Source organism: Sabethes cyaneus, chromosome 3 (assembly GCF_943734655.1).
Source record: "Sabethes cyaneus chromosome 3, idSabCyanKW18_F2, whole genome shotgun sequence".
NCBI lineage: Eukaryota > Metazoa > Arthropoda > Insecta > Diptera > Culicidae > Sabethes > Sabethes cyaneus.
Genome location: NC_071355.1, coordinates 206,558,637 through 206,630,725, shown reverse-complemented (window position 1 = coordinate 206,630,725; position 72,089 = coordinate 206,558,637). Strand labels below are relative to the sequence as shown.

Below are 72,089 nucleotides of genomic sequence, written 5' to 3'. Positions count from 1 at the left end.
TCCTGGCCCCAAAAACCTCTTCATGCATATTTTCATGCCGATTGGTTCTGTAGTTTTCGATTCTATAAGGAACATACGGACAGACAGACAGAAATCCTTCTTTATAGGTATAGATTAATTTCCATGCAAAAATTTACGAAAAAAAGACAAAAACGAAAGAAAATTTTTTTGGCCAATTTTCGGAAATTTCGCTGTTTGAATTTCCATTTCTATTTCATGCTAGAAGCGTTAATTCAACTCGTATACTCATTTTTCAAGTTTTTCAGGCTGTAGAGCCCACAGACAATTGATTTTATAAAAAAAATTAACTCATATCCTAAAAATTATTTTGCCCCCGATTTTTCAAGCCAATTTCCAATGGGGGGGGGATGACAAAAACTTTTAAAATGATTTGCAATGGTCTTACGATGATGATGGTAATGCAAATGATGATGATGATTTTCAAGTAAAAAAATTGATTCCATCATCGCAGGATTTATTTTTGTTTTGTTCGTCGATCAAATGAATATAAGAAAGGAATTTTGTAACTTTAGGGAGGTGAATCATTACTTGTCAAGTTGGAATCATCATGTAGCATGAAAACTATAACATTAAGGTTTAAAATAAATCATTAAAAACAAATAATTTTTTTTTCACCCGGATAATCGAGTCTAAAAACCCGGATAATCGAATCCCCGATTAATCGAATCCCCGGACAATCGAGTCCGGTCTGTATTTGGTTTATCAAGAAAAACTTATAAAAATAATATGTCAATCCATCCAGCCGGGCCATCGAAACGAATTCAAATGTCATTATGTTTTGTAGCATGTACCAATGACGTACCATAACGTACCTCCGATGATTTTTAACGTACTTCGTTATTTATATGATAGACGGTCGATTTTGGGAAATCCTAACTTTACGAAGTCCACATTACCAAAAAGTTGATGTACCAACGACGTACCTAAGGAATCTGAACTTTGAATAGGACGTACTTAAAAAAATTTCATATAAAGTTCGATAACTTTTTCAAAAAACTTTGTATGTTGAATTAAACCACAGATTTCAGTTCAGGGGAAAATTCTAGTCTGATTTCATATATAAAACCTAATACTTAAGTGAAAATAAAACAGTTATATTAAAATACAGCATAATTTGGGTGTTCTTCAGGGAAAAATTTATAACATTTAAAAAAAAATTAAAAGGCGACACTGATTTTCCAGAAAACATGTATCGGAAAAAACAAGCAATTGATTGAGAGAAAATCATCACTTGAATTATATTTGATTATGAAAACGTATTTTTCTAAATTCCGCTACATAAGGGAAAAGTTCACTAAATTGGCGAAAACTCGGAAACTATTTTGGTACGTCATCATACCAACACCACAATCTCAAAATGAATGTATTTCCAAAATTTATTACATTATATAGCGGAATTTAGAAAAATACGTAGGTTAAACACTGAAATATGGATAGGCTGATAACGCCATTCCCAGAAAATGTTGGAAATACATTTATTATGAGATTCTGGTGTTGAAATCATATGAAAATCACATGAAAATCACATGAAAATCATATAATTAACGAAGTACGTTAAAAATCCTCGGAGGTACGTTATGGTACGTCTTTGGTGCATGCTAAAAAACATAATGACATTTGAATTCGTTTCGATGGCCCGGCTGGATGGATTGACATAAAAATAATAAACACTTTGCAGTTTTCGTTTACCCTGGATGCTGAAGAGTATCGTCCAGGTCAGCATTTCCACGTAGACGTCAAAGCCGCCAAAGATTCTTATGTTGCTTTCACAGTTATCAATCGAAATTTATTTTTGATGGATCGCACAGGACATGATTTAACCGAAAAAGATGTGCTCAATGACTTGGCTCTATATGCAAGCACGGAACCTTATGAATTTGATCCGTTCGGGGTACGTAAAGGCTCAAACAAAATTGAAAGGCGGTTTTGACGACTTTTTGAAAATTTGACCACATAGCTTATTTTGTCAATTAATTAATTATTTAATTCATTAATTTCTATATTCAGACAATGGGATTGTTTTTAAGAACTACTGCTGAAGTAGATTTCGGTATGTATGGCTGAATACGATGCAGTATTTCAGTAGTTAATAGATTTATTTTCATTCAGCTTATCCGGCACTGAAGCGGTTTGGAGGGCATTTCCCGTTAGCCGAAATTGTTCAAAAACCTGTACCCATCAGGGCGGACTTTCGTGAAACTTGGCTTTGGGAAAACTATACCATGGATGGCATTAAGGATAAACTTATTTTCAGACACATCGTGCCAGATACCATCAGCTCTTGGGAAATTACGGGATTTGCGCTCAGTCCCACACTAGGATTGGGAATCATTAAACAACCACAAACGTTCAGCGTGAAGAAAATGCCTTTTTATATTGTTCCCATTTTGCCGTACTCCATTAAGCGTAACGAAGTGGTTACGATTTGCGTGATGATTTTCAACTTGCTGGAAAATACAGTTATTACAGATATGACACTATTTAACGAGTATGATGAAATTGAGTTCGTAGAGCCGTCTTCTAATGACAGTAGGTTTTGTACTTGCGTCAATCGATTGCATGATATTAGCTTAATTTTCGTTTTTCAGCAACCCGCCGTACCAAAGCTGTACTCGTGCCAAAGTCCAAAGGCAAACCAATCTCGTTTAGGATTAAAGCAAAGAAACTTGGCGAAATAACAATCAAAGTTGAAGCAATCAGTTTACTCGCTTCTGATACCGTCGAACGGATGCTACAAGTAACCCCGGAAAGCCGACGTTACGAAAAACATGATGGCAGAACTTTCGATTTAGTACAACATGGTCAGCAAAAGTTTAGCATAGATATTAATATTCCAAGGGGCATTGACGAAGGATCTGTCGGAATTAACTTTACACTCAAAGGTAAATATATAATTTTTCAGCCGGTAATACGTTGCACATCGAAAACTAAATATGAAACCTTTGAAAACAAATTGGTAGGATAATTACTCAGTTGCTAACAGTTTTCTCCGCATGCGTTTTTTTAGAGTTGATTACGAAATAAACAAATAGCATATTACCGGCCTAATGTGCATTTTCGTACATTTCAACAATAGATTTATTTTCAATTTTACAGCAAAATTGTTTGACACACCAATCAGTAATTTGGAGTCATTGATTCATCTGCCAATTGGGAACGGAGAACAAAATATAGCCAAATTTGCTTCCAATATCGTTATTTTAGACTACCTTTCTGAAAGTGGAAAGCTTTCAGAAAAAAATCGCACAAAAGCAATTAACTACTTACAAAGTGGTTACCAAAAACAATTGAAATACAAGCGGTCGGATGGTTCCTTCGGTGTCCAAAGTGCATCGGACACCAAAGGCGGTACATTCATGACAGCTTTCGTAGTGATGTCATTCAACATTGCTAAGACATACATCGATATAGATTGGTCGATAGTTGAAGATGCACTCCGCTGGTTGGCTAGTATTCAAACCCAAGAAGGCACATTCAATGAGGTTGGTCGGGTTACAGAAGCTAACGTGCGAGGAGGAGTGGGTTCAACCAAATATTCACTTACAGCGTATGTACTAATTGCTTTTTTGGAAATTGAAGATATTGCAGCAAAACATCGGCAAACAGTAGACAAATCGATAACATTTTTGGAGAGAAATTTTTACAGCATAACAAATCCGTATGATCTAGCATTGGCCACGTATGTACTATCACTTAGCGGTCGACCGAAGCGAGAGGATTTCCTAAGCAAACTTCTAGAAAAGTCTATTTCCGATAGAGAACTTATTGAACGATACTGGCAAGTGCCCTCGGTTAACGTAGAAATTGCCGGATACGCACTGCTATCATTAGTTGTTAGTGATGATTTATTCCATATTACTGATGGACTTCCTGTTTTACGATGGTTGAACAGTAATTGTTTCGTCGTAGGGGGATTTCCTGGAACACAGGATATATTTGTCGGCTTAAAAGCACTTACCAAATTTACAGCGAAAAAGTCATCCCATAGAAATGAGTATCGAGTTATTTTAACAGGACAGCATAACCTATATGCATTTCGTAGTACCTTTTACTTCGACCGTGATAATTCCATGTATATTCTGAATTACATTTTGCCCAACGATATCCGCCAGTTTGATGTACACATTGTTGGTATCGGAAGCGGCTACTTGGAAGTGGCATATGATTACTATCTAAATATCCAAATGTCGCGGCAAAACTTTCGATTGGCTGTACAAATGCTAAATATAACGACTTGTCATGTGCAGCACCTGAAGATCTGTGTCAAAGATACCCCAGAAAAATCCTCCAGCCTCTCTAATATGGCATTTGTTGAAGTATTTTTCCCCAGCGGAATGGTTGTAGAAGCGGACGGCGTGGAAGATTTATCTAATGCAATTCGGGTGAGTGAAAATCAACAGAAGACGCCAGAAAGTACCAAATTTATTAATATTATCAATCTTCTTCAGAAAACTGAATTACAATTCGCTGGCACCTCGGTAGTTGTATACTATGACAATCTAGGGCCGGAAGAGAAATGTTTCAAAGTGATATCCTACCGTAAATACAAAGTGGCAGTGCATCGACCGGCTTATGTTGTTGTCTATGATTATTACGACCGAGGTATTTCTGAATACATACTTACATCAATATTGTCGGACGCTTTTTATATGTTGGGTTTTTTGCAGATCGTTTTGCCATTAAAACATATGACAAAGTAATGCAGCTGTGCGATACCTGTGAAGATGAAGATTGGCTTGCATTGTACTATGGGGGACTGAAGCAGGAGCAGGAAAAAATCGGGTTTTTTTAACGCTGAAGTAACTGTTTTGAGCTTCGGCAATAGGACACCATACGAACCGTTGCTTTTCAAGAGATGGCGCTTTTCTAGTGTTAGTAAAATCAAAATTTCTCACTTATTTATGTTTACCTACCTGAAAAACAATCACTAATTATTTTTTATTTGTGGTACAGTTACTCTGTTATACTTAATTCTCATGACTTCTGCCTAATTTTGATAAAAAAAAACAAATATTTCCTATACCTCTCCATAGCATCTTACTACCAGTCATCCGAGAGCCCTGAAAAGCTAAAGCCCTATAAAGATACATTTATAATGCTTTATGAAAAGCCTGGTCGAGAGTCAGGAGCTGATATGTTTGCGACATTTCAATTCGAAAAAATTAAATTTCGCAACATGAACGTAATAAATAAAAACAATGTTTACCAACTATTTATTGGTTCAGGTGTCAAACGTTATATTGCGATTAGCGATAAACACAAAAGAAACTGAGAATGTCAATGTTCTTATTTTTCGCGTATGTTATTCGATTGGCCTACCGATATTTACTTTGTCGTGAATTGGGTCCTAAAATTTGAAATAAAAATAATTTTTTTTTTTCGAGAGAACGATAAAGCTCCACGTTGTGACTTTCACTTTCACAGCTTTTCTTTTTTTAAACACACCGTACAATCAAAAATTGAAAAACAAAAAATAAACTGCAATTTCTACCATGACATTACAGATCAATCTTGACATTAAGGAAAGAATATGTTTCTGGCAACAAGGATAACTATTTTTCCACTGGCAACCCTGGTTTGACATTAACTTTGACAGCAGTGAAACAGTTGATCATCTTGACAGTTTGCCTTGTCTCGGTTGATTTTGCTCGTGAAAAAGTGTACTTTGCTGCTTATTTGTCACGATCCGACGGTAATGGCTAACGAAACTGCCAGTTGGCTGCTTTTTGCTAGCAATCGCTTGGTTTTACGCCTAGTAAAGCGATCAATCGCTTGGACCCGAGCGGCTCGCATTCGTTGCTTCCCATCTATTTCTAGCTTCACGTCACCGATTGCATTCCGCTGCCGCAGCAGCTGATTTGTTTCCACTGCAGTTGGTTGCTCCCGCTGATGTTTTGTCTCCGCTGCTACTGGTTATCTTCTGCTGCTGCTTATCCTCCGCTGCTGTTGCTTATTCATCGACACTTATTGTTGTAAGAAATAACGAGAAATGGAAACAGGATATGTAAAAGCTGACATAAACACTCTCCCTAAAGAGGATTTTTTCATGGACCAGCATTTCCTCTCAACTAATGATAAGTTTCGAAAGTTCCACAACTAGTTGATGAAAAGGTGGACAACATTGATATAAACAAGATGTCGAAGTTTTTATCCAGAAATCCTACATCGTATTGCTTCAAAAACTTTGTTTTTGTAAAGGATTTATGATAGACGCTTGTAATTTAAATGAAATAAAGACAAGACGTAAACAAAAAGGTTTTCGTGACATTTGAAGGCAAACTATGGTTTCTTTTTATAATGTGTGTTGTCTTGGCACAACCACGCAGCGCTCTATTGATAGTTGGTTGCTCTATATAAGGTTGCGTAGAAAATTTATTTTTGTATAAAATTTAAGAAAACAAAAATAAACGTTTTTTGACGAAAATAAGCCAAAAATATAAAATTTAATATCGAAATATGTGTTTTTAGCCCTAACCTCATCGATACAGTCTAAAAACGAAATAGGGCTTTAGGACCCAATTAAGAAAAGATTTAGAGGCACTTAAGACCATTAGGCAGCATAATTGCCTTAGTGCATGTTGCTTGTTCTCTATATCTATAACTGCCACTACCGCTACGCTCATTTTTTTCAACTGAAGCGCCATCTGTGAACAACGACTATAAACTTTGACATCTATTCACCTCTACTGTCAGACTGAATCTTGGTTCTTGCATCAAAGCTTTCTTGCAAAGATGGATAAAATTTGCTTCCAATGCTCTTAACCTATCACGAACCTAAACCTAGTAAAGTGTCATCTGTGTGATTGTGTCGCACACATGAATTGCTTTGGATGGGTGCGATCTAATTTGGATTTTGTCCATGGGTAGACGAATTTGCTGTGGTTCTGCACTGAATGCAAGAAATCGGTTGAAAACCTGAAGATGCAAAATTCACCTAACTCTGCTGTCGATGATTTAACAACGATCGCTGAATCAGTTAACAACTGTATGATTGAAATCAAAAATGAACTAGGCCAATTTGCTACTGTAATCGAATCAATTTCGGACAAACTTTTAATGAGTCTTGCTTCTGCGGTCGAAACAGCCATTCGTAGAATCAAGTGCCCTAGAATCATTTCGCCGAATGACACCCCCGTTAGGCGTACCGGATTTCCGAATTTGATTAGCGGAACAGGATCAATTGAAAATTTTCCAAAATTAGTTGATACCGTTCCGCAACCTGCTGCAAAATTTTGGCTTTACCTATCGCGTATCGCTCCTCATGTGTCTGAGACTGAGGATGAAATATCAGCCCTTGTGCAAAAATGTGTGCTTAGTGTCGTCGTCCCGCCAGTAAACACAATCAGGTATCAGCATCTATGGCTCGAGCAGCACGTTCCTCACAATCATGTGGATGATTTGTGCCTTGCCCATCTTGCCCGTGTCATCATTTACCTGATGAGGACGAGAGGAAAACAGGAGGAATAGGAAGGGGTGGATGAGGAATTTGGACACACACAAACACATACATACCGAGAGATTTTTGTACCCCCGATGGGATACTGCAAGCAATCCTTGGTAGTTAACTTATCAATAGTACACCCCCTGGGGGGTATACTCATGATAAATAAGAGCGTATAGCTCAATACCGCTTTCGGTAAGAAACATCAAAATGTCTCGTAATTTTAGTTTCCTAAAGTCCGATTCATTTAAGACGTAGGATCCAAAGATCCTATGACGCAATTGTGCTACTGCAGGACAATTGTACCGTAGTCGGATTCACATAAATTACAATAAAACGATTCAGCTCGCTGAATCGTAGCCATATGATAATTTAGCCTGCAGTGACCAGTCAGTGATCTGACAATAATGCTGCAATTTACCTTTGAGTGTTACAAAAGAAATTTCGCAACCTTATCACAAGGCATAACAATGAAGCTTTTCGTTTGACGACAAGTTTCAAGATTTTCCCAATAACGTTCATGTTGAGATGAAAACCAAGATCGAATCTTTTGTTTTATCTAACATGCCGCAATTGGTCAGCAGGTTCCGGTCCGAAAACCGACTTTTCTGCTCCAGATCTAGCTAGTTCATCAGCCCATTCATTTCCGGTTATACCAGAATGGCCAGGAACTCAAACCAGATGAACGGCATTTAGAATGCTTAGTTCTTCTAATTGGGTGTGGCAAGCGATGACTGTTTTAGATTTAGAATTAGCCGCACAAAGGGCTTTTATAGTGGCTTGACTATCAGAACAGAAGTAGACAATCTTGCCTATCAGTTCTTTTTGAAGTGCAAACTGAGCTCCGCACAGAATTGCAAAGATTTCAGCTTGAAAAACGGTGAAGTAACTACCCAACGAATAGGATTCCTCCAATTGGGTCCTAAAGCCCTATGTCGTTTTTAGCTTGAATCGATGAGGTTAGGGTTAGAAACACATATTTTGATATTCAATTTTATATTTTTAGGCTATTGCCGTTAAAAACCTTTTTCTTAATTTTGTGAAATTTTGAACAAAAAATAAACATTTGGACAACCTTATATAGACAAACTATAGTTGTGCATGGTTGTGTCAAGCGGTGTCTAGACAACACAAATTATAAAAAGAAACCATAGTATGTCTTGAAATGTCACGGAAAACTTTTTGTTTACCTTCACGCTTATGTGATAGTGTGTCAAAAAGTCAAAAGTTGCAAAGTCAGGAAATGGATTGGCAATCGCGACCTAAAACATTTTCTGAGTTTACAGCTCATTTTCCGGTTCCGGTCATCTCAGTTTAATTAAGGCCTTTGTCAAAATCAGCAATAAGCGTAGTGACTGCACTTAGTCACAGCGTGGATGGCTTCAGTTTTCGGATGCAACACCCGCCATCGAGATGCGACCGTGTTTGGTTAGAAACGCACAGAAATTTTTGGTCTGCCGTTCGCCCTACTGCTGATTCACATCGGAGTAGCAGAACATACCAATCTGATTGATAATACGGTGCCAGTTTCGGTTGGCGTTTTTTTTTTTCATACTGTTCTGCGGGGTCGATTGTACCGAGATTATACTGTTGGCCATCAGTTTGACATCGTTTAGTCATTCTTAGCGCAAACTAGATTTGGACAAAGTCTAGCACCGTGAATCGATGGATTGGAATACATTGCCCGAATCAAAACTTTTATCCGATAACTAGTACAAATTTGATGTTCCACTTCCTCACGACCAGCAAAACGCAGACAAAGCACAAGAGACAACTGCGAAGCTGTAACTGTCAAAACGATCAGCTGCTCTAATGTCAAACCAGAGTTGCCAGTGAGAAAAAGTTATCATTGTTGCCAGAAACGTGTTATTTTCGTTATGTCAAGGAAGATCTCTAATGTCAAGGGAGAATAAATTACAATATTTTTGTTTTTTAATTTTTTAGTGCTCTGCATCTTTTTAAAAAAGAAAAAACTATACTCTGGTAGTCATAATGGGAAGCTTTATCGTTCCTTCTAAAAAAATCATCTTTTTATCACAAATTTTAGGACCCAATTCCAGCTCACGGCAGTAAACACCAGCACCCGCGCGACCTTCGTACAAGGAACCATCGGTATAACAGACCACATAGTCGGAAATTTTCCTTTCCATGTAGCCTGACATCCACTCTAGAGATGGTCGGGTATGAAAATTTGAATACCCGAACCCGACCCGTACCCGATCAAGAATAAAATTAAAAACCCGTACCCGACCCGAACCCGCAAGTTTATTATTTCTGATACCCGAACCCGACCGCAACCCGACGGGTACGGGACGGGCCCGGGTACCCGACCATCTTTAATGTTAAATGTGGTCAATAGAGATACCCGACCCGACCCGTACCCGGTTTCAAAAACAAAAATTAAGAACCCGTACCCGACCCGAACCCGCAAATTATTTTTTTTTGATACCCGAACCCGGCGGGTACGGGTACGGGTACGGGTTTCGGGCAAATTTTCCGCTACCCGACCATCTCTAATCCACTCCTCTGCACTAATTACGTAAGGCCGTGCACTAATTACGTAAGGCTTAATGGGGGGAGGGGGTGTTCCGCTAAATCTTACAAAATCTTATTTGGGGGGGATGGGGGTTTAATCATTTCTTACGTAAGATTTTCTCACACAAAAAAATTATGAACAATTCACATTTTTAATAGCAAGTGTCGAAATCCTTCATACTGCAAGGAAAGGCGTAGCAACCTGCTGAGTATTTTAGCCTTGCCCACTCAGGGAAACAGTAGTTGGGCTACTTATTCTTGAGCCATCTAATGTCATCGGTTTATGCTATCCAGCTTTCCACAAGCAATGAGGGTGGCTGGTGGGTACAACTTTCTGAAGGGCACAGCTCGGTTTTGACATTCAAGCGGTTACTGCGGTTATTATGGAAACCACTACGGTTGTTTGCTGGTTGAGTGGAAAAATGTAAATAAAGTAATTTAGTTATACGGAAGCGCAGTTTTGTAACTATTCTTTGCTGAAATATTGTCACATTGACCCAATGCAAAGACTATTTCACAAAATGATAGCTGAGAAAGCACAAAAATTCGATTCTCTTCAACTAAATTCCTCTTCGGCTGGTCTGCGAAAACTAAACAATGTTTACCAATCCGCAAACAACTGTAGTGGCTTCCATAGTAACCGCAGTAACCGCTCCTGCATTGAATGTCCAAACCGAGCTGTGCCCTTCAGAAAGTTGTAGCCATCAGCCGCCATAATAGCTCGTGGAAAGCTGGATTATTCCAACATATTTCGTTGCAATTGCTAGTCCCAATCCCGCAAGGCAGCCACAAAATCCCTTATGATATCACGAGAAACATTTTTATTTAAAAGTAATTTATTCGACTAATGTATAGCTGTACCAATGGAACTAGTGCTAAGCTACTATACAGCAAAAATGTTTCTTGGGATGTATTGTTCTTCTGTTCCTAAAGATCTTGAATGCCGCATGTGACCAGAGTGGGGTCAGTATTTTGCTTCAAAGGAAACCGCGGGTGATCATTACAGATCTGTACATTATACGCAACGGAGTGCCAATTCCAACATAAGACCATGTCGCGTGTCATCTAGAAGAGGCAAAGAAGTTTTTTGTACGCTACTTGACGAGGACACGTGTTTAGATGATTTAGAGTGGATCAATGCGAATTAAGTGTACTCTAGTGAGTTTCTGAGCATACACCAACATTTATTGACAACCTCAATGCTGAAATGCGTTCTGTTCGTGAGTGGGCCATAAAGGGATTTACAACAGATAATGGATATTGTTTTTTTATTAATTTTTTTGAACTTTGGTTTTTATAAACTTGTTTAAACTTTGTTGACTGTTTCAATATTCTTTCAATGTCTAACTTTTTAAATAAAACTTGAGTTTTGATGTTTTAAAAAATCTTACTAAGATTATTTTATGGGGGGAGGGGGGGTTGGCCAAAATCTTACAAAATCTTATATAGGGGGGAGGGGGAGTTCAAAAATGAGGAAAAAACCCATACGTAATTATTGCACGGCCCCCTAGGAGGAAAGCCACTTGAGAAAGTCCTATACGGGAAAGTACGCATGAGCGTTACATCGCTAGGAGCAAGGGCAAACTTATCCTCAGCAACAATTTGCGACCACAATCGAGTATGACCAGTGGAACCGTCCACAGACTGTCAAAGGTCAATCGCGTGTAGTCGATAAGCACATATTAGTGCCTCTTGCTTCAGGTGGAAGTGTAGAGGTTTAATATTGAAAATAGCTTCTAGGGCGGCAGTAAGAGTTGTAGTAAATGCACCAGACATTGCCATTAAACACATCCTTTGAAGATGCTTTAGCTTTGACTGGACAGTCACAACTTCCCCTCTCTGCAACCATACAAGACAACCATACGCCAGTATTGGTCTGACAACGACCGTGTATAACCAGTGTATGTATTTGGGTTTAACACAGTACACAGGTTTCTGACAGTAGAGGTGAATAGATGTCAAAGTTTATAGTCGTTGTTCACAGATGGCGCTTCAGTTGAAAAAAATGAGCGTAGCGGTAGTGGCAGTTATAGATATAGAGAACAAGCAACATGCACTAAGGCAATTATGCTGCCTAATGGTCTTAAGTGCCTCTAAATCTTTTCTTAATTGGGTCCTAAAGCCCTATTTCGTTTTTAGACTGTATCGATGAGGTTAGGGCTAAAAACACATTTGGGTTTAGATACTGCACACCCATTGAATCAGTCTCGACGATTCCAGTACTGCTCAGAACAACAAGGCTGCACATCTCTAATCCCCAAATTTGATGCTGAATCGGGCGAGTCTCCTTCCTCACCGCTTGATGTCGATGGGATCATCGCTGAGTCAGTCGTTTCACTTCGTCCAAACTTAATGGATCCAATTCGAACCGCAGCAACGTTACCCCTTGCACTTGACAATTCTTCGGTGGAGCACCGCTTTGTTTGTTCAGGTAAATTGCAAAATAGTATATGTTTAGCCGAAGCTACGCAAGGTGCTGCACCCCCATTGAATGAATATCGACGATTCCAGAATCGCACATCAAATATCACAACTACGCCAGCTTTGCTCTCGTCTTCGGCAGACCCTGCTTGTTCCCGACTTCTTCAAAGCACTACAATCGGCTTCTATTATCAAAACACTAGAGGGCTGCGAACCAAAGTGGAAGATTTTTATGTTGCTGCATCTGATGCTGAGTATGACGTTATCGTTCTAACGGAAACCTGGCTGAATAGTGAGATTCAATCAGCTCAGCTTTTCGGTCAGGAGTACACTGTTTTTCGTAAAGATCGTGACCCCATACGGTCTGGAAAATTAAGAGGTGGCGGGGTTTTGATTGCGGTCCGTAATCGGCTAATTTTTTCTCGCTCTACAGTTCGAGTTGATGAAGATATCGAGCAGTTGTGGATAAACATAGATGGGAATGGAAGAACAATACATGTTGGTGTAGCATACGTCCCGCCTGATCTCGCAGTTGAAGTAGACGTAATTAGAAGGCTTATTAACTCAGTTGACGCTGTTGTAAACTCCTCTGGAATGACTGATATGCACTTGTTGTTTGGTGACTTTAATCAGCCCGGTTTAACATGGTCCGACTCGGGTGCCGCCAACATAGTGTTCCCAGATCCGCTTAAATCAACGTTCTCAACGTCCAGCGTAGTCCTCCTAGACGGACTTTCTGTACTGAATTTCAAGCAACTGAATGCGGTTAAAAATGTGAATGGTAGAACACTGGATCTTCTTTTCGTAGATGAAGATGCTGCACCGTGTTGTGAACTTTCGGAATCCGTTGAGCCCTTAACCCGCATCGACCCGCAGCATCCTCCTCTCTATGCTGCTCTCTCGTGTGTCGCTCCGGTTCATTTCGAGGATTTAGACGACGACAGAGAATTCGATTTTAAACGTGCTGATTTCGAATCTCTTAACGAAGCCATCTCAGCTGTTGATTGGTCTCCATTGTATGCAGCGGCGAATGTCAATGATTCTGTGGAACTTTTGATATCAATTCTTACCCAACTGTTTCGAATTTACGTTCCGCCTCCCCGACCACGACGGAAGCCACCCTGGTCAAACGGTACACTGAGAAAATTAAAACGCGAAAGAGCCGTCGCGCTCCGGAGATATTCTAGAAATCGAAATGCCTTTGCTCAACGTGTGTTCGCGACAGCGAGCACTAGATATAAAAGTTATAACCGTGCACTGTATGCTAGGTATGTTCGGCGTACACAAACAAATCTCAAAAATAACCCAAAACTTTTCTGGGCATTCGTTAACGACAAACGCAAGGAAAGTGGTCTCCCGTCCACTATGTTTCTTGGTGAAGAGCATGCAGATTCAGTCGACAGCATATGCAATTTGTTTGCAAAGCACTTTTCGAGCGTGTTTGACGGAGAATTCATCAGCAATCAACAAGTTGAGAGCGCTTTGCAAAATACGCCCTTTGATGTGCTGGACTTCCACGTGGGTCAGTTCTCCAACATGGATATTGAAGCTGCTATCAGAGGAATTAAACCGTCCGCTGCTGCAGGGCCTGATGGAATCCCTACGCTTGTTTTGAGAAGATGTGCGGAAGCTCTCTGCGAACCATTGCGTTTCATCTGCAACCGTTCAGTAAGCCAATCTACATTTCCGGACCGTTGGAAGAGCTCGATCATGTTTCCAGTGTTTAAGAAGGGAGAAAAGCGGAATATCTCTAATTACCGTGGCATAACATCACTAAGCGCAGGATCCAAGCTGTTAGAAACGCTAATCAGTAAGCAGCTTATACAAGCCGTTAAATCGTATATTTCAACCGATCAGCACGGCTTCTTTCCTGCAAGATCTATTTCCACAAACTTAGTACAATTCACGTCACATTGTATGGTGAGTATGGACGAAGGTATCCAGGTTGATACCGTCTACACGGATCTGAAATCAGCGTTTGACAGAGTCAATCATAAGATTTTAGTCGCCAAAATCGACCGGTTAGGTGCTCCAGCTAGCTTTGTGCAGTGGGTAACATCATATCTTGCCAATCGACGAATGCGTGTGAAACTGGGATCCCACGAATCGAATGATTTTGGAAGTGATTCTGGTGTACCACAGGGTAGTAACCTTGGACCGCTACTTTTCTCTATATTCATCAACGATGTTTGTTTCGCTATACCCACTGGATGCAGGATGTTTTACGCTGATGACCTGAAAATTTACTTAAGGGTGAAGTCTATTGAGGATTGCAAGCAGCTACAATGGATGATAGACTTGTTTGTAGATTGGTGTTCTGCGAATCGCATGGAAATCAGCGTGAAAAAATGTGCAATTATCTCTTACTCTCGTAAAAAGAATCCACTGCACTGGCAGTACAGGATTGGGAATGAGTTGATCGATAGAGTCTCAACCTTCAAGGACCTCGGAATACTGCTCGACACACAACTTTCGTTTAGAGACCACTACTCTTATATTGTAACAAAGGCTAATCGGAACCTTGGATTTATCTTCAGGATCTCTAAGGAATTTAACGATCCGTACTGTCTGAGGTCACTGTACTTCTCGCTTGTGCGGTCAATACTCGAAACGGCAGCCGTGGTGTGGAGTCCATATCATGATATCTGGATCAAACGGATCGAAGCTGTTCAGAAAAAATTTATTCGCTACGCTTTGAGGTTTTTGCCTTGGAATAGTCCCAACGACCTGCCACCTTACGAAAGTCGATGTGCTCTGCTTGGCATGAATACTTTGGAGAAAAGGCGCGACATTGCAAGAGCTGTGTTCATTGGAAAACTATTGAAAGGCGACATAGATGCTCCTGAAATTTTGAGGCAGATTAATGTGAACGCTGTTCCCCGAAACTTCCGGCTCCGGCAATTTCTCAGGCTAGACTTTCATCGAACCGCGTACGCGCAGAACGAACCCATTAGAGGAATGTGTGTAGTTTTTAATTTTGTGTTTGGCCAATTTGACTTTAATGTTGATATCAATGTATTCAGAAACCGATTGTACTTGTTTCAATTTTGACGATTTAAATAGTTGTAAGTTAATTTATGTAGACCTATGTGTTCGATGAATTATAATATATAATAATAATAATAATAATAATAACAGTTTAAGTCACCAAGAGTTGCCAATTGCTCGTCTACATTGCCCAAAGGCCATGTACGCTTTTGACGTAGGACTACGTCTTTCAGGAAGGTAGCTGGTATAGGGGATAATTCCAAAAAATCTTTCTCGAAAAATGATCAGGTTTTGAACGCTAATAGCTTAGTGGTTTCCCGACCGATTTTCAATATTCTTACACCAATCGATTGGAAAATCTTCTAAGAATTGGCCCAAATGAATAAAAGTATGAATTCTTGATAATGAACTATTGAAAAATTGAAAGTAATTATCCTATGTTTTACCAGAATTCTCGCTTCGTGATTGGTTGTTGGAAATGACGTCATCAATGTGGAAATGCGTTTTTACGCTTCGGCTTATAATTCAGTCAATTTTCAATGGATTTTCAAGATATTTACACCAATTGATCGGAAAATCGATTGAAAATATAGAAAATAATTGATTTTCAATGCGTGTCATTGAAAAATTGAATTATTTTCATATTTTTGCCTTCCCTCGTCAGTGCTTCCCTAGCACAGATGACAGAAATATATACGAAATGAGCTATGGGTTAAGCTCCCTTATGGTTGTGGTTAATTTACGCCCTGTAGAATCCGATAGAAAATTCTAGAGCTACAACTATTGCTGCTTTCCCGGATAAGGAAACGAAGACATCTAAATTCACCAAGCAAGACGCCAACACACCGAAGAATCCATCGACTCATCCGCCAGTGAACGATATGGTTTTGGCTGCTATGCCTTCTACTGCGCATCGTCATTCGGCCAGCGGCTTTCATTGGCAGCACATCTGCAAGCAGCTAGCTTGCGACACATCGGATCGGACAGGCAGTTTTCGAGTCACATCCGTGGCATAATTTTAAAGGTTGTCTTTGTTTATTTGTTTATTTGAAATTAATTCATCTGACAATGATGGTGTCTTGAATAAATATGAATGAATGAATAAAACTACACTTAAAGAAACTGACTAAAGAACTGACATAGGAACTCATATTCCATTCGTCGAAACCAAGTGCGCATGAATCTCGATGAAACCTTCTGAATCTTTTGCTCGAAAACTTGCGGAGTATCAGTCGATGAACGCGACTGAAAATAATGATTGTAAGCAAACGGCAACAAATATCCTCGTATCATCACGAAATCGATCCGTGCTGCCTAACGAAAACACCAGGCAATCAAATTTGTATCGTACAGTTCATAAAATCGCCTAAATGTTGAACTCGAAAAAATATTGTTCGAACTTTTCCTAGCAACTTTGAACAGAGTCACGCACAACAATCATCGTTGAGCAAATCAGGTTTAATGATGACAGGAGGCCGTGAGTGACTGAGCTCCAGTGTCTTTTCTTTAGTCAGTTTCTTTAACTACACTAAACTAACAATGACTTAATTCTACTTTTGAAACGCTCAGTCGGTTCGTCAAATTCCAAATGCTCTTCAACGGTCGTGAATGCACGGATGCATGCTGAGACTGGTTCGTGGTATCCAAACACCGTTCGATGGAAAATTGGTTGTAATAACGTCGTATTCCGAAGAGATCTACCTGGTATGCAAAAAATCAACATTGAGAGCAATTCTGGTGCATCAATTTCACTATTAATCAATTTCGCAATAAACAGTGACTGCTGAAGTTTCCGTCGTCGTTCTAGAGTATCTAAGCCCAATAGCCGGCATCTATCAGGATACAATGGCAAATTATTAGGATCTCGCCAAGGCAAATTTTTTGACGTAGGACTACGTCTTACGGCAAGTTTTGAGATAGGGTGTCATTCCAAAAAATCAAAAAATGCGAGCGTCACGAAACATGAAAGGTTTTGAGCGCTAATAGCTCAGCGGTTTTCCGATCGATTTTCAATATTCTTACACCAATCGATCGGAAAATCTTCTAAGAATTGACCCAAATGAAGAAAAGTATGGATTCTTGATGTTGAACTATTGAAAAATTGAAAATAATGAACCTATGTTTTACCAGAATTCTCGCTTCGTGATTGGTTGGAAGATTCTTTACGATGATCTAAACCTATATCAATTTGATATCTGTGCTTGGGAAGTAAGCCAAAACAAGTGACAAAGCTTCCGCATTCCAACAAGATTTCTTAACACCGCGCTTCAACCTAGACCATTTTGATGTCCTTGCTTGGGAAGTACGCCAGAGAGAGTGACAAAGCCCCCTCGTGCCAACAGATTTCTTACGAACGCGATTAAACCTATTCCAATCTGATGTCTGTGTTAGGGGAGTGTGCCAGAAAAAATGACACAAGTTCGTTGTCACAACAGATCGCAAATTCTTTACTGCGTGACGATTAAACCTCGGCGAATTTCATATCTGTGTTGGAAAAACGTGCTACAGCTGTAGTGTTCGGTTATAATACGGCTCTGTATGAATACGCATGCTTGCCGTTTCATTAGAAGTGTAGTGATAAGATGTGCTGTTGATGGGATTGAATTGGTAAAATCCTTTCAACGTGGGAAACCATGGATAATAAAAACAATCTTTAATTTCAGTAAGGTAGCAGCAAAGTAATAGTTTGTGTTCTTGATTTTGTTAAATTGTTTTCAAATGCACAATCTTTTGAGAATTGAACGTATGCAATGTTACTACTTTGATAAATGTTACATACAACGCATGTAGCATGTACATATGTTGCATATAGCATGTATACATGAAGGATCGAATGATTACAAGCATGAATACATGCTACTATCACTACAAAGAGACTTATGTAGTCCTGCGTCACCTATATATGCGGTCGTGTCTTGTACACAACCCCTCTGATTTTTAGCGCTAAACGAATAAACCGTTTCTGAACACGTTCAATCCTTAAATACCATGTAACTTGGTAAGGATAGATAGACTTGTTTGACCACCGGTACTAATTTTGGTTTTAGTGATGGCGTTTTGGTCATCGGATTACTACACGCTCAACCTCGGCTACTCAAAATTGAGTAAAGAACTACTCAGTTTCGGAAAAACCGTGGGTACGCAAAAATGAGTAAAGGTGCTGTCACTCAAAAATGAGTAGCCATACATTTTCTCCAAAATGAGTAGTTTTTTCTCAGTTTTTTTTACTTGGATAAACTACTCATTTTTGAGTAACCGGGCATTTTGTTAAAACAGAGTAGTTTCTACTCAGTTTAATTAACTAGATTAATGAGTGGAAACTACTCATTTTATTGAGAGGAATGGTTAGAAACTACTCATTTCGAATATGATTTTATGATTGTGAATTTTATGATGTATTCTTCTGAATATTTATTTGTAATTAATAAAAAAAAACAATTGTAACGACGTATAATGATACGAGAAACCCTTATCAGACCGGTATTTTGTTATGGACTTGAAACTGTGACGCTGCTTACCAAGGGCCTAAGCACCCTTGCCGTGTTCGAGCGAAATGTGCTGCGGACAATATTCGGCGAAGCACAAACTGAAAACGAGTGGGGGAAAGAGTGGGGGAGGCGTATGAATCATGATGTGCTTCAGACACTGCTTGAAGAGGTTCCCATCGTACATCTCGCGAAAGTCGGTAGGCTGCGGTGGGCAGGACACGTCGTAAAGATGCCGGACGACAGTGCGACAAAAACAGTTCTCTTCAACAACCCCACCGGCATCGGGAAACAGGAAGGCTCGAGGTGCGAGATGGTTCGACCAGGTCGAAAGTGATTTGCGATTTTTGAGACGTCTGGCAAATTGGTGACGAGTGGCCCAGGATCGAGTTGAATGGAGGCGACTGCTTGAAACAGCACGAGCTACCCCGGCTCTATGCTGCTGACAACGATGACGACGATGACTGGTGTTGTTACAACAAAATGTGACGATTTCACAAGGGTAAACTGTATTTGATGCAATTCTGCTGTATAAATTTGATCAAATTCGCCTCGATGATAAATACTATAATTATTGCAGCTTACTTCATCCAGTGCTAAATGTTTGAAGAGGGTATCTTTCAACTTGGGAAACGATCATTTTAGAACGACCATTTTTGCGAGCTTCCGTTGCTCCTCGGATGTTGAGTATCTATAAAAACATAAAATAAATGAACAAATAAATGATATAACATGTTAAATTTACTCTAATATTATTCTTTTCCATTCCGAAAATTCGAACTATATTGCTGATTGCAAGAAAAATTGTCCGAAGTGCACAATCCCTCATAAACGTTATATTGTACATTAAATCGTTTCGGTATCTTCGGTGCACTTTTGACGTAGGACTACGTCTTACGGAAAGGTTTGGGATAGGGTGTCATTTCAAAAAATCTTTCTCGAAAAGTGGTATGGTTTTGAACGCTAATAGTTCAGCGGTTTCCCGATCGATTTCCAATATTCTTACACCAATCGATCGGAAAATCTTCTAAGAATTAACCCAAATGAGGAAAAGTGTGGATTCTTGATGTTGAACTATTGAAAAATTGAAAATAATGAACCTATGTTTTACCAGAATTCTCGCTTCGTGATTACTTACTTATTTAGGTGGCTTGTCGTCCTAAGACAAACCCTATTGAACAAAGTTTCTCCATGTAACTCGGTTGAGGGCTATCGCTCTCCCATTCCTCGGACACCGAGTACTCTCCGCCAGATCTCGCTCCACCTGGTCTAACCATCTTCCTCGCTGCACTCCTGATCGTCTTGTTCCTACCGGATTTGAGGCGAGCACCATCTTTGCAGGGTAGTTGTCCGGCATTCTTGCAACATGCCCTGCCCGTCGTATCCGTCCAGCTTTAGTCGGTACATAACACCTTGTAGCGCTATGTTGAACAGCAGGCATGAAAGACCATCACCTTGACGAAGCCCTCTGTGTGATTCGAATGAACTTGACAATCCACCCGAAATCCGAACACAGCACTGTGTACCGTCAATCGTAGATTTAATCAGTTTGATGAGCTTCCTGGGGAAGCTGTTCTCGTCCATGATTTTCCATAGCTCTTTTCGGTCGATGGTATCATATGCGGCTTTGAAGTCAACGAACAGATGGTGCGTGGGAACTCGGTATTCACGGCCCTTTTGGAGGATTTGCCGCAGTGTAAATATTTGATCCGTTGCAGACCGACCTTCGACGAAGCCGGTTTATCAGTTCCCACAAATCTGTTCGCAATTGGTGATAGTCGGCGGAAAATGATTCAGGACAGCACTTTATAGGCGGCATTGAGAACAGTGATCGCTCGATAGTTCTCACAGTCCAACTTGTCGCTCTTTTTATAGATCGGGTTCTTTTTCCAGAGCGGTGGAGCGGCCAACGAGCTGGGAACGGGCTTTATAGTGTTGGGCAAAATGCAGGATCGCGTAATGGACTGGAAAGCGATCAACGGGAGGATGTGCGTATTAAGGATAAAAGGTTGTTTCTTCAACTACACCATCATAAACGCAAGGAGCGAAAAAACTCCAGTTGTTTCAAACAAAATGATGGCTGCTTTAAGCTTCAATAAAATATTTTTATAACAACCTGAAAATATTGTTTCAAAACGAAATTCTATTTGAATCAAGAAAATAACAATTTTGAATTAAAAGTAAAGTATTTTCAAATTTGAATTTAAAATTGATATAACAATAAATATTTTCATTTCAATCAAACATTCCAGTTTGAAACCACATGAAGTTCCTGTTTGTGCGTAAAACAACCATAAATATGGTTGAAACTACATTTTTATTCTCCGTGCGTACATTGCATTGTCCACACGAAGGTAGACCCGACAACGAGACGGAGGCGTTCTATGACAGCTGCTCACGATGGACATCAAGATCGTCTTCGGGGATATGAACGCCCAGGTCGGCAGGGAAGCAATGTATAGACCGGTGACCGGGCTCCATAGCCTGCACACCAACATGAACGATAACAGCCAGCGATGCATTAGCTTTGCAGCTTCCCGAGGCTTGGTGGTCAGAAGCACTTTCTTTCCCCACAGTCAGAAGCACTTTCTTTCCGCCACAAAGCCAGTTGGAGATCACTTGATCAACGAACTTCGAACCAAATCAACCATATTCTCATAGTGTGCTCTAACATCACCAACTTACGAGGTGCGTATATCGACTCGGACCACTACCTAGTAGCAGTACATGTGCGTTCAAAACTATCGACGGTTTATACCTTGCGACAAAGCCGCCCTCCTCGGTTATATATTCGGCAGTTAAACAACCCACCAGTTGCCGAAAACTACGCGCGTGTACTGAATGAAGCTCTGTCTTCCTCTGTGAAGCTAGATGCTTCGACCCTCGAAAACGGATGGAGTATGATTCGCTCGGCCGTCAACGAAGCCGCAAGCGCGGTGCTAGGAAGAGAAACCTCGAGTGCATGAAGTGATTGGCTTGACAGAGAATGCCAACATGCGATAGAGGGAGAAAAAGAGCTTGGAAAAACTATCTAAGCATATCCACGAGTGAGAATTTGGTCAAGTACCGACGAGCGCGGAATGAGTTGACCACGACCATGAGGAGGAAAAAGCGCCAGAAGGAGGACAGAGATCGTGAGGAGCTGGAACAACCATTCCGGGCTAATGAGACGTGCTGGCCTGGCAAAGGTGAACATGTGCATTCCATAACTTCTGTTCACCAACTCCTCTCCCTACCTCCACGTGGTGCCGGCTGGGGTTCGCAACCTCGGTTGTCGTACGCTAACAGGGAAGGGGTCACAGTGGCTCCCACCCACCTTAAGATGGCAGCCCCGTCAGTGGGATAAGGACCTTAGGTTTACAGCCTACTGTACCAGCAAACAAAAAGTTAATGAAAATGGAAGAAGAAATTTATCTGAATTATTGACAACGACCTTTAGCGTGAAAACACGGACAGGAATCGGTCGGAACATGGAATATACTGACCCTTGCCCAGCAGGGCAAGCTGGCTCATCTTGCAGGGAAGCTGGCCGCCTGAAGCTTGAAATCCTGGGGCTGAGCGAGGTCCGCTGGCCGGGTACTGGCGAACACAAGACATCATCCGGGAAAGTCTTGCTTTATTCTGGTATACGAGGTGAAATTGCTACTCGAGAAAGAGAAGGAGTCCTACTGAGCCCAAGGGCACATGCAGCCCTGATGCAGTGAGAATCGTTGAACAAAAGAATAATCGTTGCCAGATTTAGAACACGGGTTAGGAACCTTACAGCAATCCAGTGCTTTGCGCCAACAGATGATGCCGACCTGCAGGAGAAAGAGAGTTTCTACAGCCAGCTGAACAGTGTGGTTGAGAAAATCCCAAAAGGGGACATCCAATTCCACATGGGCGACTTCAATGCGAAGATTGGCTCAAACAATGCGGATCTTGAACGTGTAATGGGACGCCATGGCCTAGGCGGAACAAGAGAGCCTGGACTAACTCCCTAGCCGAACAAGGTGAAACCGACGCCGCCAATGGTGATATCCGTTTGTTGTACGATATTTCTTGCCGCCTTAGTGGTACCAGGATGAATACGACATCATTTGCTTATGCAGACAATGCACATAAGCACGGGTTGTTTGTACTAACCTAGCGTGTTTATTTTGTTTCACATTCCGTTTTCCCAACGATTATGACCGAAATCCGATCGAAGAATGAAATAGTCACTGCTTGCAAGTGCGAACTAAATCAAACCACCAAAACAATAACAAAGAGCAGGGCGGCCAATTCCTACAAGTTTTAACATATTTAGGGTTGCCAGTTGTTCAAATTAAAAACTAACCCCGTTAGTTTGCATGAGCAATTGTTCAAACGAACGGAGGTCCACTGTAGCAGTAGCAAGAGAATTCGTAGGGCAGTATCAGGCGGGCTTTATGGGGGCCCGTGCTACTACGGATCAAATTTTTACTCCCCGACAAATCCTGCAGAAACTTCGGGGAGAACGTCCAAATACGCAACTAAAAGTTTCTTATCGAACCGAGACGCTGTTCGAGAGCAAATATGACCACGGCTCGACCAATATGAAGTTAATGTTAGCCACTAAGTGCACTGGAGTGTTAAATTCGTACGATTATAAAAAATATTTTGAGCGGGTGATTTCAGAAAATTATGACCACAAAAGTTTGAATTCGTTCAATTATGTTCCTCTTCAGCTGATCGGCAAAACTAAACAATGTTTACATTTTTACACTCGAACAGCATGGATGTTTCCATAGTAACTTCATCAGAGCAAACCCGACGTACCTGCTATGAATGTATGTCAAAAGACTGTGCCCACTTGTGCCCAATACCCGCCAGTATCGCTCGTGGAAAGCTGGATAGAGGTCAGTAGACCTAGAAAAATAAATAAATCTAGACAGATTTCTGTTGAGGGCTGCATCCTCATCCTCGCAGTGGCCTGCGGCTGTCTCACTCTTAATCATCTAGTGTTACTAAAGGTAGTTTTTGGTGGTATTGTTATTGACTAATGTCTTATGGAGTCTTAAATTTCTCGAATTGGATTAGTTTCTGAGTTACGCAAAAAACCTGTTTTATTTGTATGAGAGCCCCCTCTTCCAGAAGGGGAGTGGTCTCAAACCACCATAGAAAAGTCTTGCCTCCAAATGTTCGCATATGCCAAATATGGTTCTATTTGCTTGATTAGTTCTTGAGTTATGTGGAAATTTGTGTTGCATTTGTATGGGAGCCCCCCTCTTAAAAGGGTAGGGGTCTTAATTCACCATAGAAAAAATTCTTGCCTCCAAAAACACTCACATGTAAAATTTGGTTCCATTTACTAGGTTAGTTCGCGATTTACGAGGAAATTTGTATTTTATTTGTACCCCTCTTAGAGGGAGAGGGGTCTCAATTCACCAATGAAATAATCATGTCTCGTTAAACCCTCACGTTCCAAACTTGGTTCCATTTACTTGATTAGTTCTCCAGATATGACGGAATTTGTATTAGGTCCCCTCCCCCCTCCTAAAGAGGGGAGTGGTCTCAATTCATCATACCAACAATTCTTGCCCGCAAAAACCCCCACATGTCAAAATTGATTCAATTTGCTTGATTAGTTCTCGAGATATGCGGAAATTTCTATTTCATTTGTATGGGAGCTCCCCCTCCTAAGGAATGGCCGGGGGGTCCTAATTCATCATAGAAAAAAAATTGCCTCCAAAAACCCTCACATGCCAAATTTGGTTGGAAGTATTTTTGCTTATAAAAGTTAAGTCACAGAGAACAGACATCCATTCAGGAACAAATTTTTCGCGAATTCTTGGATAAAATTTCAAATTAAAATCACCTAATATGCTAGCGACACCAGCACTATAGTTTCCCAACTAAATGATTCTTTTGATTTGCACACTGACAACCTTTGGCTCTTCTGGCGCTAGTATATATGGACTATATGCGTTATGCTAGCGCCAGAAGCTAGCTGTTGTGAGTTTAGTGTAGAATTTTATGCGCCTTTAGCGACACCATCACTATAGTTTCCCAACTAATTTGACATAAGTTTTATTCAAGTGGGGACCTTTCGCTTGGATGTCTGTTCTCTGTGGTTAAGTGACACTCCGGACCATTGGGGATGAACTTATGGCATTAACCACAGTTAGGCTACAATAGGCTTAAGCAGCTTATTTCCCTCTCTGAAAATAGAAAGAAACACTATCTACCTAACTACTAAAGATATGTTGACTGGACATGGATTATTTGCTTAGATGAATAACAATGATCATAATTATAAGGAATAATAAAATGTTGGTATAAATGCAAATAGATAGGAATAGGAAAAGCAAATAGATAACAGGTGAAGTTGAAAACGATCTCACCGGTATTTAATTCTTCGTCATTAATCTGCCGTCATCCGAGGCCGTGAATATGTCCTGCACAACATTATCACCAGCAGCTTCGTCGACAGGTTTCCCACCGTGATCTGTAGGTTGTCTGCAATATCGGATTCCATAAGAGAAGCTGATACAGCAGCCAATGACGAAAGCCTCTTCGATGCTAATTGGCCTAACGATTTTCATCCATAACTGGAAGGGCGTGATGAGGCTCCGTAACTAAGTACGACAGGTCGGAAAAAAAATCAGGATTCTGAGACTGTCGAGTGGCATCCGCTGTTGGCAATGGAAACAATTTGCACTTCAATAATTATTCCTTATTATTACGTGGAATACTTGATCAGTACCTTTTTCCGTATCGGCTACCGCTGGCACAGTCGTAAAAAATACACAATTGCACTCGACTTGCCTAAATTTTTCCATTTTTGCACAAAAAACATAAACACACGAAAAACCATAGCGAACCAGCTACAAATTTTTGCGAAAAAAAAAACTGATAGCGGAAAAATCAATTTTGAGTAGTTTTTGCACAGTGACAACATTCAATTCTACTCATTTTTTGACAGCTCCATACAACGGTTTAATAATGAGTAGTTTCAACTCAGACACTGAGTAGTCCTGTCTAAGCGTGTAGTAAACTAGACGTTCCGATGTATTTGACATCTTTTTCAAGGGGTTCTACAACATGAAAACATGCTTAACATTTAATTTTTACATACAGTCAACCAAAAAAGTATTCGGACAGCAGCGCATAAAATTTTCTTTTAGAAATTTTGCACAGTATTTTTGCAAAGAATGGTAACACATATTTTTTAAAACAATGTTTAACTAAAGCATATTTATATGCACAACAAAAATTCGGGGAAAAGCTTTCCGTTTTGAAGATAGGGTACATACAGTTTGAATTCCTCAAAAATGAAGCCAAAAAAGTATTCGGACAGTTAACTATTAGTTGAAACAAATGTCCTTTCTCGCTCAACTACTACCTTGTAGGACCATTTACATTCTTGATGACCTGTTTTAATCTGTTTGGGATAAAATTAACAATTTTTCAAATATCCCTCTGTGAATTGCTGACCATTTTTTTACAAGAGCTCGGTTTAAGTCATTGTGATAAGAAATCGAATGATTTCTCATTTAGAAATGAGATTATCTAAAAAGATGTTCAAAAGGGTTCAAATCTAGACTGAATGCTGATGTTTCGATAGCTCTAGGACAATTATATGGTGCCTACCGCTTACAATTATCGACAGTATGTTTAGATTCAACATCCCGGTACAATATGTATGTACCACACAATTACAATTTTGCTTTAATTTCACCTAAAATTATTCAGATAGTTGAGTTTACATTTAGTTCTATCCAAAAATATATATCTTTGGTGCCTCGGAGCTTTCCAAGCACTCCAACAGTCAGTTTCTTTAGTGTTTGTTATGTGACAAACTTCCAAAATCGGCAGTGCTGTTTGGCGACGATGTTGATCCACTACTCTGGTATCATCTAGTGCAAAACGGTGTTGGGTGTCTATGCAGTGCGCAAGTAAAGCAGTTTTTTCCCTCAGGTTACTTAGTTCGTGGGTGATAGTTGGATTACTTCGGCTAAAGAAACTGACTAAAGAAAAGACACTGGGGCTCAGTCACTCACGGCCTCCTGTCATCATTAAACCTGATTTGCTCAACGATGATTGTTGTGCGTGACTCTGTTCAAAGTTGCTAGGAAAAGTTCGAACAATATTTTTTCGAGTTCAACATTTAGGCGATTTTATGAACTGTACGATACAAATTTGATTGCCTGGTGTTTTTGTTAGGCAGCACGGATCGATTTCGTGATGATACGATGATATTTGTTGCCGGTCATTAGCAGTCATTAATTTCTCCCGCGTTGATCGACTGATACTTCGCAAGTTTTCGAGCAAAAGATTCAGAAGGTTTTATCGAGATTCATGCGCACTTGGTTTCGACGAAACGAAAATGAGTTACCTGTCACTTCTTTAGTCAGTTTCTTTAACTTCGGCTTGTTGCATCGATGAGCGCTTCCATCTGCTTGATGTTCGATCGATGGTTGCTGATGCGTTTTTTTAGCTGATTTGAAGTTAATCCGACATAGCTGGCCTGACAATCCCGGCACGGAATGCGATAGATGACATTCGTTTTCATTTCTGTTGGAATATTGTCTTTTGTGTTTGTAAACAGTTTTTACTAAAGAAACTGACTAAAGAATTGACAGGTAACTCATTTTCAGTTCGTCGAAACCAAGTGCGCATGAATCTCGATGAAACCTTCTGAATCTTTTGCTCGAAAACTTGCGAAGTATCAGTCGATCAACGCGGGAGAAAATAATGACTGCAAGCAAACGGCAACAAATATCATCGTATCATCATGAAATCGATCCGTGCTGCCTAACCAAAACACGAGGCAATCAAATTTGTATCGTACAGTTCATAAAATCGCCTAAATGTTGAACTCGAAAAAACATTGTTCGAACTTTTCCTAGCAACTTTGAACAGAGTCACGCACAACAATCATCGTTGAGCAAACCAGGTTTAATGATGACAGGAGGCCGCGAGTGACTGAGCTCCAGTGTCTTTTCTTTAGTCAGTTTCTTTAAGTTTCTTTACTTGCGGAGTATCAGTCGATGAACGCGACTGAAAATAATGATTGTAAGCAAACGGCAACAAATATCATCGTATCATCACGAAATCGATCCGTGCTGCCTAACGAAAACACCAGGCAATCAAATTTGTATCGTACAGTTCATAAAATCGCCTAAATGTTGAACTCGAAAAAATATTGTTCGAACTTTTCCTAGCAACTTTGAACAGAGTCACGCACAACAATCATCGTTGAGCAAATCAGGTTTAATGATGACAGGAGGCCGTGAGTGACTGAGCTCCAGTGTCTTTTCTTTAGTCAGTTTCTTTAGAATCTTTTGCTCAAAAACTTGCGGAGTATCAGTCGATCAACGCGGGAGAAATATATGGGTCATTCCACGGGAAATTTACAGTCAAAATTTTTTTTCTCTTCGGAATATTTTTTTTACGTTCTTTGTTCAAAAAAACTCGACACGTATTTTTGTATTTCGATGTTACTGTTGGAATTCGCAAGATATGATTTTTTGAAGTATTGTAATCCGAAAAAATCACTATTTTTTAAATACTGATTGTAAACATAGTTTGTAATATCAAAAAATGACTTTCTACCAGATGTGTTCACTATTCCACAAGCTTTCAAAATTGGTATACCATACTTCCTCTCGACTGTTTTTCAATAGTTAAATAGTGCATTTTTATAAACAATTGCAATTTTTTCAAAGTTGGAACTTTTTTTTCTCGATTTTAAAATATTTGTTCATCTTTCTCGAAGAAGCATGCAAAATTTGGAAATGGAGAAATGAAAACTCTAGAAGTTATGAATTTTTATATCGAAGCGCGCACGTTAATGCAAACGAGCGGACGAACACACGTGCTTCAGCGACACGTTACACTTATTACCATCAAAGGCGGCCTCGTTATGAAGCTGCCCGTGGGTTAGAACATCGATTGAGCATAACCGCTCGCTTCACATTAACACACGCGCTGAGACATAAAAACTCATAACTTCCAGAGTTTTCATTTCTCCATTTCCAAATTTTGCATGCTTCTTCGAGAAAGATGAACAAATATTTTAAAATAAAAAAAATCGAGAAAAAAAAGTTCCAACTTTGAAAAAATTGCAATTGTTTATAAAAATGCACTATTTAACCATTGAAAAACAATCAAGAGGAAGTATGGTATACCAATTTTGAAAGCTTGTGGAATAGTGAACACATCTGGTAGAAAGTCATTTTTTAATATTACAAACTATGTTTACAATCAGTATTTAAAAAATAGTGATTTTTTCGGATTACAATACTTTAAAAAATCATATCTTGCGAATTCCAACAGTAACATCGAAATACAAAAATACGTGTCGATTTTTTTTGAACAAAGAACGTAAAAAAAATATTCCGAAGAGAAAAAAAATTTTGACTGTAAATTTCCCGTGGAATGACCCATATACATTTTTACCTTTGTTATACTATAACAAAGGTTTAAAAATTGGTCGAAAAACATGAAATTGATCCGAGGCCCGGAGGGCCAAGTCACATATACCAATCGATAGGGTTCGGCGATTTGAGCAATGTCTGTGTGTGTGTGTGTGTATGTATGTAATGATTTTTTCTATCGCCTGTTTCTCAGAGATGGCTGAACCGAATGGTTCGCTATTACTTTTGTTTGAAAGGTGTTATTGTCTAGTAGATCACTATTGAGTTGTTTCGTGATACGACGTTTCGTTTAAAAGTTATAAGCAAAAATGTGAAAAATACGTGACACGGGTTTCTTCGGAACTACATGACCGATTTCAACGATCTTAGTATCAAATGAAAGCCCTTATTAAAGCTAAATTGTTCAGCAATTTTTAATTGAAAACAAACAAGTAGTTTAAAAGTTATGCTTAAAAAACCTGTTTTGACAAGGTAATAATTATCGCCTGTTTCTTAGAGATGGCCAAACCGATTTATGCGCTATTAGTCTCATTTGGAAGATAATATATCCTAATAGATCACTATTGAATGGTTTTGTGATTGGACGTTTAATTTGAAAGTTATGAGCAACCGTATACACCACACCAAAATTAACAATAATTTATAATGATTTTAACCAAGATAATTTACCTAATTTCAATTATTTTAATATCAAACGAGAGGTTTTGACACTAAGAATATATATGCAAAATTGCATAAGAATTGGTTTTACCGGTTAAAAGATATTAACCCTCGAATACTCGCGCCAACTTTTGCAACACAGTTACTCGCGCGCAAAATAGCCCCAAACCATAGAAAACGTGTGCACTAGAGTTTTGACTGGGAAAACTTGGTTTTAGGTTTATCGAACCTTTGTAAGAGTTTCTTGAAATTGAAAGCTCTATCGTCTGGTGGAATTTAAATTTTGATTAATCCCCCTAAAAGTGAAATAAAAAAATTGTTTTTCTTCAGTGTCAATATAACACATCGATGTGTTCTACAAAGTTATAGAGCATATTATTACAAGAAATTTTGATAAAGACAGTAACCTTCTATCTCTGGAGCGAAGATAGAAATATCTTATTTATTGTATATGAATTTGTAAAATCAGTTTTTCTATTTTTGCTCTTTTTGTAATTGTTGTATGACTTTTTCATGTACTACAAAATAGTACAAATATTAAAAATACAAAACTTTGCTGGAAATAGTATACCTCTATGTTTGTTTGTTTAGGGTCTGTAGAACTTTGATTCTAAAAAATACCCTAATTTTGACTCCGAATTACTCGACTACCAGCAGACGGATACATTTTAAACATTTTACATTTGCTGATAGTTTTGCTGCATAAATTTTCCCACCAATTTAAATTATTATTGCATTGAATAATTATGATATTTTGCTCATAATAAGTTTGTTGAAGAATATACATTAGTTAAACAACGATTTGTAACTTTATAACAATATGGCGTTGAAAAACCTACACGTGTTGTATAAAATACTACAGCGTGAGTTAATAAAAATTGATGAAAATTATTTATGAAAACTCTATTGATGTGATTCAAATAGAATGGCATTACAGGAAACTATGCATAGTTCAAAAACATATAAACTAGAGCTTTACTAGGCAATGTATATGTTAAAGAATAAGATTTCCTCTTACAACATACTTTTATTTGCACTTACTCAGATTAATAACATCTTACTTATCCTTACTCGGCAATTTCATGAAAAAAGGACCTATCAAAATTAAAAAGTGTTCCTATTTTGTTCAAATTTTGTAAACTTATTCAATTTTCGAAAATTTTATGTAAACCAACGCAACCAACGCACTACGCAACGATAACCAATAGATGAATTATGTTTCGAAGACGTGTCGATTTCTATCTCAAATAGCAAGTAAGACCGTATAACAAAGGTTCCTTTCACCACTAGGTGGATTAAATCGGGTTTTATAAACACAATCCCGTTTTTGGGCCGAAAAGCTGCTTCCGAAATTGGGCTTTCCAACGAAAAGTTAATGACTGCTAGTTTCCCGTGAATACGCATGCTTACCATTTCATTAGAAGTGTATTGAAAAGATGTGCTGTTGATAAAATAGGATTGAATTGGTAAAATCCCTTCAACGTGGGGAACCATGGGTAATAAAAACAATCTTTAATTTCAGTAAGGTAGCAGGGAAGCAATAGTTTGTGTTCTTGATTTTGTTAAATTGTTTTCAAAGGCACAATCTTTTGAGAATTGAAGGTATGCAATGTTATTACTTTGATAAATGTTACATACAACGCATGTAGCATATATATGTTGCATATAGCATGTATACATGAAGAATCGAATGATTACAAGCATGAATACATGCTACTATCACTACAAAGAGACTTACGTAGTCCTGCGTCACCTATATATGCGGTCGTGTCTTGTACACAACCCCTCTGATTTTTTTCTGTGATTCTATACTATTGAAGTGTTCAAATCCAAAATTTTAGATCAATATGACAAAATTTGAAGTTTCTATGAATCTTGAAAGTATGCTATCTCAGCATGTTTTAGCGTTTTTTTGAAAAATAACCCAATAGGGGAACTGTGGGTAAAATGAACAGGGGGGGTAAAATGAACAGGTAGCCAAATTCCCAGTAAACCGATTAAAATCTGTTCCATATCAATAGGGATCTTCTCCCAGAAGTATTTCAAGCTATTTGAGACAATATGTGGTGATCATAAACGTTCTAAAGTGAAAAAAATTGAAAAAGTAAAAAATATTTGTTGAAATCTGACGCTGATGTTAATTTCCACTATTAGTATGTAAACTTTTTTGGCGAAACAAATTAAATTTGGACTATTTGTATCATTTAGTGTTGTTTGCTTATCACTGTCCTGCGGATCTGTCGAAAATTCCAAATGTTTTTTTCAACTGTTTGTTTATAATAAACACTAGAAAACAATTGGTGTTTTGGGGGAAAAATGAACACTTCACTATGGGGGCAAAATGAACAGTGTGTATAATGATGTTTTATTTTCCATTTATCAGCAGCCAGGACCTAATTACAATTCAATCAATAAAAATGATGAAGTCTCTCGGAAAATGACAGAAAATGACCGATGAAGCGAGTTGAAAGTCGAGCATTGTATGAACCTGGCGAAGATACATTATGTTAACTTTGTAGAGTCCTATTTTAATTCCAGCAGCCTTGTTGAATATCTACAGCTTATGTAGAACAATGATAAAGTAAAATAATGTTTAATTTATCCAAGCTGCATGTTAACTTTAGTTTTCCATGACATGTTCATTTCGCCCTCACTGCATGTTCATTTTACCCACACGAAAAAAATCAGGCTCGAATGTAACGCTTTCGGAAATAAGGAATTTTTCATGACAAATCGTCTTTTTTCAAACATCTTTATATTTTGCTACATGGAATATGAATCCAGCTTTCAATTCATGTAGTGCGTTCAGCATTTGGTTGGTTCCTGGGGAAGCAAATGGCGAAATTGCTAAGGGTGTTCATTTTCCCCCCAGTTCCCCTATTTCAAAACATGCCAGAGGTCTAATGGTAACTCGGATTTAAACGGTGTCTAAGGAAAAGTCCTTCAAAAAATAGTGCTGAATAAAGCCCATTAATTGAGTATGCAGTAATTTTATCATAGTATGCCATAATTTTAATTTTCATTAAAAAAGTGCCAAATTTTCGCGTAAAACATGCTTAAAAGTTTTGAAGCCAAGGTTCGCCACTATTGGCACTACCGGTAAAAGTTAGCGTAAAATATGAACTTTCAAATGGATATAGTCTCATTTAGCGCAGAGTAGCGCAGAGCACAGATGTTATGTTTGTAAGGCTATTATATCAGAATTCAACAATACTGACAAAATGCAAACATTCAAAGTAAACGTAGGATATCTTAATTATGCGATATCTCCTTTACATGGTTGGATAAGCTGCTTCGAATGTATGGTCCATATTGCATATTGACTAGATTTTAGAGGTTGGAGGAAATCTGGAGGATACAGCGATAGTAATGACGGAAATACAGCTCGAAGATCTTATACCAATCCTGGTATTAGTTCTAAAATCACGGGTATAGATATGAAATTAATTAAAAGGTTGAGAAATTTTCTTATAGCAAGTTCTTGAACACATTTTTTCAGAAAAATTCGAAGCTTATTGCTTGTAGACCAAAAACCTTTACGTCAGGGTAGTCATAGGGTAGTCAGTCCTCATATAATACGTCCACTGCAATGCAAATAATTTGAATTCGCGGTCATAAATTAATCTAGACAACTATAATGCTGATAGGACGAATGACAGAAGAAGCACAAAAATAAGTTTTTTTTGTTTAATTATAGTCACTTTAACAACTCGGGTCACTCGTGACTTCTGCGCGGTTGGGAATTGAACCACGGTCCTCGGTGTGAATGCTAGCCACTACACCGGTATTGACCCTCACTAAAATAAGGTTATTGCCTTATGCTAAAAATAGTGATAAAAATACAAGACAATATTTTACATGCAAAAATAAGTGTGAAAAAACAAATCGTGATAGAATTATTCGTCTTCTTATTTCTCCGGATAAAGCTTATAGCTTCTTCGAAACGGAAAAATGTAATTAGAAAAATCTTTCTGAGAACGCTATATTACTATTGAAGACGAAACGTGAAACGAGTGATTCTGCAGAAGGAGAAGAAGAAGAAGAAAAAGAAAAAGAAGATTAAGAAAACTAATTAGGGGAAACGTTTTGATTTTTGATTAATATTAACTTATATGGATTTTGTGTTGATTATTAAAGATCATACTTGCTTTGTATTGTTTTATATAATGTTTTATCCTATAAAAATCCATCTGCAATAGTTTTCCGAATGATCCTCATTTCTTATACGTCATTACTCTTAAAAAATACTTGAAAAATAGTTGAAAATTCTCCCTAACACAAAAAATATACTTTCTACTGCAAAATAAACCTGAAATTCGGGCTCAGCACCCCAAAATTACTTAAGAACCACATATTATCCTTGATTTAAATTTTTTGGCTTGGCCAGCATTTGTATGGAGTCGCCCCACTGTGCGCAGTGAGCACTTCTGCGAAGTAAGCAAGCAACAAAAGACACATTCCACGCGCATCTATCCCATGAGAGCAAATTTTGAAAGTAGTAATATTAAAAATATTTATATGTAGTATGTTCAAACATACTATACAGCTTACAAAAATCCTGAATTGCCATATTGTTTATTGACAATTCATGCTAAAATGCACCTTACAAGTGGGAGCTTAACAATATAGATTTTTTCATCATTTATGCAAGGCTGAATTTAATTAATTCTCTGTCAATAGTTTTAAGCCAAAATAATTTTAAACTGTATATCATCAAAACATGTTTCATTAGTAGGGTAACATTTTGTTCATACAGAGTTTTTTGAAAAATGAAAGCATTTTCCAGATAAGCGGCCTTTAAAAACAGGTACTTTTATAGTGGTGTCCCGTAACGAAAATTTTGCATTTATTTCCGTATACCAGAGAATTTAAATCCGAATTTTTTGAAACAATGGATTTTCTTTAATCATATATGTACACTCAAAATCGCGCTGTGCTTGACTTTTGATAAGCATTTCTATGTAAAATAAAATAGGTGCTTCAAAATGGTGTCCCGTAACGTTTTTTTATTTTTTATTTTATTTAGCTTATTTTATCCATCCAATATAATGTCTTAATGAATAAAAATACATAAAAAATAGCACAGTACAATTATCACATTGTGAAGGAGTCAGATTCAGTGATTCTGCGTGAGAAGGTGCTGGACCACTTTTCGAGAAAGATTTTTTGGAATTACCCGCTATACCAGCTATCTTCCTGAAAGACGTAGTCCTACGTCAAAATCTAGCAGGAATTCATCATTTCCGGTGAACATTTTCGCTTCCGTTTTAACCTACCCCGCATTTCCGCTTGCCACGGTATACCTTAGTCAATTCAAAACAAATTTTGTATGTGGCTCTGAAGCTCCAAAAGCAAAGGCCCTCTACAGACGACCTATTCCGTTAGAGGGTTAAGTAATAATTGTCAAATTGGCGGTCGAAATAGATGTCTAAGAATTGATTTCACTAGGATTTAGTATACTAAATTATATTTCGATGAAAGTGATCGTTCTCGGGTTTCCTTACTCACAGCAATTATTTTGTCCTAACTGATAAGAATATGAAATATATATTGACTTTTGGCCGACAGCAGTGGATCAGTTGGGTCGAGATCGCCGTAAGAAACGAATGTGTGAATAATTACCAGAATAAAGTGTAGTACAACTGCCAGTTACAATCAGTAGCCGCATCTACCATGTGGTATTTTAGAATTTTGCTCAGTTGCGGATTGCTCGCGACGGTCTGTAAAAGCCAAATGTCAGTGATGGTCTTTCTTTATCTCATAAAAATACGACAACAAATAGTTTAGGGAAACCCAGTGAAATTTATCAATGAAACAGTAGAATTGTACTTTTCTTCCAAGATTTATAATTAATTTAATCTAATATTAATACTTAGTGTGAAATATTTGTGACCTGCTAAACAAAGGTCATCAATGCGAAGCAAATTAAGGATTTTCGACAACAGACGGAGCTTTTTTTTTTGAACGTAGTTTCCCTCGGCTAAGACCAGAATCGATCCATCTCGCCGACGGAGCTTTTTTCCGTAAAATCAGATCAAGTTTTGATTTATCAGTGATAAGGCGTGTTTAACTGTTGAACGGAATGGCATAACGGTAGTATCCGGTCAAGAATCGGTGTTGGATAGTAGGGAGGATTTAGAAAATTCATTCGCAAATGCCACTTTTTAAACAACTTATTGAAAGTGAAAACCAGAGGTGGGCACCACTAACCGAAATTTTAGCTTCGCTAACAGCTAGTCCGCTAATTCAAAACGTTAACTTCGATAACCGCTAACCGCTAAAGCTACTAAAAATTTAGCGGAAGCTAACGCTAACCGCTAACCGCTAAATTGGTTTGTAGCGCAAATTTGGCAATACTTTGATAAGCGCCAATTTTGGCAAACCCGCAAACCTTCATTGCAAAAGTCTAAGATAAAGGACTATATCAGATCATTAGATCAAAGACTAATGTAAACTGCATTTCTGGCATATGTATGTTTATAAGAATATGTCAGTGTCATTGTTTAAGTGAATGTTTGAAAGAAGAGAAAGAAATATTCAGATTCAATTCTTCATTGGTGGCTTTGAAAATACGTGGATGGGGGTTCATAAGTACAACGCCTGCAACCATTGAGACATAGAGATTTCTTTTAAAAATCACTTGTGCGCATCATAAAGGTTAAAATAGTAATGAATGACCAGCCAACAGATTATTGTATTAAACATGATTATGCATAGCTTGACATTTTTTAATAATCTTACTTTAACTCGCTAGTGGAGTTTAAAAAGGTCACTGGTTACAAATAACATTAAAGCCAAAGCACGTTCATCGCAAATATGATGTGCCATTCGAATGTCCGTCTCTTTTGACATGAATGACAACGGGCACGTAAGTGAGCGACGTCGATTCACTGTCTTTTGTTCCGAGAAGGTTTTACTAGTTTACTTTCACAGCTAATCACCGTTGCTATCCGTGTAATCATTAAATCACCGCTTGTTACATAGCAGAAAATATGGCACATACGCAAAAATTTCTGTTTTATTTGTATGAGAGTCCTAATCCTCCTACCACAGGGTTGAGGGGTCTCAAACCATCATAAAACCCCCGCATGCAAAATTTGGTTCCATTTGCTTGATTAGTTTTAGAGTTATGAAGAAATTCGTATTTCATTTGTATGGGAGCCCCCCTCTTAGCAGGGGAAGGGGTCTCAGTACACCACAGAAAAAAATCTTACCTCCAAAAACCCCCACATGACAAATTTGGCTCCATTTGCTTGATTAATTCTCGAGTTTTGAGGAAATTTATGTTTCATTTGTATAGGAGCCCCTCCTCTTACGCCCTCCCTAAAATTGCTCTCTTACCACCCATAAAATTGCTGGTAATTTTATCTATTCAACGACTAATGAATTGGTCAGTTTCGTTCCGTAGTTTAGTAGTTATTGGCATTTGCATTAGCATTTCTTTCATTCAAACGTTACACTATTTTCGTTTTCACAAAGTGCTACCCAGTCCCAGTATAGTAAACAAAGACGTAGTCCTACGTCAAAAAATCATAGGCGTTCATAAAAATTTTTTTGAAGAACATTTTCACATTGAAAACAGAAGAGATAGAAAATATTTCCAAGAGACAGGCTATTAGCGAATTTGTATATTCAATCCGGGTTTGGACTGGATGAATTTTTTGTGTTCATTTGCGCCTATCTGACAAATAAAATTCATCCAGTTCCAACCCAGATTGAATAAACAAATTCGCTATATGATTTTTAGATTATTCTTTGCAGTTTTCTATCACTGTCGAACATTTTGTAAGAGATTTTTCCAAATAATATTTTATCCGGATTGTCAATGATGAAATTTGTCAATGAGCCAATGGCCACATTTGTCAATGAATGGCACAAGTACAAGAACAAGAAACAATAAAAAACATTTTGGAAATTTTCCACAAGGTAGAGTTTTTCAAAGTTTGCTTGGAAGTTCCGCAGCCATTAAAAATTTTGTGAAAAACTGTTTTCCAGGCGTACAAAACTTTACGAAGTTTTGAGATTCGACTCAAATCTGTGCGATAATATTGATAGACAAGGTTGACCCGTCGTGGCTAGCCACGATACCAAAACCTTTGAAAATGTATTACGGTTTACAATTCTATAGCACGTAGGTGCAATTTATTAGTGAAACCCAAATTAATCCACCTAGCGGCGTGACCTAGCCTTTCTATTGCCACAATAATCATTATTTAATTTTTCAGGAACATCTATAATTAACTTGACTATATTTTTAAATATCCGTTCCGTATTCCTCAAAATACTTATTTGCCAGTAAAATTCATAACGTATTGCGTAGAATAATTATATTTTCTTTCCTTGGGTGCGTAAATACTTGTAAGCGTCATTTATGTTATTTGATGAACATCTTATTTAGTTTTATAATCGATCGGCTAACTTTCGGGTTTCAGAGCCACATACGAAACTTGTTTTGAACTGACAATATGAAACATGTGTTCATAGCAGATTTTCTGATATTTTTTTTTGAGTGGTTTAAACCCAAAGGGTAGATTTTTTTGATATTTTGATATTAATACCATGCGCTCAAAAGTTAGCATCTTTGAAAAACAAGAGTTCAGAAAAATTATTATTATACTTCGCTTTTGAAGAAAAAGGATATCTACAACAAAATGATTAATCTCAAAATTTTACTATTAGTTTGCTTGGCTTCAATTTTGCAATATATCTGAATTAGAAAAAATAACTGAATAGAGCATTAGATATGAAAAAGAGAAATTGAACTATTTCTTAGCTGGCGCTCCTTCAGATAATTATTTTTTGCATGAAAATCAAAACTTAAGCTTCTTTTGAATGTACTTTCATGAAAAGATAGTCATTAGCTTAATCGCATCGTTTTTACAATGTTAGAGGGTTAGGAAAACAAGATGAGGTCGAAAAATAGTGCCAAAGCTGCGCCATAAACATGCTTGAGAATGGGAAATACGATCGATATGATTCCCAGTGCTCGTCTTTTTTTGATTTATTTATTAAAACATGATACATGACATAAGACATCTGTCCTTTAAAATATCACTAACGAAAACAAATCTTACAAAATTTCTACCGTGCAACGTTTACTTCCTATTTTTCATAAGACATTTCTAAGCTCTAGTATCCATGGATTGGAAAGAGCATCTATTGATGCGCAGAATTTGTTTGGAATTTGTACAAATTTATTTGGAAAAATCAACTCACTAGTATTTTTGATTCTATACACCACTATACCTACATGCTTAAATAAACTGCTTTTCTTCGCTCTTTGCTTTTCTTGTACAATTGTGAGTAACAGCAAGTGAAGAAAATGACAATTAAAATCTGAAATCAAAGAAAAGAAAAAACTTTTCGATTGAATCCCACTATTTAATATTTATTTGCAACAGATACGTAGTTCACCTACGATGTGCAGGCTTCATCAGTGTCTTATTTCAAAGCGTATACGTATCTGTCGCGAATAAATATTAAATAGTGGAATTTAGACGGTAAAAGTTTTTTCTTTTCTTTAATTTCAGAGTTCGTATTCCACTAAGGGGCTTCAAAAACTTCAGACAATTGACATGTTTCTCACTTTTCTTGAATTTCATTGCAAATTTTAAAATTGCAAATTGTCATCACATACATACATACATACATACACACATACCTACATAACATACATACATACATACATACATACATACATACATACATACATACATACATACATACATACATACATACATACATACATACATACATACATACATACATACATACATACATACATACATACATACATACATACATACATACATACATACATACATACATACATACATACATACATACATACATACATACATACATACATACATACATACATACATACATACATACATACATACATACATACATACATACATACATACATACATACATACATACATACATACATACATACATACATACATACATACATACATACATACACACATACATCACACACATCTCATACATTGAATACAATCAACATTTGATTGATATGTTTTGATTTCACACGTTTTAACGGTTTAATATACGGTGCTTAAGTGTTAAAGTTTGAATAACTTTTGAATGAAGCGTCCGATTTTAAATAACTCGGTTTCGTTTGATAGATCTTAGCAGTAATTTTCAAATAATCATAAAATGTGTGATGTTTTTCATTAAATTAATGCTTATATGTTACATAAATATGTTTTAAATACTATCTTTTCACATTTCTTTATGTAACTTTCAAACTACAAGTCCAATCGTCATGAAATTAGGAAGTTGAGGGTTTGCAAGGCTCCTCTTTCATATGCAATCAATTTTGTTCAAATCGGTTAAGAGACCTATGAGATAATGAAGTCCCATATTTTTCGTATTTTTATACATAACTTTTGAACTAAAAGTCCGATCAGTATGAAATTCAATAGCGACCAATGGGATACCTAGACCTTTCATTTGACACTAAGAACATTAAAATCGGTCCAGCCATCTCCGAGAAAAGTGAGTGAGATTAAAAACGTCACATACACACACACACACACACACACACACATACATACACACACACAGAAAATGCTCAGTTTTCGAAACTGAGTCGAATGGTATATAACATTCGGCCCGCAGGACCTTCTTTCCATTTCCGGTTTTCCAAGTGATTTCTATACCTTTATACTATCTATACCTATAAAGAAGGATTTCTGTCTGTCTGTCTGTCTGTCTGTCTGTCTGTCCGTATGTTCCTTATAGAATCGAAAACTACTGAACCAATCGGCATGAAAATATGCATGTAGAGGTTTTTTGGGGCCAGGAAAGGTTTTAGTGATGGTTAGAAACCCCTCCCCCCACTAAGAGGGGGGGCTCCCATACAAATGAAACACAAATTTCTGCATAACTCGACAACTAATCAAGCAAATAGCACAAAATTTGGCATGTGGGTGTCTTCGGTGACAAGAAGTTATTCTATGGTAAATTGAGACCCCTCCCCTCTTTATAAGGGGAATTATAACTCCTCTCCTCTTTAAAAGGGGGGGCTTCCATACAAATTTCCTCATAACTCGAGAACTAATCAAGCAAATGGAACCAAATTTGGCATGTGAAGGTTTTCGAGGGCAAGAATATTTTCTATAGTAAATTAGGACCCCTCCCCACTTTAAGAGGGGGGGCTCCTGTACCAAAGAAACACAATTTTCCTCATAACTCGAGAAGTAATTAAGCAAATGGAACCAAATTTGGCACGTGGGTGTTTTTGGAGACAAAAATTTTTTCTATGATGAATTGGGACCCCTCCCCACTTTAGGAAGGGGGGCTCCTATACAAATGAAATGCAAATTTTCTCATAACTCGAGAATTACTCAAGCAAATGGAACCATATTTGGCATGTGAAAGTTTTCTAGGGCATGAATATTTTATATGGTGAATTGGGACCCCTCCCAACTTTAAGAGGGGGGGCTCCTATACAAACGAAATACAAATTTCCTCATAACTCAAGAACTAATCAAGCAAATGGAACCAAATTTGGCACGTGGGTGTTTTTGGAGACAAAAATTTTTTCTATGATGAATTGGGACCCCTCCTCACTTTAGGAGGGGGGGATCCTATACACATGAAATACAAATTTCCTCATAACTGAAGAACTAATCAAGCAAATGGAACAAAATTTGGCATGTGAAAGTTTTCGAGGGCAAGAATATTTTCTATGGTGAATAAGGACCCCTCCCCACTTTAAAAGGGGGGGCTCCTATACAAACGAAATACAAATTACCTCATAACTCGAGAACTAATCAAGCAAATGAAACAAAATTTGGTATGTGGGTGTTTTTGGAGACAAAATTTTTTTCTATGATGAATTGGGACCCCTCCCCACTTTAGGAAGGGGGGCTCCTATACAAATAAAATGCAAATTTCCTCATAACTCGAGAATTAATCAAGCAAATGGAACCATATTTGGCATGTGAAAGTTTTCTAGGGCATGAATATTTTATATGGTGAATTGGGACCCCTCCCAACTTTAAGAGGGGGGGCTCCTATACAAACGAAATACAAATTTCCTCATAACTCAAGAACTAATCAAGCAAATGGAACCAAATTTGGCACGTGGGTGTTTTTGGAGACAAAAATTTTTTCTATGATGAATTGGGACCCCTCCTCACTTTAGGAGGGGGGGATCCTATACACATGAAATACAAATTTCCTCATAACTGAAGAACTAATCAAGCAAATGGAACAAAATTTGGCATGTGAAAGTTTTCGAGGGCATGAATATTTTCTATGGTGAATTAGAACCCCTCCCCACTATAAGAGGGGGGGCTCCTATACAAACGAAATACAAATTTCCTCATAACTCGAGAACTAATCAAGTAACTGGAACCAAATTTGACACGTGGGTGTTTTTGGAGACAAAATTTTTTTCTAAGATGAATTGGGACCCCTCCCCACTTTAGGAGGGGGGGCTCCTATACAAATGAAAAACAAATTTCCTCATAACTCGAGAACTAATCAAGCAAATGGAACCAAATTTGACATGTAAGTGGTTTTGGACGCAAGATTTTTTTCTATGGTGAATTGAGACCCCTCTCTTCTTTAAAAAGCGAGTTATGGCCCATCTCCCCTTTAAGAGGGTGGGCTGCCATACAAATGAAATGCAAATTTCCTCTTATCTCGAGAACCAATCAATCGAATGGAACCAAATTTGGCATGTGGGAGTTTTACATGGCAGAAATTTTTTCTATGGTGAATTACGACCCCTTCCCCTTTTAAGAGGGGAGCTCCCATACAAATGAAATTCAAATTTCCTTGTAACTTGAAAACTAATCAAGCAAATGGAACCAAATTTGGCATGTGGGAGATTTTGGAGTTTTGAATTTATTTTACGATAGTTAGAGACCTCTCACCCCTGTGGTAGGGGGATATGGACTCTCATACAAATAAAACAGAAATTTTTGCGAAACTCAAAAACTAATCGAACTCGAGAAATTCGAGACTCTTCCATAAAACATTAGTCAATACAAGACCACAAAAACTATCTATAGTAACACTAGATCATTCAGGACGAGCCGGTCACGAGTGTTGCCGGTGACCCGCCGTCGGAAGTGCCGCACACTGGGGGGCTTGCAAAACTCGAGATTGTGACAAAGATCATCCGAGATTCATGATTTATGTACAACACAGGTTAATTTGTGGCAATACGAAGTTTGTCGGGTCAGCTAGTATATTTATATAGTAGAATGGCAAAACAGCTTTAAAATTGGTAACCTTCCATTAATTAAAACACGTGTTATCTACAAACGAAGCAAACGGGACTTAGATAAAAGGGCAAAAATCCACCAATTGTAAAGAACGTGCTGATCGAGGGAAGTACTTAATTTTAGAACCGAGACAAAATTTAAATTCGATGTCGCCAAAAGCATGATTGCAGAAAACATTGATTGCATTATACCGGGCAGACATTCGCTGTATAATCTGCTGCTATTCGTTGGACCACAGATACAAAAACATCTTTCGTTTTAGTAAACAAACAAACTCTCAGATTAGCTATTTTTTTGAAATGGAACCAATGCAATACAAAATCTTTGGACATTGGAGATTTCGACGGCTTTTCTGCAACCGAGTCCCTTGAAAAAATTAGAATACTTTTGAAATACTTTAAATAAAATACTCTACAGAAAATGTCTAAAGCTACTTCTACTAAATATTTAAAGAACCTGAATTTGTGGAGTTCAATATTTATATTACTTTATATTTTGAGATATTTCAGGTCGCGTTCGTAAATCAACTTAACGTCAAAATCATGGAACAACCAATTCCACATAAACCATATTTTGTGTAATTCTGGCTGTTTTTTTTATCATCCAACTTTGAATGTGTCCTTGATAAAACATTAGACTGTTTAAGAAAACACGTGACATTACTTCTGTGTGATTCAGATATCATCCCACACCTGACTCGGAAAGGGTTTTAGGTACCATTCTCATAAGAAACTCCGGAAGAAGTAAAAGTAGGAATAAAAATACTCAATGGAATATGCGTTTTCGCGCTTTATATTAAATATGCGCTACTTTGGCAGCTTCTGATAATCTTTTATGGCTCGTAGGCTATCCTTATTACCACGTGCCAAATCACACGTTTACTCCATCAATCTCAAACGGTTGACGTTTGCTTCAAAAATTTGTTTTAAAATCAAATGTTTTGCCTTTCTACTATATAAATATATAGTATAAAGGTATAGAAATCACTTGGAAAACCGAAAATGGAAAGAAGGTCCGGCGGGCCGAATGTTCTATACCATTCGACTCAGTTTCGAAAACTGAGCATTTTCTGTGTGTGTGTGTATGTATGTGTGTGTGTGTGTGTGTGTGTGTGTGTGTGTGTGTGTGTGTGTGTGTGTGTGTGTGTGTGTGTGTGTGTGTGTGTGTGTGTGTGTGTGTGTGTGTGTGTGTGTGTGTGTGTGTGTGTGTGTGTGTGTGTGTGTGTGTGTGTGTGTGTGTGTGTGTGTGTGTGTGTGTGTGTGTGTGTGTGTGTGTGTGTGTGTGTGTGTGTGTGTGTGTGTGTGTGTGTGTGTGTGTGTGTGTGTGTGTGTGTGTGTGTGTGTGTGTGTGTGTGTGTGTGTGTGTGTGTGTGTGTGTGTGTGTGTGTGTGTGTGTGTGTGTGTGTGTGTGTGTGTGTGTGTGTGTGTGTGTGTGTGTGTATGTAACGCTTTTAATCTCACTCACTTTTCTCGGAGATGGCTGGACCGATTTTAATGTTCTTAGTGTCAAATGAAAGGTCTAGGTGTCCCATTGGTCGCTATTGAATTTCATACAGATCGGACTTTTAGTTCAAAAGTTATGTAAAAAAATACGAAAAATATGGGACTTCATTATCTCATAGATCCCTTAACCGATTTGAACAAAATTGATTGCATATGAAAGAGGAGCCTTACAAACCCTTAACTTCCAAATTTCATGATGATTGGACTTGTAGTTTGAAAGTTACATAAAGAAATGTGAAAAAATAGTATTTAAAACATATTTATGTAACATTTAAGAATTAATTCAATGAAAAACATCACACATTTTATTATTATTTGAAAATTACTGCTGAGATCTATCAAACGAAACCGAGTTATTTTAAATCGGACGGTTCATTCAAAAGTTATTCAAACTTTAACACTTAAGCACCGTATATTAAACCGTTAAAACGTGTGAAATCAAAACGTATCAATCAAATGTTGATTGTATTCAATGTGTGCGATGTATGTATGTATGTATGTATGTATGTATGTATGTATGTATGTATGTATGTATGTATGTATGTATGTATGTATGTATGTATGTATGTATGTATGTATGTATGTATAAATGTCTGTATGTATGTATGTATGTATGTATGTATGTGTATGTGATGACAATTTGCAATGAAATTCAAGAAAAGTGAGAAACATGTCAATAGTCTGAAGTTTTTGAAGCCTCTTAGTGGAATACGAACTCTGAAATAAAAGAAAAGAAAAAACTTTTACCGACTAAATTCCACTATTTAATATTTATTCGCGACAGATACGTGTACGCTTTGAAATAAGACACTGATGAAGCCTGCACATCGTAGGTGAACTACGTATCTGTTGCAAATAAATATTAAATAGTGGGATTCAATCGAAAAGTTTTTTCTTTTCTTTGATTTCAGATTTTAATTGTCATTTTCTTCACTTGCTGTTACTCACAATTATACAAGAAAAGCAAAGAGCGAAGAAAAGCAGTTTATTTAAGCATGTAGGTATAGTGGTGTATAGAATCAAAAATACTAGTGAGTTGATTTTTCCAAATAAATTTGTACAAATTCCAAACAAATTCTGCGCATCAATAGATGCCCTTTCCAATCCATAGATACTAGAGCTTAGAAATGTCTTATGAAAAATAGGAAGTAAACGTTGCACGGTAGAAATTTTGTAAGATTTGTTTTCGTTAGTGACATTTTAAAGGACAGATGTCTTATGTCATGTATCATGTTTTAATAAATAAATCAAAAATGACAAGCACTGGAAATCATATCGATCATATTTCCTATTCTCAAGCATGTTTATGGTTCAGCTTTTGCACTATTTTTCGACCTAATCTTGTTTTCCTAACCCTCTAACATTGTAAAAACGATGCGATCAAGCTAATGACTATCTTTTCATGAAAGTACATTCAAAAGAAGCTCAAGTTTTGATTTCCATGCAAAAATAATTATCTGAAGGAGCGTCAGCTAAGAAAAAGTTCAATTTTTCTTTTTCATATCTAATGCTCTATTCAGTTATTTTTTCTGATTCAGATATATTGCACAATTGAAGCCAAGCAAACTAATAGTAAAATTTTGAGATTAATCATTTGGTTGTCGAAATCCTTTTTCTTCAAAAGTGAAGTATATAATAATTTTTCTGAACTCTTGTTTTTCAAAGATGCTAACTTTTGAACGCATGGTATTAATATCAAAATATCAAAAAAATCTACCCTTTGGGCTAAAACCACTCAAAAAAAATATCAAAAAATCTGCTATGAACGCATATTTCATATTGTCAGTTCAAAACAAGTTTCGTATGTGGCTCTGAAACCCAAAAGTTAAGGCCGACCGATTATAAAACTAAATAAGGTGTTCATCAAATAACATAAATGACGCTTACAAGTATTTACGCACCCAAGGAAAGAAAATATAATTATTCTACGCAATACGTTGTGAATTTTACTGGCAAATAAGGATTTTGAGGAATTCGGAACGGATATTTAAAAATATAGTCAAGTTAATTATAGATGTTCCTGAGAAATTAAATAATGATTATTGTGGCAGTAGAAAGGCTAGGTCACGCCGCTAGGTGGATTAATTCGGGTTTTTATTCAAACGCAGGACTTGATGAAATCAGTATCGCATTATGTGGTAGCTTATTAAATTGCCTATTTCACCCACCCACCCACTGACTGAAATCATTGTTACCTTCACAACGCGTGTTGGAGTATAAAATTTTTTTTATTCAACTGCTTGCTTGGATCTAGCGTTACAGTCAGACACAAGGAAACTATATATAGTAATAATATAGTTCAATAGTAGAATTAAAAGAAAATTTTCATGTTCCTCAACAATTTTCCTTCTGCTAAAAAAATAGCGGTTTATTTAGCGACACATAAATTTAGCGGAAGCTAACAAAAACGCTAACGGTTTAGCGAATGAGCGAAACCGCTAACCGCTAACCAAAATGTTAGCTGAACTAATTAGCTGTTAGCGGATTAGCGGAAATGTGCCCACCTCTGGTGAAAACTAAATATAGGAATTGTATTGTAATGTAATTAACTTTCAGATTGTCAGTCTTGGGTTCCACATGTATTCGACCAAATAATATCTATAGCATAGCCTTCACCAATTTGTTCACGAATGATCTCCGATTGAGGCTAGATTTGGAAGGCTCCAGCGAAGGGATTACCGTTTTGAATGCAACAAAAGAATTAAAACTCTTCAGCAAGTCACCAGGATTTTCGAGTTTTCAGGTGATTTTTGTTTCTGGTTTCGAATTGGGTCGATACGAAAAAAAAGTAATTACAATCTTGCAGGTCGGGGCTATACCACAGGGTACATACTTTCTATCAATACGAAGCCTAGATGCACATTTAATTTTCAATGAAATTATTGATTTGTTATACAATGGAAAAACTTCATCAATATTCATTCAAACCGATAAACCAATCTATGTACCTGGAGATGTTGTTAGGTTTAGAGTTATTGCAGTGGGTGCCGATACACGGCCGGTGACGAATTACAACACTGTGGATATTGGATTTTTTAACACGGAAGGGAAGCTTATTAGGCAATGGAAATATGCTAAATTGCACAAAGGGATCTTTCAGTCGACAGTGCGTCTGCCATCTTTATCGAATTTCGGCAATTGGAAATTATTGGTGACAGCTGGGAATTATGTGTGTTTCAATTAAGAACATAAGAATTGCGTCGAATGTAAAGCCTGTTTATTTTTGCAGAAAGTAGAGAAGCAAATTGAAGTAAGAGAATACATACTGCCAAACTTTTTTGTTAAAGCATATCCTTCTGAAATTCTGCTGATTGAGAAGAAAACGATTAGCGTAACTGTAGAATCAACAGATATATCCGGAAGGCACGTTAACGGGACAGTTCGGGTAGACCTATTTTTCCACGAAGAAATGGAAAACCCCGACATGACAATAACAAAGCATATTTCGGGAACAGCTACTATAGATTTTGTTCTTGATTATGTTCTAGCAATAGAAGTTGGACAAAATGTATTTCATAGAGATGTCTTCGTCAAGGTGGAAGTAATAGAAACATTTACAAGTAAATGATGACTACGGAAATCCCAAGTTAGATAAGATAAATTTCTTACATTTTAGATCGCACGGAGAATCTCATGGAAGTAATACCCGTATATAAACATCCATACAGATATTCGTTGGCCAAATCTATGTCGCGGTTCAAACCCGGTTTACCGTTTCAAATGGATTTATCGATAACGGATCACAATGGTGAACCAGCACCAGAGGAGTCTGTAGCAGACATTTTAATATATTATACTGGAGAATCCTTGGCGAAGGATAATTTAACGCAAAGTATTATTCGCAAGGGTTTAGTTACGTTGGTTTTAAGACCACCAGAAAGTGCCGGTAGAATGCACGTTATGGTAAGCAATCTGATACAGTATGATGCTTGAAACAGTAATATAGTAATTATATAAGCTCAGAATCTCAGCAGAAAACAAATCATTTGATTGGTAACTGTTGGAGGTAGGGTAAAGTGGTGCAACGCACCCCTTAAGCAAAACATCAAGTATGTTAAAAGTATGCAACTCGCATTATATCCTTATATACTCATACGCATTATACTCCTGAAACTAGGTTAAAAATGGCGGAGATGTTTGTTAAATGGCTGGGATATATTGGGTTCATATGTCAACATAATTGGTTATAAAATGTATTCATTTATTTTTCTCCAACTGTTGTGTGATGAATTATCGTAAGTTAAACAGTGTACGATTGATCCGTTGCTAATTATGGTGGTCTATTGACCATTCACTAAATTTTACAGGAGACGCTTTTGTCTGAAAAACTCTATATAAAATTCCATTCAGTTTTTTTCTCCACACCAAGTGTTCTAATGTGCAGGGTATAAAGTGATTCAGCATGAGAATACATAAAAGTCCCAACTTATGTCAAAATATGCGATTTGTTCACACCAATGTACATAGATCACTATGATTCCATATATAATTTAACTGAAATCCCCAAAACATTCCGCAACATAGTGGTCCATGCCCATAATGGTTCTATATCCATGTGATTTGTAAATGTGATACAAAACCCCCATAAAATGGGTATTGGTGGAAGAGTTTGACATCTAGGTATAAAAAATAGTGCTCTGACGCCATTTTGGAATTAAAGACGACAACTTCCGATTTTCTGAAAATGGCCGCATATGACCGGAAATAATGCAAAATCCTTACAATATGGATATCAAATAAAAGGGTTTTACGAGCAAAATTCAAATATTGTGTTCCAAAGTAATTTAGAAATCAAAAATGGTCGAATATCGATTATTAATAAGTCCCATTTACATAGACCACTATAATGCGGAACAGAATGGTCATTCTGTTCCAACTCAAAAATTCAACATGAAAAAAAACCCGATTTAATCCTGTGTGTGTGTGTGTGTGTGTGTGTGTGTGTGTGTGTGTGTGTGTGTGTGTGTGTGTGTGTGTGTGTGTGTGTGTGTGTGTGTGTGTGTGTGTGTGTGTGTGTGTGTGTGTGTGTGTGTGCAGCTCATTTCGTATCGTCTGTTTCTCGGAGATGGCTGAACCGATTTATGCGTTATTAGTCTCGTTTGGAAGGCGTTAGGCAAAGCAAAGCCTAGGTGTTGCATTCCGTTATCGAAACTCGACCTTCTGTTTTTATACGACAGACTTCGCAGCCAGCTGTTAGAATACAGGACAATTAGAGTACAGGGCAACTGGGAGGCAGGTGTTATTGCCTAGTATATCACTATTGCATTGTTTCATCGGACCACGAAAAAAAAGTTATAAGCAAAAGTGTGAAAACTGCGTGACACGATTTTCTCCGGATCACATGACCGATTTCAATGATCTTAGTACCAAATAAAGGCTCTTACTGTCATAAAAAATTTCAGAATGTTTTATTGAAAACGTGTTTTGACAAGGTAATAATTATCGCCTGTTTCTCAGAGATAGCCAAGCCGATTTATGCGTTATTAGTCTCATTTGAAAGGTAATAGCCGGCTGGATCACTATTGAATTGCTTTTTGATTGGATTTTTAGTTTGAAAGTTTTGAGCAATTGAAGTTACACGTTAAAATTTAGAATACTTTATAGCGGTTTTAACTAAGATAATATATCTAGTTTCAATGATTTTAGTATTAAACGAGAGGTCTTAACACTGCAAATGTATCTGCTAAATTTCATAAGGATTGGTTCTACTGGTCAAAAGATATTTAAAAATGATTGATGAAATTCATTCAAGAAAACTTTAATGACCAAACCATTAATGGGACCAAACCTCAAAAACGGAACAATAGAGTAAAAATGTGTAATTTTTCAACGGGTGTTTTTTTGGAGCAGTTAAATAAGAAAATATAGCACATTTTCTTACTCTTTTATGGTGACCGTGAACCCGCCCAATAGGGTGACACAATTGTTGTTTTTTTAAACGCGTCCAAGAAATAATGTCTTCACAAAAATTACAGACCACTCTAAAATAAGCAACTTTGCTGCATATAGTAAAACTATCTATCTCTTACTGGTTGCGAATTTTAATGATTTGTTTAAAGAAACCCCTAAAGTCAAGCAAAGAAAAGCCATAGGTGTAAACGTTCTTCAGGACTTGACCCTTCTTTATAGACAGACTTCGCAGCCGGTTATTAGAGTACAGGAAAATTACGGGGCTAGGGCAAAGATCTTATTAACTCTGTAGCGGTACCGATCAGTCGAGATTCGAACATACGACGACTGGCTGGCTTGTTAGGCTAGCATTGTACCCCGAAGCTAACAGCCACTTCAAAATCAGTTGTGCTCAAAAATTCTGTATACGATGTTTTCATTGCTTTCCTATGTTCTATAAAGTTATTTAGTAGGTTAAAATATACTCTGAAAATTGTTTATTGCTAGGATGCATATGGATGATAACTAGCACAGCGTTAACAAACAGTGAAATTAAGTTCCGAAAACGTGTCGATTTTTATATGATCATTTCCAGCGAAAAATGCTAAAAAAGCCATTTTTTACTCGACTATTTTCGATTGGAATTCGAATGTGAAAATAGTTTCTTTCTAATCCTAATATTTGACGAGCAACATTTCAAAAGGTCCAATGTGCAAATGAGAGATTCTCTTTGCGTCTCGTTTCTTACGCTTATTACGGCGCAAACATGCACTTGAATGCGTCTAGTTTGCATGAAACGGTTACTGGTGTTATTGGAAAGCTTATCCTTTAGAATAATTGAGTTGAAATGTATTCATGTCACCGTAATAAGCATAAGAGAGGAAACACAAAGAGAATCTCTCATTTGCTCATTTGTGGCCGGCGCTTCCGACGGCAGGTCGCCGGCAACGCTCGCGGCCTGTGGCCGTCTCGCGCTGAATTGTTATTATTAGCTAATGTTACTATTAGTAGTTTTTGGTGGTCTTGTTATTGATTAATGTTTTATGAAAGAGTCTAAAATTTTTCGAGTTCGATTAGTTTTTGGGTTACGCAAAAATTTCTGTTTTCTTTTGTATGAGAGTCCTCATTCCCCTACCACAGGGATGAGGGGTCTCAAACCATCATTAAAAAAATTCCTGCCTCCAAAACCCCCCAAATGCAAATTTTTTCCATATGCTTGATTAGTTCTCGAGTTATGAGAATACTACGGTTAAAACAAAGCAATAAAATTAAAAAGCTGAATACCGAATTAAAAGTATAACGAATACCACGTGTAAGCACGAAGGACAAATTAAAAAGATATAAGAAAAGGTCCATGTAAGGGCCTTTTCTCTTTGTATCGGAAACAACTTTCCGAGTTTTCTTCATAGCGCATGAACAACCCCCGGCTTTCCACGTGATTTGGTGGAAATAGAGCCAATTTCACTTGGTCGAACCTGACGGAAATCCACTTTGTATTACACGGCGCGACGGATGAAGAGACATTCGTTGATACGAATACCCTGGTACCATAGACATTGGCACCGTGAACAGTATTTCATCGGAAATTAGACTACATCGCGGGTATACAGCAGAGTGCTCAGGTTATCTGACGTTAACCTTTAATTTCAACGGTGAGCCTTGGTCGAGGGACGTGGAATCGTCTCCGATCTTCGATAACTTCAAAAGTGCGTCGTGGTCAAACACCCCCGAGGATTGAATGGTGGACGACCCCCGGCTGTGTGGAAAATTTACGTGCTGGAACTGCGGGACTATCACCTGTATGCAGGCCCGTGAGTGTTTAGGGTTAAGCCTAGAAATATTAAGTCCGAGATAGAACACATAAGCTTCCGTGTATTTACCCTACTCTCTAGTACATTTGTAATATTCGTAGCCTACAAAAGGGGTTTTCAGTACTCGCTGTTCGAGGGTTAGCTCAGAATCAAAGCGTTCGCGGTTTTTGAGCATTCCCCATCGTTAGGTTGTGGCGCGTGCGATTCCGCGCGAACGGTTTTTCCGCTCTGCGAAGGAACTCAAACAATCGGCTTAAGCGCTACCTCCGTAGAGGGCCGATTATCGTGTTTTGCCCGGCAAGAGTTCGGTTTCAGGGCGGATTCTGGATAACGAACGGACAACAGGGCCAACAAAATATTTTTAAACAACCTTTAAGAAATTTCCGCTAGACCAAAAGAACGCCAAAAAGTTTTCTATCACAATCCGTCGTTCGGCCAGTTAACAAATCCACCACTCACGTGTATCATCACGGGCACAACTCCTAGATCAAAATCGTGATTTGCTTCGTAAGTGGGTGGAGGGGATTGAGATTCCCGAGCAATCCTAACTCGGAGTAAAAAACCCGATTAAATCCACCTAGTGGTGAAAGGAACCTTTGTTATACGGTCTTACTTGCTATTTGAGATAGAAATCGACACGTCTTCAGAACATAATTCATCTATTGGTTGTAGTTGCGTAGTGCGTTGGTTTACATAACATTTTTGAAAATTGAATAAGTTTACAAAATTTGAACAAAATAGGAACACTTTTAAATTTTGATGAAAAAAGGATCATGAAATTGCTGAGTAAGGATAAGTAAGTTGTTATTAATCTGAGTAAGTGCAAATAAAAGTAAGTTGTAAGAGGAAATCTTATCCTTTAGCATATACATTGTCTAGTAAAGGTCTAGTTTATAGGTTTTTGAACTATGCATAGTTTCCTGTAATGCCATTCTATTTGAATCACATCAATAGAGTTTTCTTGAATAATTTTCATCAATTTTTATTAACTCACGCTGTTGTATTTTATACAACACGTGTAGGTTTTTCAACGCCATATTGTTATAAAGTTACAAATCGTTGTTTAACTAACGTATATTGTTCAACAAACTTATTGTGAGCAAAATATCATAATTATTCAATGCATTAATAATTTAAATTGTTGGGAAAATTTATGCAGCAAAACTATCAGCAAATGTAAAATGTTTAAAATGTATCCGTCTGCTGATGGTCGAGTAATTCGGAGTCAAAATTAGGGTATTCTTTATAATCAAAGTTCTACAGTTCCTAAACAAGCAAACATACAGGTATACTATTTTCAGAAAAGTTGTGTATTTTTACTATTTGTACAATTTTGTAGTACATGAAAAAGTCATACAACAATCACAAAAAGAGCAAAAATAGAAAAACTGATTTTACAAATTCATATACAATAAATAAGATTTTTCTATCTTCGCTGCAGAGATAGAAGGTAACTGTCTTTAGCAAAATTTATTGTAATAATATGCTCTACAACTTTGCAGAACACATCAATGTGTTATATTGACACTGAAGAAAAATATTTTTTTTATTTCACTTTTAGGGGGATTAATCAAAATTTAAATTCCACCAGACGATAGAGCTTCCAATTTCAAGAAACTCTTCCAAAGGTTCGATAAACCTAAAACCAAGTTTTTCCAGTCAAAACTCTAGTGCACACGTTTTCTTTGGTTTGGGGCTATTGTGCGCGCGAGTAACTGTGTTACGAAAGTTGGCGCGAGTGTTCGACGGTTAATATCTTTTAACCGGTAAAACCAATTCTTATGAAACTTTGCATATATATTCGTAGTCTCAAAACCTCTCGTTTGATATTAAAATAATTGAAATTAGGTAAATTATCTTGGTTAAAACCATTATAAATTATTGTAAATTTTGGTGTGGTGTATACGGTTGCTCATAACTTTCAAATTAAACGTCCAATCAAAAAACCATTCAATAGTGATCTATTAGGATATATTATCTTTCAAATGAGACTAATAGCGCATAAATCGGTTCAGCCATCTCTAAGAAACAGGCGATAATTATTACCTTGTCAAAACAGGTTTTTTAATCATAACTTTTAAACTACTTGTTTGTTTTCAATTAAAAATTCCTAAACAATTTAGCTTTAATAAGGGCTTTCATTTGATACTAAGATCGTTGAAATCGGTCATGTAGTTTTGAAGAAACCCGTGTCACGTATTTTTCACATTTTTGCTTATAACTTTTAAACGCAACGTCGTGTCACGAAACAACTCAATAGTGATCTACTAGACAATAACACCTTTCAAACAAAAGTAATAGCGAATCATTCGGTTCAGCCATCTCTGAGAAACAGGCGATAGAAAAAATCATTACATACATACACACACACACACACAGACATTGCTCAAATCGTCGAACCCTATCGATTGGTATATGTGACTTGGCCCTCCGGGCCTCGGATCAATTTCGTGTTTTTCGACCAATTTGTAAACCTTTGTTATAGTATAACAAAGGTAAAAAGATAAATTAACCGGTAACTGGACGAACGGGAACGTGAAGAATCCTTCGGACCCAATTAATCATTCAGGCAAGGGAAGTCAGCACTATTTACGGGGAAAAACACTTTTTCAATTCCAAAAAATACATGTTGCGCATAGTGCTATATTTCCACGGTTTGTTACATCGACTGGGCCACTCAATTGGTTTTCATTCCCCTACTCTGCTCTACCTATCGTGTGCGGTTATCTTCTAGCTTTTTGCTTCTATCGATTGTTACGTGATATCACTGTGTACTTCATTTCGTAAAACTGTTCAAATGATCATGCGCATGTCTTACTTAGCTTAGCTTAGCTTAGACTGATTGCACATATCAATGGTTGCACTCAGTGATTGACCCGAACCAGTGAAATTGCACAATGAATCAAGTGAATGAGGTTGGGAGTGACCGATCATCCTCACTGTGCAAAATTCAGTGACTCGATATATGAAGGATCAATAACTGCGCCGGCCACGTCCTTGCAATCAGATGGGATTGGGGAAGGAGTGTTAGTGTAATCTTTGCTGTTTTTGGGACCGTGTTAACCTCTGCATCCCTGCAAAGATTACAGGAAGGAGTTGCGACTTGTTAGTAAGGCAGGTTTCGTTGGATCGGGATTCACCTTGATAAGTGATGTGATCGTTATTCTTTAAATTTATTTATTTTTTAAAACGATTAGTAGAATTATTACATATTTAAATATTTTTAAGTCGACGGTCAAGATAAGCCTGTTTAAGATATTTTAGTTTTGCGAACAGATTTATACCAGAAAATTTTTTTAGCTTTGCTTGAAAATAGTGTAAACAACAGGCAGAGAATTGTTGGATCAAGGTACCGAGTAAAATATGTTATCATTATTTGTAGCGAAATAAATTCCAAACCGCTGGTCGTAGGAAGTTTTGCTATAAGGTATCCGCGATTATGATTTGTTTCTATAAATAGAAGTTTTTTGAGGACATCGCGCGTATGAGTTGTGGTGTATACATTAATCGTTTCGTTTACTACAGAGAATGAGCATGATGTACTGATATTGGATCCGCGTGTTTTAATAGTATATAGTCAATATGTATGAAAAAGATTGACTATCGGGTATCTTAAACTTCAATCAGCACAAAAGGAAAAGAATGTTGGTTATCGATTACTTTGCTAATCAGTTCACTCCAAAGACTCTGCGAATAAATTAGTATACTCAATGACTTGACCACCTATCAATTGATCTACTTGAAAATTGAGCATCACTATGTCCAGACCAACCGCTGCTTATTTCGAAGACTGAGTTCTGGAGTCTTCGCTTATATCAATGTATCGCAATCATACTCCTAAACCGTTAAACAATGAATATGTTGGATGATTATAATCCCTTCTGTGGATCAAGCATTAGTACACAGTAGTAGAATTAAAGGATACAAACAACTCTCTGTCCCTCCTCCTTTTTTATTATTTGAATGTTATTTTGTTTTAATTACAAATAATAAATATTATTATGTAATGTACAATAATATGCAATAATATAAACATATTGGGAATTTAGTCAAATTGGTTACACTGCCATAACTACTTGCGTATATACGGTACACCAGTAGTTGTGTTGACAAATTACAGCAGAAGATTAACTTGGATTTTGAGCGACGCACTTCCCGAATGTAAAATCATAGGCCTTGGGCTTTGGCCGAGAGGAGAGAATACTTTCGATAGAGTTATTCAAATCTAATGATTATGCTTTGAGATTCACTGTCACTATGCCGATGTTAGCTTTATTCAATCAGACAAACCTATTTGTAATTTGCACAACGGTACGCGCCGCAACCAAACCAAAATCCCGTACATAGCACACACACCGGCTGCCCCCAACGCAACCGTCTGCTATGAAAGAAGTCACCGTCAAAATTTCGCTTTCCTATGTGCGTTCTCACTGTTCCCGCAAAACGTTAAAAAAAAACTGCTATCACTCACACACTTATCCTAGGCCTCGTGCCAATACAGCCTTTTTCTATGATAGCCGAAAAAACTGGCGCTACGCCACCTTCACAGCATGCAAAAATCTTAATGCTTTGATTAAAGGAAACTATTCCCATTCAACCAAGGGGCAATAAACCCCTACCAACGGCACTCGATCTAAACATTTATTTGAGACAATAACTTAGCTGATATTTTGTTACACTCCGTCTCCGTCATCCAGCGCCTCTCGAGTTGCAGCGGCTGACGCCATGTAATTTAACAACGCCGATTCGCTCACAAACAACAAACTAGCTGCAAAAACACATGCACTTTTTTGCAGTCTAGTCTTTTCTTTATTAAGAAATCAGATAACTTCGCCGAATAACACATTCAATTCCGCGATACACAAGGATCTGCACAAGCGAACAGAAAACCTGTACATAAAACACGACCGCACTGGCTCCCACTTCGAAGCGAACTCTGGAGTTTTTCAGACTCTTTCTTTCGACTTGAAACCATTTCCCCTTTAATCATACCGTTTTGTGATTTGTACTCTGTTCAAATGATCATGCGCATGTCATATACAAAGGTTTGAGTACTCACTGACCGAATCGAAGAATTGGCTGGCGGCTACGCTGCGGCGTGACGATAGCGTCGTCGGCTGACTACTGAAGATGGTGACGGCGTACCCCGAAACACGGAGCGATGGCGATGGTTTCGTTCAGAGGCCGAAAAATAGCGATAGCGGCGAAAAAACGTACTTCCGGTGCAGCCGGAATGGGCTTATGTTGACGGAAGCCCAATTCTGAGCCAAAAACGGCTAAGCGAACCTGGTTCCGCAACGTAGAAACTCGTGGACGGCGAGATGACGGCTTCAGTGTGGTTAAATCCGTCGATAGAACCGAAACAGCTGCAGCAACTGGCAATAAAAAGCCGTTTGAACGACTGTTCAAACGAATTTTAAAATTCCGCTTTTTTAGCACACTATTTAGCAATTTACCTTTTTGCCTAAATTTCACTCGCACACGATTCCGCACAAACTAAATAGCTTTCTAGTTGCAATTAACTAAGGAAAAAAGGAACTTCCAATAATTAACTAAGACTTTAAAACTCTTCACGTTCATTACCTAATATTCAAATATTCGCGATCACGCACGGAACAAACTCTCGCACTGCCACTTAAATCCACGAACCAGGTCAAATTGATTTTGTAGTTGAATAAGACCCTCAGTTAAATAGTGAGTTTTAATCTTTGGGACATTTGAAAACTGGGGAACATTATCTAACCGGAGCAAGATAGCGACATTTCCAAACAACAGAAAAGTGGTGTTTTAGAAAAGATTTCTTTGTTCTTCGGGACTAGCATCTTTTTTCCGTTTAGATCTTTTAGAAATATGGCCATCTCACTTAGAACCGATCCTAAGAATTCCCCCTCTAAGCGAACTTTTGCCAGACGAAGAAAATATCGTGAAATTACGAAGCAAGCGGCCGGCTTATCTAATTGCTCTCACCGATTAAGATTCACGCATGATTATTGTGAGAGTTAGTGCGCACAGCGGCTGCACACTGCGTGCTTATGCGTTCGCTATAAAAAAGGTTCGTGTACAAGATATTTATTTGCATGCATGCATCTTGTGCTGATTTAAACAACTTATACAAATCTCATGTTGGAAGTTAGTGTTATTTATACTACTACGATAGTGAACCAGAATATTTATATGATTTTGGTGAAGTATACGAATTATATAAGAAAATAGAAATTGTAACTCTAAATTGCTAAGAAGTTTACTAAAAAGTTATATTTATACTATTTATATATTTGAGAATTGTGACCATGTTACAAGGTTCCGTTCGGTGAAAGTAGCTGTAAATGATCGCTAGTTCAGCTACTAAATTCACCAAGTCGGATAGTTCCCCTCCCACCCCTCTTCACCCTCCCACCCCTCTTCACCCTGCCACCCCTGCGGCTCGCAGGCAGTAGCAGTCAGCGTTTGTCGGTGTGCGTGATACCGACCCTGAGATCCCCTTTCTCCTGGTGCATAAAGCATGCGTAGATAGGGATGGCTATAACGAGAGAGTTATACGTGTTAAGCGAGGCCGAGTTAAGTCTATTCGCCATATTCAGAGGCATAGCTAAAGCTATAGATAAGCTAAGCTAAGCTATAGCATAGCTAAGCCATAGCTAAATCCTTGATACATTGTTTCTGATACTTTGGTGAGCGTTTCACTTATTTGAATTGGCAAAACCTGATACCTATACGAGAAATTTATCCATTTTGAAGTAGGACTACTTCTTTGATTTCTATATTGGGGTGCACTTTAGAAAAACGAAAAGGGAACATGTAACGAAAAGTGGTTATAGTTTGCACGCTTATAACTCAGTCATCCGTCAATAGATTCTAGAGATATTGGTATCAATCGATTGGAAATTTTACAAAAAATTCATTACAACACAGATGTTTCCCTAACAGATTACATGTTTCCCTAACAGACGTGTAATAATTGAGAAAATATGAGTTGAATATTTAATATATCATTATTTGCATTTTTTGCCTTCCCACGTCAGTGCTTCCCTAGCACGCATGACAGAAATATATACGAGATGAGCTATGGGTTAAATTTCCTTACCTTCTTCGGTCACCGGCTTTCGTTGGAAACACATCGGCAAGCAGCTATAGGATTGGGCGATACCGTATCGATACCCGCGATATCGATACTCGAAGTCCGATATTTCGATATATTTCATCGATACTTACGACGTCGATATTATGCTAAATCGATAATTTCATCCCGATACTGTTTTGATAAAGCGGGATATGCAGCTGAAAAAGTATAGACTAAGACTAGGCCAGGAAATACTCAAGCAAGCAATATTTTAGGGATTTTTTCTCGCGCTGTTATCTTTTCAGGTAGCTACTAACAAGGAAACATCACTATCGGTCACAGGCTTAGAGCTTAACCATTTACACCATAGTGTAGTCCTGTCGTTCTGAAACTCCCCTGCACTGCTCGTATAGGTGTAGCCTATGGAACTTTTTTGAGAAAACTTAACTTGAAATTTGTATGGGCATCTGACTTAATGGAGGCGCATGGTACATTGTGAATATCCTGAACGTTTATGTAATAGATCAAAAAGAAAATGATATTGTTTGGAAAAGGATTATTTGATTACGCAACAAGCATTTCCAAAATGCTTTTTTTATCCACCTGCAAGTGTTATTAAACTTTTCTCATACTGATAATACGTTAATTGCGGCACAAGTTATTCGTCTACGATACAGGACGGAATTCTCTCTCTATTTAACTAAATACGGTGGCATAATTTAGGCAAACTTTCAGAGATGTTTACGATAATTTTGCTGCTAGATAACTGCAAAAAGCATTCTTCTTAACCTTTTCTTTGTTACGTATCATGTTGAATAGAACAACTGGAAATTATCCTAATTTGCTAATATACTCCTGCAAACCTGAATTGATGGGCAGCGGGATTGCCAAGCAATGGATGAAGAAGCTGACTAGGCTTTGGGAACAATATTTCGATGCATTGTTGAATGGTCAACAAGGTAAAGCGATCCACATAAATAGGATAACGATTGAAGATGATGGAAAAGCTGTGGATCCACCAACTTTGGGCGAGGTTAGAAAAGCAGCGAGAGAGCTGAAAAACGGCAAAGCAGCTGTTTCGCAGACTGATGCCGTTGTAGGGAACCTTTGTTGGCGAATACCTGTGCGGAATTCGAGAGGGACGCTCCACGACGGGCCAAATGTTCACCTTGTGATAAATCCTCCATAAATTCCGAGAATTCAACTTGCAGACTCACCATTTGTTTATAAACTTCAAGGCGGCGTACGGTTTAGTTGAACGCAATGAGCTGTGGCAAATTATGCTCGAACATGGTTTTCCAACAAAACTGATTAGGCTGAAACGTTCTACTGTTGATGGTTCCAATCAAGCATCAGGATAGCGGGTGAAACATCGGACTCGTATGTGACGTAAGATGGTTTGAAGCTGATGATGGACTATAGAATTTGCTGTTCAACATTGTATAGGAAGGTGCTATTCGAAAGGCAGGCGTGTAGAAAAGCGGTACCATCATCACGAAATCTCATATGCTCCTAGCGTTTACGGACGACATCGGTATCATCGGTGTTAACCGAGGAACTTTGAAAACAGTGAACATGCGTCTTAAACAGGAAGTTGCGCGGATAGGGCCTTTTATAAATTCTCCAAAACAAAGTATATGGTGGTCTGTGGGTGTTGTAACTGCGGTGGATTTGAAGTGGTCGACGAATTGGCTAACCTTGGTACGTTACATCGATGTGAGTCGTTAAGTAAAAAGGCTGCCAACAGGCCTTCTACGGGTTACGTAGCCAGCTGAGGTCCCGTAGTCTGTAACTCTGTACAAAACTCGCGCCCTTTAAGACGCTAGTTCTCCCAGTGGTACCCTACGGCCACGAAGCGTGGAAATTTAAAAAAAGCGACCGACGAGCTCTTGGCGTTTTTGAGTGTGAGATCCTGCGAACACATCTTCCATATGAATTTGATACACCAGCGCACAATTTGTCTTTATTTTTCAGGATACGCAACATGCAAAAACAATCTTGCACGAATTTTTGCTTTTTAAAATATTCTCATTGTGAGCTACACTATTGCTTCATTGAGGCGCTCCAACATCGGGATACAAAGGTGTTCTCAAATGTGAACTCCCTAGTATAAATTGTGCAAACAGCAGTATAACACAAACTGTTTTATTACAAATACAACTCATGCTTTAAGTCAGAGATTATTTAAATTAATAAAATAACATGAAATTGCATAAAATAATAAATACACCATTTGATTTCCCCCTGTTCAGCATAACAGTTTCATTCAGAACACCAAACAAGCGTACCGCAATTAATGAGTAGAAAAGTTTAATAACACTTCCAGATGAACGAAAAAGGGATTTTAGAAAAGCTTGTTGCATAATCTAATCATCCTTTTTCAAACAATATTTTCATTTTGATCTGTTACATAAACGTTTCGGATATTCACAATGTACCATGCGCCTCCATTAAGTCAGATGCCCATACAAATTTCAAGTTAAGTTTTCTCAAAAAAATTCCATAGGCTACACCTATACGAGCAGTGCACTGGAGTTCTGGATCGACAAGACTACACTATGGTGTATATGGTTAAGCTCTAAGCCTGTGACCGATAGTGATGTTTCCTTGTAAGCTTAATTCTCAAATTTACTTAATTGGAATTGACTCTTATGCAAAACCTTGAACAATGTCACTTACATGTTTAACGCTTATTGAACAGTAAGTGCATACGATATGCGATTTTCAGCAATTCAGACTGACCAGAGAGCACAGAGAGTAGTATTGGGAGTTGACGGCATTAACAAAGGCTTTCCAGCTTTTTATGGGCCATAATAGCGGTGAAAGTGGCAGAGGTGGGACAGAGATCGAGCAGAGCTAGAGCCGGAAAGGAGCAACTCCTGCGGAACTCTGCAGGAATGACCAAGAACCGCCAGCAAAGACACATCACTGGATGGTTTCAGGGGTTTGGGAGAGGGCTGCCGGACGTGTGGATTGAGGGTGTGGTTTGTCCCATCTACGGAAAGGGCGAACGTATAGATTGCTGTAATAACCGCAGCACAACGCTGGTCAAAGCCACCTACAGATTTTGTTGTGTCGTCTATCACCGGTGGCAGGAGAGTTCGTAGGGTAGTACCAGGTGGGCCTTATGGAGGCCTGTACCACTACGGAACCAATTTTTTATCTTCAGCATGTCATCCAGATGTATCGGGAGTACAACCCATCATATTTTTGTGGATTCTGGGGCAGCATATGATTCAGTCGGGCGCGAACAGCTGTGGTAGGTGGTGCGGTTTTCCGTACAAAGCGACATGTCCGAAATAGAGCTGCACTGGAGCGAGTGATGTGTTGCGTGCGTGTTTTGGAGGCACTCTCTTTGCTCTACATGATTTTTATTGATTAATTTTTATGAATCCCTTTTATGTGTAGCATTTCTTAATCCCAGAATGCTGCCTTGAATAGTATCGATAAATCTAATATCAATGCTTAACGAACGATATATCGTTAGTATCGATAAAGCGGCGAATTTGATATTGATATTCAATTATCGATATTTTCGGGAATTTTGCCCAATCCTAAGCAGATAGCTTGCGACGCATCGGACAGTCCGTTTTCGAGTCACATCCGTGGCATATTTTTAAAGGTTGTATTTGAAACATTGTTTGTCTTTGCCTCGGTGTGCGTCATCAGTCGCTCACCGGCTTTCGTTGGAGACACATCGGCAAGCAGCTAGCTTGCGACTCATAACATCATAAACATAAAAGTCTATCTTGATTACAGATCCTACCAGTAGCGTTTGTCCCATAAACAGTATTCCCACCATTAATCCACACACCAATAACCTATCTGATGGACGAAAGTAGATAATGGACACCACGAGTCAGAAATTTGGGAATTCGAGATGAACAAACGGACCTTTTCAGGTCCACCATTTAAATTAGCTGAAGAGTTGAAATTATGAATTTCTCACATGTAAGAACACAATCCTTTACCTTTCGTTACTCGCGTCAACTCCGATTTATAGGCATGCTAAAACGTATTCCTACTTCAAGCCTACGCCCGTGCCACTAGGCATGGACCCTTGTACTTTTATTTAATTACTATGGAATTCACGTCCACTTCATAAAAGCGTAGTACAAAATAATCACTATAAAATAACCTATAACACAAATTTCTTGCTACACGAATATTTCGCTGATACGTGTTATTCAATTATTTACATTCTTCTGTGAGTATTTTGACGAAATTTTTTTCAAACAATTTCCAAATATTTTGTTACCGTGAAACTAGTCATGACGAAACGGCAAACCTTACAAACGTATGATAAATCCACCTAGATATCAAAGATTTAACTACTAACATTGCCGCCGTAAGCTATCAAAATATTAGTAACTTCTTTATTACTTTAAATAGGTATATGTCTCAACTCCAACTTGCTTTGGTTATTTCATAACAATGCAATAAACCTAACAGATTTTTTTTTGTTTTGAGTGGTTTTAACCCAAAGGGTCATTCACCACTTAACTAACGGAAATTCTTAAAACAACTGTGAGGATAAAGCTAAAATCCTCCTATTAACACGGAGAAAGAAACGAAGAAAACTCTTTCCTGCTGGAGGAATAATTTTGTTTTATTTATTTATTTATTTTTTCAAAAGGGCTGTAGCTCATAAAAAGTTTTCATCTTTTAGGAGTTTTTATTTGTTTCTCAAAAGAAACCTTCACTTCAGCGATGCTTCTAGTGCTGAGGTTATTTATAAGCTTTGCCACGTAGAGTGTTGTAAAAACAGTATTTTTTCAACTTTTATAAATCAACTTTATTTATAGAAATAGGTACTATAAAAAGATACATACATATAGGTAATCAAATTCCTAGAGTAAATATTATTTTGGACTGAATTGGTTGCTTTATTTGCATTTCTACATTTATATTTTCTAATTAACCAACTATGAACAGGAATTAGTGAATATATATAGTTTACCTTAATAAATTGTATTAAATCTGTTTAGTTATATTGCGGTTTTGCAGGTAAAATATCACACAAATGACTATGAACTTGTTGATTCCATCGATGGTATTCAAACAAACAGTAACTTAAAATTTTTACGAATCGCATTGAAACCTAACCAGCGGTAAGTTTGTTTGAAACTATCTTACCAGTTTTTAGAAAAAAAAATCAATTTACTTCTAGACTCCGTGTTAACACCTCGGTCTTTTTCGAAATCACCAGCACAGAACCGTTAAGCTACTTCTCTTACACAGTCACATCGAGAGGCAGTGTGATTGCCTCAGGATATGAACCGGTACGAAATCAGAAAAGAACCAACTTTAAGCTTGTGCTCACTTCTCAAATGGCACCCAAAGCACGGATCATTGTTTTCTTTATTAACAAAGTTCTAATTTACGATGACATGGAGCTTAATTTTGATACGTTCAATAATGAAGTGGGTATGTTTATGGTAAAAAAGATAAAAAATAAAATAAAACTGAATTCTTGCAGTTCTCGTTTACCTTGGATGCTGTGAAACACCATACCGGTCAGGATTTCTATGCAGACGTTAAAACTGCTAAAGATTCCTACATCGCATTGTGGGCTACCTATCAAACTTCAGCTTTATTGGACCGCACAGGACATGATTTAACCGAAAAAGATGTGCTCAACGACTTGGCTCTATATGAGTGCACCCACCTAAGTGAATATGATCCGTTCAATGTACGTAAAGAAATGATGTATAGATATGACTTTGGCCACGTTCCAGAAATTTTGCAATTACTCGTATATTTTACGTATTTTAACTAATTTGTCAAATTTCCAGGAAATAGCTAAAATCGTATATCTTAAGCGGATAAAATTTGCATTAAAAAATGTTTATTTCCAGGTCATGGGATTATTTTTGAGAACTACTGCTGAGTTTGACAACGGTGTGTATGTCCGAATACGGTACAATGTTTCAAATTTAATTAAGTTTTTATTTAGCTTATCCTGGGAATGAAATGAATGGGGTTGGTGAACGTTATCCATTAGTTGAAAATATTCAAAAGCCTATGTACACGAGGACTAAACTTCCGAAAGCATGGTTTTGGAAAAACAATGTCATGAATGGCAAACAGGATAAGCTTAGCTTCAGCGACAGTGTGCCTGATGACATAACCTCGTGGACAGTTTCAGGATTTGCGCTTAGTCCCACATTAGGATTAGGAATAATTAAACAACCACTGACGTTGGTGGTGAAGAAACCGTTGTTCTACATTGTACTCAATTTGCCACATTCCATAAAGCGTTATGGCGAAGCTACGATTCAGGTGACGATTTATAACATTTTGGAAAATGCGCTTAGTACAGAAGTAACGCTTTTTAACAAGAATAATGAAATTGAGTTCGTTGGACAGTCTTCTAATGACAGTAGGTTTTGTACTTGCATCAATCGATTGGACGAAATTTCAACAATTTGCATTATTTTAGCAACACGCCAGACCAAAACTGTACTCGTGCCGAAATCTAATGGCCACCCAATATCCTTTATGATTAAAGCAAGAAGACTAGGCGAAATAGCAATAAAAGTTGAAGCAATCAATTTACTCGCTTCTGATACTGTCGAACGGATGCTACAAGTAACCCCGGAAAGCCGGCGTTGCGAAGGAAATGTTGCTAGGTTTTTCGTTTCACAACCTGATCAGCAAAGGTTTGTCATGTACATTGATATTCCAAAGTACATTGACGAAGGATCTGCCAGAATTAAGCTAACACTCAATGGTAAATACATAATTTTTCAGCCGGTAATACGCTGCACATCGAAAACTAAAGATGAAATCTTTGAAAACAAATTGGTAGGATAATAACTCAGTTGCTAACAGAGTTCTCCGCATGCGCTTTTTTAGAGTTGATTACGAAATAAACAAATAGCATATTACCGGTTTATTGTGCATTTTCGTACATTAGATTTATTTTCAATGTTACAGCGAAATTGTTTGACACACCAATCAGTAATTTGGAGTCATTGGTTCATCTGCCAACTGGGAACGGAGAACAAAATATAGCCAAATTTGCTTCGAATATCGTTATTTTAGACTACCTTTCTGAAAGTGAAAAGCTTTCAGAAAAAAATCGGACAAAAGTAATTGACTACTTACAAAGTGGTTATCAAAATCAATTGAAATACAAGCGCTCGGATGGTTCCTTCGGTGTCCAAGGTGCTTCAGACACCAAAGGCGGTACATTCATAACAGCTTTCGTAGTGATGTCATTCAACATTGCTAAGACATACATCGATATAGATAGGTCGATAGTTGAAGATGCACTCCGCTGGTTGGCTAGTATTCAAACCCAAAAAGGCACATTCAATGAGGTTGGTCGGGTTACAGAAGCTAACGTGCGAGGAGGAGTGGGTTCAACCAAATATTCACTTACAGCTTATGTATTAATTGCTTTTTTGGAAAATGAAGATATTGCAGCAAAACATCGGCAAACAGTAAACAAATCGATAACATTTTTGGAGAGAAATTTTGACAACATAACAAATCCGTATGATCTAGCATTGGCCACGTATGTACTATCACTTAGCGGTCGACCGAAGCGAGAGGATTTCCTAAGCAAACTTCTAGAAAAGTCTATTTTCGATAGAAACCTTATTGAACGATACTGGCAATTGCCCTCGGATAACGTTGAAATTGCCGGATACGCACTGCTATCATTAGTTGCTCTCGATGTTAGTGATGGACTCCCTGTTTTGCGATGGTTGAACAGTAATTGTTTGGTTTTAGGGAGAACACAGGATATATTTGTCGGATTAAAAGCACTTACCAAATTTGCAGCGCAACAGTCATCCAGAAATAATTATCGAGTTAGTTTAACAGATGGGCGTACAAAAAATGTATTTTATACCATGGACGTCGACAAACGAAAATCCATGGCTATTCAGGAACACGATTTACCCAACCATATCCGCCTGTTGGATGTAGACATTTCTGGTATCGGAAGCGGCTACTTGAAAGTGGCATATGATTACTATCAAGATATCCAAATATTGCGGCAAAACTTTCAATTGGCTGTACAAATGCTAAATACAACGACTTGTCATGTCCAGCACCTGAAGATCTGTGTCAAATATACCCCAGAAGAATCCTACAGCCGCTCTAAAATGGCATTTGTTGAAGTATTTTTCCCCAGCGGAATGGTTGTAAAAGCGGACGACGTGGAAGATTTATCTAATGCAATTCGGGTGAGTGAAAACCAACGGAAGACGCTAGAAACTACTAAATGTATTAATATTATCAATCTTCTTCAGAAAACCGAATTACAATTCGCTGGCACCTCGGTAGTTGTATACTATGACAATCTAGGGCCGGAAGATAATTGTTTCAAGGTGACATCCTACCGTAGATACAAAGTGGCAGTGCATCGACCGGCTTATGTTGTTGTCTATGATTATTACGACCGAGGTATTTCTTAATACATACTTATGTTAATGTTAATGTCGGACGCTTTTTAAGTGTTGGGTTTTTTGCAGATCGTTTTGCCATTGAAACATATGAAGGAAAAGTAATGCAGCTGTGCGATACCTGTGAAGATGAAGAGTGTCTTGCATTGTACTATGGGGGATTCAAGTAGGAGCAGGAAAAAATCAGTTTTGTTTAGGATTTTCCATGTTTTGCCTTTCTACTATATGAAAATATAGTAGAGTAGGGCGGGGCATAAGTGCGATGTTTGAAGTTGTCATCAATTTTCGTGAGATATAACGAAGGACAACAACATTATATATTTTATGGTGATGCAGTAACTCAATGTCTTCACATTCAACTATAAATCATCTGCGGTAATAGTGTTTTGCAAAATAAATTCTTCTTTCTTCTGATCAAGTGCAAATTCGCACATTTACCCCACCAGCGGGACAAAAGTTCGAATACCGCGGGGCAAAAGTTCGAAGCTAGAATCCATGTAATTAGCCCAGCAGTAGCTAACAAAACAATATTATCTTCAATCTGCGTTATGTTTCGGTAAGGAATATTCTCAATCTGCACATTTCTATTTTGCGCTGGTGTATTGCAGCCTCCGTTAGATCGAAACTTTTCCAAACGTTTGTTTTTTTGTTTCATCAGCGGAACCACATTGTTTTTCTTCGGCCAACATCTGTAGAGTCTGTTCATTTTTAGTATCTGTAATACAGTGCCTAAAACTGTAAACCTTTGCATGTTTGTTTCGTCCATGAATCGCACTTTTGCCCCGTCCGTGAATCGAACTTTTACCCCGCTAGGCGCTTGACGGGGTTAGATAAAATTACTGAAAAGCGAAATATATTTTGTAAATTATTTTCGCCGTATTTTCAAAACAGATATCTGAGTGATGTAAAACGCTGCTACAAATTTTCAACAAGTAATATCGTCATGTTGATATAGTATGCCGTGTAACGAAAAATTACATCAAAACCGCCCTAAAATAACATTTGCACATAACTCAGCAACTATGCTTCGTAAGCAACCAAAATTTACGTTGGATTCAAGCTGTCAAAGTAGTCACCCATACATGCCAATGTAGAAAATTTATTCAGAATCTGCATAGATAAATCACTGAATCGCACTTTTACCCGCATCGCACTATTACCCCTCCTTACTCTATAAAGGTATAGGAATCACTCGAAAAACCGAAAATCGAAAGAAAGCCTAGCGGGACGAATGTCATATACCATTCGACACAATTTCGAAAACTGAGCATTTTCTGTGTGTGTGTGTGTGTGTGTGTGTGTGTGTGTGTGTGTGTGTGTGTGTGTGTGTGTGTGTGTGTGTGTGTGTGTGTGTGTGTGTGTGTGTGTGTGTGTGTGTGTGTGTGTGTGTGTGTGTGTGTGTGTGTGTGTGTGTGTGTGTGTGTGTGTGTGTGTGTGTGTGTGTGTGTGTGTGTGTGTGTGTGTGTGTGTGTGTGTGTGTGTGTGTGTGTGTGTGTGTGTGTGTGTGTGTGTGTGTGTGTGTGTGTGTGTGTGTGTGTGTGTGTGTGTGTGTGTGTGTGTGTGTGTGTGTGTGTGTGTGTGTGTGTGTGTGTGTGTGTGTGTGTGTGTGTGTGTGTGTGTGTGTGTGTGTGTGTGTGTGTGTGTGTGTGTGTGTGTGTGTGTGTGTGTGTGTGTGTGTGTGTGTGTGTGTGTGTGTGGAACGCTTTTTATTGAGCCAACATTTCTCGGAGATGGCTGGACCGATTTTAATGATCTTAGTGTCAAATGAAAGGTCTATGTGTCGCATTGTTCATACTGATCGGACTTTTAGTTCAAAATGCATCAAATGCATTATGCATCAAAATATGAAAAATATGGGACTTCATTATCTCATAGGTCCCTTAACCGATTTGAACAAAATTGATTGCATATGAAAGGGGAGTCTTTCAAAACCTTAACTTCAAGATTTCATGATAAATGGGCTTGTGGTTTGAAAGTTACTTAAAGAAATGTGGAAAAATGTATTTAAAACTGCTTTTTGTTGCATATAAGCATTAATTCAATAGGAAACATCCTACAATTTATTATCATTTGAAAGTTACTGTTGAGATCTATCAAACGAAACTAAGTTACTGAAAATCGGACGATTGATTCAAAAGTTATTCAAACTTTAACACTTCAGCGCCGTTAAAATGTATAAAATCGAAATAAATGTATGATTGGCTGCGTTAGTGTGAGATTAGATTAGATTAGATTAGATAAAATCGAAATAAATGTATGTATGTATGCATGCGTGTATGTATGTATGTATGTATGTATGCATGCGTGTATGTATGTATGTATGTATGTATGTATGTATGTATGTATGTATGTATGTATGTATGTATGTATGTATGTATGTATGTATGTATGTATGTATGTATGTATGTATGTATGTATGTATGTATGTATGTATGTATGTATGTATGTATGTATGTATGTATGTATGTATGTATGTATGTATGTATGTATGTATGTATGTATGTATGTATGTATGTATGTATATATGTATGTATGTATGTATGTATGTATGTATGTATGTATGTATGTATGTATGTATGTATGTATGTATGTATGTATGTATGTATGTATGTATGTATGTATGTATGTATGTATGTATGTATGTATGTATGTATGTATGTATGTATGTATGTATGTATGTATGTATGTATGTATGTTTTTTTTTTTTTTTTTTTTTTAACGAGTAGGGAAATCTGCTATCAGACACCTGAAAAGACAGCTCAGGGAGTGGGGTTTGGTATCCCGTGAAGATCGTGGAGATCCAGACCCACTAAAACCCTACTCGAGTCTCCAACCTCAATCCCCCCTGGAACCACCTTATCGGTATTACTTCAGGGAGGGGCTATTGTGCTTAACGCACGCTCTTAGATAACTACTGGACTATGGTAGTTAGGCTGTTTATTCGCCGTTGATCGGCTTTCCAACGATTTTGTAGCTCAAGTACGATCTGGATAGCAGCCGCATTGACCGCACCCCAGACGTCCGAGCTAGAACACATCCTTTGGACTAAGTTATCCGGAGTAGTGTCCTGTCCGCTAACTGCCATCATGTTGCTTCTCACGCCCTCGAAACGAGGGCATATGAAGAAAGCATGTTCTGCAGTTTCCTCAACGTCCGCGCATTCAGGACACTCGGGGGACTCCGCATGCCCAAATTTGTGCAGATACTGTCTAAAACAACCATGCCCTGACAGAATCTGTGTCAGGTGGAAGTTGACTTCGCCATGACGCCTGTTGACCCATCCGGATAGTTCCGGGATAAGTCTATGTGTCCACCGGCCTTTTGTGGAATCAGACCATGCCCGCTGCCATGTGATCATCGAGGCCGATCTTGTGGTACTCCGTGTGCCTCTAGTTCCACGTTGGTTGAAGCACTCTACGTCCTCGCTGATGATGATACCAATAGGCATCATACCCGCTAAGACGCAGATTGCGTCATGTGAAACTGTGCGGTACGCACTCGCCACTCTTAAGCACATGAGACGATAGGTGCTTTCCAGCTTGGCTAGATAGCTTTTGGTACCTAACGCCGATGACCACACCGGCCCGCCATACCTGAGTATGGACTGGACCACGTTGGCTAAAAGCCTTCGCTTGCTGCCATATACCGCAGAGCTATTAGACATCATACGAGACAATGCCGAAATAGCTGCGGAAGCCTTCTTGCAGGCATAGTCGACGTGGCTCCCGAACTTGAGCTTGTCGTCGACCATGACTCCAAGGAGTTTTAAGAACCGCGTTGACGAAATAGTGCAGTCCCCGACACTGATATTTGCTTGCTGCACCGACTTGCGGTTGTTAACCACGATAACCTCCGTTTTTTGATGCGCTAGGTCCAGTTTCCTGGATCGCATCCAATCTTCAACAATGCTTATAGAGTGAGCAGCCGTCAACTCAACCTCTCTGATAGATTCACCGTAGACTTCCAAGGTGATATCGTCCGCAAAGCCGACAATCGCCACCCCTACCGGAAACTTTAGCTTCAACACCTCGTCATACATGACGTTCCACAACACCGGGCCCAGTATGGAACCTTGCGGAACCCCTGAGGTGATTGGAACGCATTTCTGACCATCCTCCGTGTTGTAGCATAGCACACGATTCTGGAAATAATTTTCCAGAATTCTGTACAGCGACACCGGCACTTGGACGTTCCGAAGCGAGCTGGCTA

The 72,089-nt window shown here is 38.0% G+C and overlaps 4 protein-coding genes across 4 annotated transcripts in view; all 4 read left to right on the top strand.

The window, feature by feature from the left end:
* The window catches only part of LOC128740637 (thioester-containing protein 1 allele R1-like), a 13,653-nt gene extending 10,810 nt beyond the window's left edge, over positions 1–2,843 (top strand). The window contains exons 8-12 of the mRNA XM_053836200.1: positions 1,700–1,912; positions 2,029–2,071; positions 2,131–2,550; positions 2,610–2,758; positions 2,814–2,843. Of these exons, the coding sequence (XP_053692175.1) occupies positions 1,700–1,912; positions 2,029–2,071; positions 2,131–2,550; positions 2,610–2,758; positions 2,814–2,843 (855 nt within the window). The remainder of the gene's footprint in view (positions 1–1,699; positions 1,913–2,028; positions 2,072–2,130; positions 2,551–2,609; positions 2,759–2,813) is intronic.
* Positions 2,844–3,345: 502 nt separating this feature from the next.
* Positions 3,346–4,813, top strand: LOC128740636 (thioester-containing protein 1 allele R1-like). Its single transcript, XM_053836199.1, has 3 exons — positions 3,346–4,403; positions 4,470–4,623; positions 4,689–4,813. The coding sequence occupies exons 1-3, from the start codon at positions 3,378–3,380 to the stop codon at positions 4,811–4,813; spliced, it is 1,305 nt and encodes a 434-aa protein (XP_053692174.1). The 5' UTR covers positions 3,346–3,377.
* Positions 4,814–12,145: 7,332 nt separating this feature from the next.
* Positions 12,146–17,266, top strand: LOC128740635 (uncharacterized). The gene is made up of 3 exons (XM_053836198.1): positions 12,146–14,561; positions 16,976–17,110; positions 17,184–17,266. The coding sequence occupies exons 1-3, from the start codon at positions 12,146–12,148 to the stop codon at positions 17,264–17,266; spliced, it is 2,634 nt and encodes an 877-aa protein (XP_053692173.1).
* An 18,288-nt stretch (positions 17,267–35,554) lies between these two features.
* On the top strand, positions 35,555–68,960 carry LOC128740634 (thioester-containing protein 1 allele R1-like). The gene is made up of 14 exons (XM_053836197.1): positions 35,555–35,668; positions 47,260–47,446; positions 47,510–47,872; positions 47,933–48,263; positions 48,320–48,606; positions 64,471–64,574; positions 64,634–64,886; positions 64,943–65,155; positions 65,322–65,364; positions 65,420–65,845; positions 65,906–66,196; positions 66,403–67,661; positions 67,728–67,881; positions 67,950–68,960. The coding sequence occupies exons 1-14, from the start codon at positions 35,607–35,609 to the stop codon at positions 68,048–68,050; spliced, it is 4,074 nt and encodes a 1,357-aa protein (XP_053692172.1). The 5' UTR covers positions 35,555–35,606; the 3' UTR covers positions 68,051–68,960.
* Positions 68,961–72,089: the final 3,129 nt, after the last annotated feature.

Bases quoted from the DNA above. Each gene is read 5' to 3' on its own strand.
- LOC128740636 (XM_053836199.1), top strand. From the start codon at position 3,378: ATGACAGCTTTCGTAGTGATGTCATTCAACATTGCTAAGACATACATC. The intron at 4,404-4,469 runs GTGAGTGAAAAT...AATCTTCTTCAG, and splicing joins ATTTATCTAATGCAATTCGG to AAAACTGAATTACAATTCGC. The intron at 4,624-4,688 runs GTATTTCTGAAT...GGTTTTTTGCAG, and splicing joins CTATGATTATTACGACCGAG to ATCGTTTTGCCATTAAAACA.
- LOC128740635 (XM_053836198.1), top strand. From the start codon at position 12,146: ATGAGGTTAGGGCTAAAAACACATTTGGGTTTAGATACTGCACACCCA. The intron at 14,562-16,975 runs GTAGTAACCTTG...TGAAACGCTCAG, and splicing joins TGATTCTGGTGTACCACAGG to TCGGTTCGTCAAATTCCAAA. The intron at 17,111-17,183 runs GTATGCAAAAAA...CGCAATAAACAG, and splicing joins ATTCCGAAGAGATCTACCTG to TGACTGCTGAAGTTTCCGTC.
- LOC128740634 (XM_053836197.1), top strand. From the start codon at position 35,607: ATGTGGTATTTTAGAATTTTGCTCAGTTGCGGATTGCTCGCGACGGTC. The intron at 48,607-64,470 runs GTAAGCAATCTG...GCGGTTTTGCAG, and splicing joins CCGGTAGAATGCACGTTATG to GTAAAATATCACACAAATGA. The intron at 65,846-65,905 runs GTAGGTTTTGTA...GCATTATTTTAG, and splicing joins TGGACAGTCTTCTAATGACA to CAACACGCCAGACCAAAACT.